The following is a 72089-nucleotide window of genomic DNA, read 5'->3' as shown; positions in this document are numbered from 1 at the left end:
ATGATACTTTTCCAACATTTATTTATATTTATGAAGATATGCTTTGACTCCTTCTAAAGTAGCCATGCATATGAATAATGCCATGGTGTTATATCATTCACTCTGGTTTTTAAAGATGTCTAGAATCATCTAGAACAGCCTTTCAAAGGGATTTCTGAAGATTTCATGCCTTAGAATTACTTGGTATATTTCTGGAAAATTCAGATTCCTGGGTTTTTGTCCAGACTCACTGTATAAGCCTCTTTAAGGATTCAGAGATATCTGTAGCTTTTCTCTGGCACATTAGAGTTTGAGAACCATTGGTTTAAAATAATGAATGACAATCAAGAGAAAGCTTAGTTTTCAAAATAGGGTTAGTTTTGGCAAATTAGACCATCAATATTTATATTTATAAATATTTATATATGTAAATAACTTGAGATTTTCCTAAAAATAACTTCAAGCGAAGGGCTTGAAATTTTTTTAAACTAGTTAAAATTATGCAGTTTGTCATTACGGGCCATTTTGCCTAGGTCTTTTCAATGAATATATTAACTTGAGGTCCCATGATATCTTTTTAAATCATGTGGGAAGAGGACATACTTTTTTCATAGCTGGGAATTTTATTTGAATCTTTCTCTTAAAATATGAAAACTCAAAATGTATTTTTGTAAATACATAATATCAAAATACGATTTGTTGCATTCCTTGATGTAAAAAAGGGGACTCAAATAAAAAATCAAGAACTAATGCCTTCTAATTTAATGGTAGAGTTTTTTTTTTCATTTCTCTTAATTTTCATTCTATCTTTGGTCTGAGTACTGGCTTTTTTTTTTTTTTTTTTTTTTTTTTGCGGTGCGCGGGCTTCTCACTGTTGTGGCCTCTCCCGTTGCGGAGCACAGGCTCCGGACGCACAGGCTCAGCGGCCATGGCTCACGGGCCTAGCTGCTCCACGGCATGTGGGATCTTCCCGGACCGGGGCATGAACCCGCGTCCCCTGCATCGGCAGGCGGACTCCCAACCACTGCGCCACCAGGGAAGCCCCTGAATACTGGCTTTGAAGTCAAGTTATGTTTTTCTTCCTCTTGGCATAATTCCTGGTGACCAGAAATGATCTTGCATTTACCAGCATCTTGGGTCCAGAAGCATCTCTGAGTTTTACGTAAACTAAATACAGAAATCAGCTTAGTAAGCTGTGAGGTACAATCTTCTCTTGAGTGTAAAATGATATCTGGTTAATGGCGAGATGTGTTATATAGCAGTGCTTAAGAGATAGTGGAACACAGGCGAATTAAAGAGCAGTTCAGAGTCCATGTGAATGTGATGGGCTTCCAAGGCTTATGCTATAGGATTGATTCCGATGCAAACCATCAGCAACTGGTTTGTAATAGATGTGCACAATTCCAGAGACTGACAACTTGGAAGCTGGTCTCAGGGCCAGAAATGTAGGAGCAATTATTCTGTGATACCCCTTTGTACCTCTTTGCATGTGGTGTATCAAAATATAATCAAATAAGGAAATGTTTCTACTACTCACCTCAGAATTATAAACATTACTTAGAGTGATGTATCTGACATATAACTTGGTAGTCTTTTTAGAATTGGAGCAATTACTATTTCATGACTACTCCCAAATATACATTTACAACCTTGACCTTTTTCTTACATAATTGTTGCACCACTAGCTTCCTGTCATTAGATACTCTGCCATCATCTCAAATTCAGCCTTTCTAAAATCAAAACGAATGTTTTCCTCTGAACACAAGATCGTGTTCCTGATTTCTCAGTTTCTGTCGGCAGTGCCACCATTTCCCTTAATACTTGTATACAAAGCCTCTCAGTAATCTGTATTGGGTTCAGTGCCTATACTAAGATGTCTAGTCAGTTTTGCACATTTCTAGTCAGTTTTGTTGTCACTGTGAAGTAGTTTGTTTTGAAAATGGTCCATAGATGGGCTGAGAAACATTTTTATTCCATGACGTCAAGCCAGATTTATCAACACCCAATAGAATGACACACTCTATCCTATCCACCTTTTCAGAGGCTGCCACAACTGGAGAGGGTCCTTTTATATACATCGTCTCCTACAAGCACACCTTGGAGATATTTCAGGCTTGGTTCCAGACCACCATAATAATGCAAATATTGCAATAAGGCAAGTTAAATAAATTTTTTCCCAGTGCATATAAAAGTTATGTTTACACTATACTGGAGTCTATTAAGTGTATAATATCATTATGTCTAAAATAAAGCAATATACTACCTTAGTTAAAAAAAATACTGTATTGCTAAAAACTGCTAACCATCATCTGAGCCTTCAGTGAATCTTAATCGTTTTGCTGGTGGAGGGTCTTGCCTCGATGTTGAGGGCTGCTGACTGATGAGGGTGGTGGTGGCTGAAGGGTGGGTGTCTGTGGCAATTTCTTAAAATAAGACAACAATGACGTTTGCTGCTTGATTGGCTCTTCCTTTCATGAGCAATTTCTCTGTGCCATGTAATGCTCTCTGATAGCATTTTACCCATGTAGAACTTCTTTCAAAATTGGAGTCAGCCCTTTCAAAACTTGTAGCTGCTTTACCAATTAAGTTTATAAAATATTCTAAATCCTTCATCATTGTTTCAACAATCTTCATAGCATCTTCACCAGAGTAGATTCCGCCTCAAGAAACCACTTTCCTCATGCACAAGAAAAAACTCCTCATTCATTATAGTTTTATTATGAGATTGCAGCAATTCAGTCACAGCTTCAGGCTCCACTTCTAATTCTAGTTCCCTTACAATTTCCACCACATCTTCAGTTACTTCCTCTGCTGAAGTCTTGAACCCCTAAAGTCACCCATGAAGCTTGGAATCAACTTCTTCCAAACTCCTGTTAATGCTGATATTTCGACGTCTTCCCATGAATCACAAATGTTCTTACTGGCATCTAGACTTGTGAATCCTTTCCGGAAGGCTTCCAATTGACTTTGCCCAGATCCATCAGAGGAATCACTATCTATGGCAGCTATAGTCTTATAAAATGTATTTCTTAAATAATAAGACTTGAAATTTAAAATTATCCCTTGATCCATGGGCTGCAGAATGGATGTTGTCTTAGCAAGCATGAAAACAACATGAGTTTCATCGTCCATCTCCATCAGAGCTCTTGGGTGACCAGGTGAATTGTCAATGAGCAGTAATATTTTGAAAGAAATCTTCTTTTTCTGAGCAGTAGGTATCAACAGTGGGCTTAAAATATTCAGTAAACCATGATGTAGACAGATGTGCTGTCATCAGCTTTGTTGTTCATTTTATAAAGCACGAGCATAATAGATTTAGCATAAATGGTAAGGACCCTAGGATTTTTGGAATGGTGAATGAGCATTGGCTTCAGCTTACAGTCACCAGCTGCATTAGCCCCAAACAAGAGAGTCAGCCTGTCCCTTGAAGCTTTGAAGCCAGGCATTGACTTCTCCTCCCTAGTTATGAAAGTCCTAGATGGCATATTCTTCCGATAGAAGGCTGTTTTGTCTACATTGAAAATCTGTAGTTTAGTGTGACCACTTTCATTAATTATCCTAGCGAGATATTCTGGATAACTTGCTGCATCTTCTACATCAGCACTTGCTACTACCCCTTGCACTTTTAGCTTTTTTCCATAAACCTCATGAACCAATCTTCACACTTTTCCTCTGTAACTTCATCACCTTTCTCAGCCTTCATAGGATTGAGGAGAGTTAGGGCCTTGCTTTGGATTAGGCTTTGGCTTAAAGGAATGTTATAGCTGGTTTGATCTTCTCTCCAGACCACTAAAGCTTTCTCTATATCTTCAGTAAGGCTGTTTGGCTTTCTTACATCATTTGTGTATTCCCTGGAGTAGCACTTATAATTTCCTTGAAGAACTTTTTCTCTGCATTCACAACTTGGCTGTTTGGGGCAAGAGGTCTAGCTTTTGGCCTATCTTGGCTTTTGACATGTCTTCCTCACTAAGCTTAATCATTCCTAGCTTTTGATTTAAAGTGAGAGTTGTGTGACTCTTTCTTTCGACTGAACACTTAGTGGCCATCGTAGGTTTACTAATTAGCCAAATTTCAAAATTGTTGTGTCTCAGGGAATAGGGAGGCCCCAGAAGAGGGAGAGACATGGGGAACGGCTGGTCAATGGGGCCATCAGAACACACACATTTGTCAATTAAGTTCGCTGTCTTACATGGATGTGGTTTGTGGCACCCCAAAACAATTACAATAGGAACATCAAGATCACTGATCTCAGCTCACCATAACAGATTAATAATAATGAAAAAGTCTGAAAAATTTCAAGAATTACCCAGATGTGGCACAGAGTTATGAAGTGAGCAACCAGTGTTGGAAAAATGGTGCCAAAAGACTTGCTTGACTCAGGGTTACCAGGAACCTTCATTTTGTAAAAAACACAATATCTGCGAAGTTTAATAAATCAAAGCACAATAAAATGAGGTATCTGCAGAGTAATTCAGTCCTTTCTAGCTTATTATCCCTCCCTTATGTAAGGGTAGGGGGAAGAGTTAGAGAAAATTAGAAAGTTAGACTCCTGATACTGAGGAATTCATTCTAGTCCTTCTAGAGAAGTGAGAAATCGCCAAAACCAGCTCCTGAAAATTACCACTGAATCTTGAGTACTTACTCCTACATGCCTTGGACTTTGCCAAGGGTTTGACATGATTTATGTCTTTCAATCCTCATCACAACCCTGTGGAGACTGTTGTTATCCCATTTTGAGGATGAAGAAATAGATTTTGATGAGGTTAAATGACTTTCATAAAAGTCAGTCAGCTACTAATAATCATGATAATAATAATACAGTGATAAAGCAAACTCTTGAGTAGCACTTACTTGTGAGCCTGGTACTAAGTGCTTAATGTATATCAGTATATTTAAACCGCAAACAATCCTATGAGATAGGTACTGCAATTATTGTCATTTTTTAGAGATAACTAAATCAAGACCCAGAAGTATTAAGTTACTTTCCCAAGTCACACGTCTAGTAAGTGATAGAACTGGGCTTTATAACCAGGCATGCTGGCCTCAGAATCTGTGCTCTTGACTACTAAACTATGCTAATAGAGTATAGACCCAAGGTTTGAATCCTGGCCTCCAAAATCTGACTTTTTACCATCAATGTCTAAGTGTCACCTTTGAAGTGTAGCTATTGATATAAATCATAGTTTTACCTTTTTACATTTTTATATATGAATTTAGGTACTGGGTGTATTCCATTGATATAAGTATTTTTTTCAACAGCAGAGGACTGTAGTTAAAGCAATGGAAAATAAGAACAAAAATATTTGAGTAAATAAGCAATCTGAGATGTTCATCTCCCTATAATTTTGAACTTTCATGTGAACCTGACTTGAATGTGTTTGTAGATTAGTAAATTAAGTGAACTGTGGAAAATTACACTGTTGGCATCTTTCTGTGGTTACGCTGCTTGACAAGTAAGTTATCTCAAAGAAAAGCAGTCCTGTCAAAGCATATAGTATGGAGTGAATTAATGTGTATTTACTATTAGTAGGCAATAATGAATATTCTGCTGATCTTTAGAAATCACTTGTATCTTATTCCAGTCAGCACTCAGCCAAACACCACAGACTTCCTTCATAATTTGACCTTTACTTTTAATCTGAAATTAATTATGCATTTATAGTTATTGGTCTACTATGTGGTTTTTTGCCTTTAGTAGCTATGCAAACAATAGCTTGAGACTAGTAGACACTTTAATCTTACTATTATTATCATTATTGAATGGTAAAAAAAATATGTCACTACTTTTATGATGTCATTTTAAACTTGCATAAGCTTAGACCACTTATTGAAAAATCCTGAGTAATTTTAAATTGATGTTGACATTGAAAAGGATTGCCTGTAATGATAGTGTCTTGTAGCTATAAGTAGTGGTCTGTAGTAAATCTAGTAATAATTATGGTTACATCTTGATCACTTGCCTTTTCCTGTTTATTAACCTTGTAAAGAAACATACTGTTAGAGTCATCTTTAATTCAAATGAAAAATTAATATCCTTTCCCTTCCATTTCAGACCTTAAAACAAGGATGGAGATTGCAATTCCAATGCTTAAACTTTTTTTCCTGGAGGGATTCCCACATGGAAAACTGAAGCAACGCTACTAAAACCTCAGTACCTTGATCACCCATCAGCTTTAGTATCTTCTGTCCCTTCAGGAAGGAGCCTCCACACGCACGACCAGTGTTATCCTGGGGCTGCTGGAACCAGCTAGGGGCTGAGCTGTCAAGACCAGCCCATTTGAAAAGAAAATAACTAAAGACAAAAACTCACTAGCTAACCCGAATTGCTGATCCCTGGAGGGTACTCTAAGGAAAGTTGGAAAAGATTATATAAAATAGCTCTCATATGTTAGGCAGGAAAAATTACTTATTGCCTCTAAACAAGAAGATTGTAAACAAAGTCTCCCATTTTTGCAAAAAAGCAAGATCAGCTGCCTAAGATGCTGCCCTCAAACGTAGCTTTCATGAAGTGCCATTGCGTTTAGATTCATCCACTTCGCTAAGAGAGAAGGGGAAAAATGGGAGAGATTTGCCTCTTAATTCTGAGCCCCCTTCTGTGTTGGGCAGAGCCAGGAGCCTAAATAGGTAGGATCTTTTATCCAAAACCCACACGTTTGCTTTTTCATCCTAAACCTAAAATAAAACAGTTGGGCAGTCCTATAATCAAAGAAACAGTCACGTGTTTGGTAAAGATTTGATGCCAGCGATGTGACCAAATTGGTATTTATTTACTGTCTGTCTTTCCTTATTATTAAGAATATGCATTCTATGCATAAGGTTAATTTGTGTTATTCATACTTGACTTTTTTTAAACCTGGAAGTAAACTACTATGGTTTACAGTTATGCCAATTTTATTATTAGTTGTAACTATGTTACAATTTGATGCTTTGGATCTGTAAATGTTACAGGTAAGAGTAAGAAAATTTACAGTATATGCAATATCTATGTGGTAATTATGTATATTTTTATTTACATTTTTTAAAAGTTGCTAAATAAGCATGATGATTGAAGTTTCTGTTTCATTCTTTTAAATCCTACTTAGCCCAAGTGCGTGTGTTTTTGTTTTGTTTTGTTTTTTGCGGTATGCGGGCCTCTCACTGTTGTGGCCTCTCTCATCACTGAGCACAGGCTCTGGACACGCAGGCTCAGTGGCCATGGCTCACGGACCCAGCTGCTCCGCAGCATGTGGGATCTTCCCGGACCGGGGCACGAACCCGTGTCCCCTGCATCGGCAGGCGGACTCTCAACCACTGCACCACCAGGGAAGCCCTGCATGTGTTTCTTGTCATGCCCTTTCCTGATCACACAGTCCATAGAGACGTCCTCTTGGTAATCAACTCAAGGAACAGTGGTTTCCTAACTTGTTGCTACATAGGAAATTAGTCTCCATCCCTTTGGACCTATGTTTCAAGATTTTATTTATTTTATTTACCAAACATGTCTTTGCTTAATAATTTGTTTCTTCACATTCTATTTACAGGTGGACAGCAGTAGACAACAGTGGCATGGATCTGCTAAATTTGAGGAGAGACACCAGGCCTGGCATTTTGTCTGAGTGGATGTGGGCGGATGTGGTGCAGGTGCATGCAGGATGCCGAGGCTGCAGTCCTGGGACTCCTTGAGTGGAGCAGAGTGGTGTGGATTAAAGGACCTGGACAGAAGCAGAGATCTGATGGCTGGAAATGTGTGATTGCCAGAATGCTGTGCTAAGCCAGAAGGGGGTCAGGAGTTGGGTCATCTAATGTCGACATAGGATCTGATCGTGAGTGAGAGGCCAACAGCCCAAGAATAAGTAAACAGAGAAAAATGAAGGGCAATCACATACAGACGATATATTCCCTATACTCCAACCGTGGTTCCGTTCAGCAAGAGATCTACAGCTGCCCTCTCTCCCTGCCTTACACCTGGAGCGGGATTCCTCCTTGGGTCTTGAAACGATCCAATATACTCCTGAAATAATTGCAGCTAGATGTTTTGTCTCTGGTAAATGAACATTAGCTTTTTAAAATATTAACAATATTGAACATTTCTAAGGAATTGCTGTGCTGCCTCTCCCTGTAGAAAGACCATACCTTCCAGTCCCCATTCCCCTTGGCCAAAGAAAATGTAAGTGGAAATTATGTGATATTTCTAAACAAAGGCTTTCAGAATTCTGGTGTTGTTCCTCCGTGCTCTCTTTTCCATTTGCCCTAACAGAAATCCCTTCAGGTAGGGAACAAAGAAATGTAGAAGGTATATCATTCTTGACCCCAAATGGACGTGTAATGTGAGTGAAAAATAACCTTCGTTTTGTAAGCCACTGGGACTTTTTAGGTTTTTTTTTTTGTTATCACAACATTATTTAACTTGAGTTGACTGATATAGACTGTCATTGACATGATCGTCTGTACCGAAGTTCAAAAATATTTGTATGCCCTTTGATATTTCTTATAGTACTGTTTTAAAACCTTATTTACCTCAATTATATGTCCGTTAGAATAACCTCAGTGTCTTTTGTTTGTTTGATCCACCATATAAACCTCATGCCTCTAAAATAAAATATTTAAAAATATGTCACAATGAATCAATGAATAAATACTTAACATATGTTTCACTGTAGTAACTATGAGGGATACAAACATGTCAAAGAAATTGAAATTAAGATAAATATTTCCATTTGGAGAAGTCTATTTTAATTTTCAGTGGATTCAGTTTTTCTGGTAGTAAATCAAATGATTCTTCTTTTTTATATTGTGGCATCTGAAAGTACAGTGTGTAGTAAAAAACACTTCATGACTACATTGTCAAAATTATATTGTAAAAATAAAGTACCACACATTTAACTGGCACTACTGAAGACTATATTATGTATGTATTATATGGAAATTACAGCACACATTTTCATGAAAGAAAGAAAAATCAAGAAGAGGAGGAAGATTTCCCAATCTTCTTTGGAATTTTTTTTTTTTTCTTTTTTTTTTTGCTGGTGACCTCGGGATACTTACCACAATTCTGAATTGGACTCTCATTTTTTTTTTTTTTTTTTTTTTTTTTTTTTGTGGTACGTGGGCCTCTCACTGCTGTGGCCTCTCCTGTTGCAGAGCACAGGCTCAGCGGCCATGGCTCACGGGGCCCAGCCGCTCCGTGGCATGTGGGATCTTCCCGGACCGGGACACGAACCCGTGCATTGGCAGGTGGACTCTCAACCATTGCGCCACCAGGGAAGCCCCAGGACTCTCATTTTTGATGTTAGAAAATTGGGTTTTTATCATGTATTGGCTGATAGACTGAAAGGGGTTATAATCATAGCCAATTAAATTATGATTGAGAATGCTAATTCATTTATTTACAGAAGAAGAGAATAGTGATTTCCAGGGTCCTAACTGCTTGTAATACCCTTATTTAGGGCAAATCAGGGACTTGAAAGTACCTAGACTTTGAACTAGTTGTTTGAAGTTTGCTTGGTGAGAAGTACATAATCACATGGCCAATTTATCCAGGCCTCAGTTGGAAGTGATGAAATCTTTTTGCCCTTTTTCAGAGAATAGTTACGTAGTGCTAGAATGTGTTTCTAGAATTCAGTACGAGTCTTCTCTTTTCCACCACATTGATATCCAAGATTCATGTTCTAAGTAGACTACTTTCTCCTGTTTATATGTGCATAAATCTTGGTGATTTCAATGCGGGCAAATCCTTCCACTAGCCTAACTCCCCAGGTTCTTGACCTCCTCATGCCTCAGAAGTTTGCCTTCCACTCCACCTGAGTCACTCTAGCCACATCTTAGACCTTGACATTTCAATTTTTTTTTTTTTTTTTGGTACGCGGACCTCTCACTGTTGTGGCTTCTCCCTGTTGTGGCCTCTCCCGTTGCGGAGCACAGGCTCTGGACGCACAGGCTCAGCGGCCATGGCTCACGGGCCCAGCTGCTCCGTGGCATGTGGGATCCTCCTGGACCGGGGTACGAACCCGTGTCCCCTGCATTGGCAGGTGGACTCTCAACCACTGTGCTACCAGGGAAGCCCTTGACATTTTAATTTCAATTTCAAGCACTCTGATCTCAGGTCACTCCCTGCTTTCTCCTCTTATCCCAACACCATCCCATTCTCTCTTTCTTTCTCTCTCTCTGTAGTGTCCTTATTCCAAAATTCCTTTCTTTCTAATTCTCCACTTTTTCACTGTCCATCCCACTCCTCATATCCTCACTTGCCTCCTTAACCAGCTTAGAAGCTCTGCTCTATCATTTTTATTTTATTTTTTATTTTTATTGGAGTATAGTTGATTTACTATGTTGTATTAGTTTCTGCTGTACAGCAAGGTGAATCGGTTCTACGTATACATATATCCACTCTTTTTTTGATTCTTTTTCCATATAGGCCATTACAGGGTATTGAAGAGATTTCCCTGTGCTACACAGTAGGTCCTTATTAGTTATCTATGTTGTATATACTAGTGTGTATATGTCAATCCCAATCTCCCAATTTATCCCCCCCTTCCCCCCCGGTAACCATAAGTTTGTTTTTTATATCTGTGACTCAATTTCTGTGTTTTTTTAAAATTAATTAATTAATTTTTTGCTGTGTTGGGTCTTCGTTTCTGTGCGAGGGCTTTCTCTAGTTGTGGCAAGCGGGGGCCACTCTTCATCGTGGTGCACGGGCCTCTCACTATTGCGGCCTCTCTTGTTGTGGAGCACAGGCTCCAGACGCGCAGGCTCAGTAGTTGTGGCTCACGGGCCTATTTGCTCCGCAGCATGTGGGATCCTCCCAGACCGGGGCTCGAACCCGTGTCCCCTGCATTAGCAGGCAGACTCTCAACCACTGCGCCACCAGGGAAGCCCTCAATTTCTGTTTTGTAGATAAGTTCATTTGTACCATTTTTTAGATTCCACATATAAGTTGTCATACTGAGTGAAGTAGGTTAGACAGAGAAAGACAAATATATGATATTGCTTATGTGTGCTCTATCATTATAATGACTCCCTTGCCTACCCCCTCAGCTCATTGGCTCATCTCTCCTGCCCTTATACTGGCCTCGCAAAACCCAAAGCCTATAAAGATCAACTCTTAACCCACCGTGCAGTTGCCCAAGCGCCTGACTAGAGCTGAAGAAAGGCACTTATCAGTTTCCCGTGTCTCTCTTTAACTTCATAACTGCTATTCTCAAGTGTGCTTTTTCTGCTGCCTTATAAGCCTCCTTTATTTCCTTAGGAGCTGTACTCCTCTCCTACAGGATGATTTAACACCTTTTTATCTCCTCTCTAACCTCCCCCACTTCCTCTTCTGCTCTCCTTTTCTTCTTATTTCACTGAAAAGATGGAAACAATCAAAAAGCAACTTCTGTGTGCTTTAGCCCAAATCTACCTACCTGCACACATCTGGCCCTATACATTCTGCCTTCCTCTGAATTGCCTTTGCTCCATGTAAGGCTAGCCCCTCTTTTGCACATTGTTTTTCCCTTCTTGTTCTAAGGACATTGCTTCTGTAGTTGCCCTCCCCATCCTGAATCAAATTATCCCTCTCCACAGGAACATCCCCAATATGATACAAATATGCTACAATATCACACATCATAACAGATCTCCCTTTGATCCCAATATACTTCCAAACACCTCTGAAGTTCTGTGCTAACTTTTCTAGAAGATCTCCTGAAAGATTATGTTTAATCTCCCTCTACTCCCTTTCCCATCCTCCCTTAAACACACTTTATTCTGGTTTCACCCCTATCACCTCAAGAACAGCTTTTGTCATGTCACCAAAGAGCTCCAGGCTGCAAAATCCAATGATCCTTTTAAGTCCTTATTTCACTTAGTGTAGAGCCAGTTGTGACACAGATGATGACTCCCTACTTCTTGAAACGCGCTTGACTTCTGGCATACCAGTCTCTTTTGATCATCCTTCTACCTCACTAGATGCTCCCTCTCGGCTTGTTACTCTTCATCTTCACATCTCAACACTGGGGTGCTTCAGGGCCCCGTCTATGGACCTTTCCTATTATCTCTAGATACCCAGTCTTTCTTTGGTGAGCTCATCCAGTGCCTTAGCTTTAAATGTCATTTATTCACTATCACTAGAATCATCTCCCTGGAATTTCACTCTGATATCTCACTACTTATTCAGTATAACCAATTGGATATCTGATATGAACTTCGCATCTAATGTGGCCAATCCAAATTACATATTTCTCCCCAAATTCCACTGGCAAGACCTGTTCCTTCTGCAGTACTGTCCCTTTCAGTAAACTAGAATTCCATTCACCTAGTTGCTTGGATCAAAAAATTTTGACCCTTTCTTGATGTCTCATTTATTTTTTCTCACATCCCACATCTAACACAATTCTGTTGATTTCACCTTTAAGTTTTGTTTAGAATCTGACCACTTCTCTCTAGCTCCACTTCTGCGGTATCATCATCTCCTACCTGGATGCTTTCAGCTGTTCCTTGTTTCTACTTTCATATCTCTATAGTCTATTTGCTACTGATGCTAGAAATATCCTATTAAATGCAGGTCATTGATGATGTCCCCATTGCTCAAAAAACCCAGTGTTTTTACATGTCTATATTTTTTTTGAGAATTTCCTGCTTTTTCTGTCTCTAGTAATATTGTGCTAGAAATTCTGAATTGGCCCTCATACTTTGTGTTTTTTCTTTCATATTTAGTATCTCTGTGCTTTTCTCTATAATCTTGGATATATCCTTGTCTTTTAATTGGAAATATTAATTTTAGAGACCATATTTTCACTCCCCATGAGCTTTCTCTATAATTGTGTAGTTCTTTTTGTATAGCATCCTATTCTTGTTTTGTGGGTGTAATGTTTTCTTGAACTTCCATGAGTGTGTTAATTATAAGTCTTTAAAAGTTCTCTTCTATTCTTGAATTACTTGTTCAAGATTTGTTTTCTGTTAATTTATTTAGCTCTTTCTCTTCCATCTTTTTCTTATTTGTCTGAAAACCCTTGGTTGTCTGTTTATATTTTAAAAAGAAGTATTGGTAAGTTAGCATGCATTTCCTGTGCTAATAGGTAAACAGCTTGATATGTGGCTATAGATTATTGACTGGCAGGCTTAGTTTTAAGTTTAGTGAACAGAGAACAGCTATCAGGCCTCAGGTCTCTCAAAAGGCAAAACAAAGAAGGCTTTATTCTTGGCAGTAACTTTCACACTAGAAACCTCGACTTAACCCAAGAGGTTCATTCGAACTTGTCAGAGAAGAATCCCCAGGGAATACCATGTAGCGTATACAGACTCTGAATTTTCAAATTCTGCCAACTGGAGGTACAGATTGGTGAATTTTTCCATGTACAAATCTTCATTTAATATTCCCGTTTTTATCCTCCTCATTGTTTCTTCTTGACCTAACTTCTGGGGTTCCCAGTGGTAGATGGCTCCCACCTCCTTTTCATTACAATTCTTCACAGCAGGTCTTGGGCTCAAACTTTCTCATAGTAGTTTCAGGACTTCCCTGGTGGCGCAGTGGTTGAGAGTCCGCCTGCCGATGCAGAGGACACGGGTTCGTGCCTTGGTCCGGGACGATCCGACATGCCATGGAGCGGCTGGGCCCTGCTGAGCCTGCGCACCCGGAGCCTGTGCTCCGCAACGGGAGAGGCCACAGCAGTGAAAGGCCCGCGTAATGCAAAAAAAAAAGAATAGTTTCAGCCATCCATTAGCTTTCATAACTCTTTGACTTTCAGAAATGAACATTTCTTGTCCGCTGGTGACTCAATTTCCCCACCTTCAAGTTATGAGATTTTTATTTGTATTTTTTACAGTTCTACAACATACAATGCATAGCTTGGTTTGTAACATGGAAGACATAGCTCTATCTGTTCATACGTTGCAAAGTTTGTCACTATTATAACTACTGAGACCATCATTTTTTTTTTTTTTTTGGAGTTTTCCATGTTGGTGAACATGATTTGATTCTCTTGGATCTATACCAGTTGCAAGAATAATGTCCCTTGTGTCTAATGGAAATTCATTTTCATGAAGAAAATAGTATTTACTATAATCAGTATTAAAATCCATATGAAGATGAAATTGGATGGGCAGGATTTCAGTTCAACCATATTTGGTAAAAGTGTTCTTTCTCTATGGAACATAGCAAAATGTGTCAAGTAAATAAAAGGTCTTGTTTTCCTTTAGTGGCATCATGATGATTACTTGCTATGGGACATTTCCATTACTAACACGTTTGTTGCTTTTTGATTTGTTAAATGTATATGATTCAGCATCACTTTCTCTAATGCAAGATGACGAGAAAACCCTCAAACCACAATGGTTTCTGCTAGGATAGCATCTCAGAGTATTTGCATTTGTCAACCAAGTGTGGTATATTAAAGAAAAATGTAGGAAAGACTTTCCTCATAATAAAGTGTAAGTAACTCATAAATATTCTCAAAAAGAACTACTGAAATTCAGTTTTCTATTGAAAAGTTTTTGTGAAGCTAAAGGAAATTTTCTTCATTTTTGTATTTTTTCCATTTTATAACTTTAAAATTAACAACATATTTTAATACTTCCTTTGAGGACATTACATGTAGTTATTTCACTACCAGCTTGAATTTACAGCATATGTTCACTAATTACAAATTACTTCTCTAAATATCAATGGTCAGCATATTCTCAGTATCCAGAAAGGTAGATAAACCCAAATGAATTTGAATATTTTGGATATAAGTTAGCATTCTCTCACACTCTTTCAATATTATTTAGGGTTTTAGTCAAGACACTTAAATACCTTAATTTAAAGTTTCATTAATGTTCATTGCACTCAGTCTGGGGTACATCTTAGATTCCTCTCAGACTCCTGAGTGTTCCTTGCCAGGTGGTCAGTTCTCTGGGTCCCACAGAAGCCTTATTAACCTGGCCCCTCAAAAACTTGCCTCCCTGGGCTATTTTCTTCCTCATCTGGCCAGACATGCATGGGAGGTTTGAGAGCTGTAATCCTTTTGTCCTTTTGTTCTCTCAAATGTTATAGGTTAAGTGAAATGATTTTAAAACTCTGGTTTGTGTCTTCAATACCATGGCCTTATATAGACATTGATACAACAATGAACTTCACTTTACATCACATCACATAATATACGGTACATATTAGACTTTCATAAGGAAACAGTTACACTAAATGCAGTGTTATAATGTATATTCTTATGTTGTCACTTTTCCATATTCATATTTTAATTCATCCTTTTCCGAGGAAGAGAGAAAATATGTTTACTCTCTTTGGGAAGAAAAAAGCTTTGTTTTGATATTATGTTCTTAATTTGGGGAATTAAAATATCAAATGCTCTTTTGTTTATAAAAGGATGATGAGGGTAGATGGTAGTTTTGATTTTTGCTTAGTTCAATGCTATTTTGTGACATCATTAAAATATGGCAGCTCTATATTGGATGATGATCTCTTTCTTTTCCTTGAATTTGTCATTTGCAAACGTGGCAAAGTGTGCCTCTTCTGGTAGCCAAACTCCAAGTGACTTCTCCAGTGTTCTGAGTATTCTTTTCTTCCATTCAGTTTTCTCCCACATTTGCAGAGACCAGACATGAAGCACTCCTCTATATTTCTTGAATACAGGTTTGGAGCCTAAGGTCTGTGCATCATAGCTGACGGCATTTAGTCACTCTAATTTCAGGTGGCTGGAAGATCTGGGAAGCATTTTGTACTGTAGGATTGGTTCACAGGTTTTTATATATATATATAATCTCTCAGTTCCACTCATCATTTTTGCTCTTTCCTAGGTTGTCTTCTTACCCTTTTATTTCTCTTTTCTTTGAAGAGCTCTTGAATATCAGAAAAGCAATTCTCACTCATTCGTAGCTAGATTCCTGCCCCAGGTTTGATTTCTTTTCCAGTTTGAGTCACTCTTGGACTTCTAGGAGTCAAAGTACATTACTGTAAGTGTAAAATCTTTACAACCAAAGTTTTCATTTTGAACAATTCTATTAATATAAAAGTGATTTTTTTACATTCAAACTTATCAAAATATACAGCTTACAAAAATCTACACACCTACACATTCAGTGGACAAGCTATTAGATCCGATGTCAGATCATTAGCTTGGACTTGGAACTATAGTTCAAAACCTCATTTGAGAACTCTTGTGCTAATAGACCCATTCTGAAGTCTTTGCATATAAGATGCTGGGCTTGAACTGTGTCTTCTGCTTTCTTATCAGTCCAAATTCTCAAGTAGTTGAGCTGCTGCATTTTGCACTAATGGTGGAAGCTTCTGGGTGGATGGTCAAAAAAGACGTAGGCAGAGCTTCCCTGGTGGCGCAATGGTTGAGAATCTGCCTGCCAATTTAGGGGACATGGGTTCGAGCCCTGGTCTGGGAAGATCCCACATGCCGCGGAGCAACTAGGCCCGTGAGCCACAACTACTGAGCCTGCACATCTGGAGCCTGTGCTCCACAACAAGAGAGGCTGCGATAGTGAGAGGCCCGTGCACCGCGATGAAGACTGGCCCCCGCTTGCCACAACTAGAGAAAAGCCCTCGGACAGAAACGAAGACCCAACACAGCCAAAAAAAAAAAAAAAAAGACGTAGGCAGAACTCCCTGCAATAACTAGTCTGGATTTCACAGAGGCATGGGAAACTGAGGCTAAGGTCTATAGAAATGAGACAAGGCCATAAAATGATTGTGAAACAAAGAAAGGATTTTCGGCCTTTTATGCCGCTCAGAAATCCAGTAGCATCTAGTGACTGAAGCACATACCCAGTCTGCAAACCCCAGAGGTAAAAGTAAATCCATTCTTTCAGTTAGGGGGTCTGCATCCTTGTACCCTACTACTACTGCCTGCTCAGCTACTTTGACAGTTCCTCTCCTTGGAAACTGAAGAAGTTTTGTATTAGGTGTATCTAGTTAGTCTTCTGTAAAATGATCACACAAAAAGTTATTAACTTGTATACATTGTTTATCCACTTGATTTTTCTATTTAACATTAATTGTACAATAGATGAATTAAAATATAGTTCCTTCTGTGGGCCAACAATTACTACTCAGGCAAAAGAAGTGGATACTTCTTAAGAGTTTATTCTTAGACTTTAATAAATATGTCTTCTGTATTTTTTCATAGCAGTGATGCATTTCCCAGGGTTAATAATGCCAAAGGGGACCAGTATTAGGCTTGCTGGTGTGATGCTGCTATCTATTTAGCTATCATTTCTTTCTTTTAAAGAAGATCTGTTATATTAAGTAGCTGATAAAAGAGGCATGGCTTTATTTATTTATTTATTTATTTATGTTGCAGTATGCGGACCTCTCACTGCTGTGGCCTCTCCCGTTGCGCAGCACAGGCTCCGGACGCGCAGGCTCAGTGGCCATGGCCCACGGGCCCAGCCGCTCCTCGGCATGTGGGATCCTCCCGGACCGGGGCATGAACTCGTGGCCCCTGCATCGGCAGGCAGACTCTCAACCACTGCGCCACCAGGGAAGCTCATGGCTTTATTTTTTTAAAACCACAGAGGCATCAGCGACTCACCACGATGCCTCAGATATTAGCAATAAAAATAACACCTAGTTCATTACAGTCATCTCTGTCTTTTAAGTGAGATACAACCTTAAATATGAGAAAGGGATTTCAGCCTCTGTGAGACTAAATGCTCAATGTTTTCAGAGATTTAAAATATAAATGCCATTTGGTATCTGACATGTTTATTTAAAAAATGCAACAGATTTTAACAAATGAGTTCCTGGACTAGATGATCTCTAATAATGTTTCCAGGCCTTCAATTTTATGTGTTTATGTGGCATTACTAATATGGATTTTTATGTATCTCTGATGTAAAATTATCTTAAGACTATGACTGTTTTTAAAAGTATGTGATCGCCCCCAGAGAGGTTATATCAGTTTTTTAAATAAACTACCCAGCAACCAAAATTTACATTCTGTTGGTAAATTTGCCAGGAAGGCCATTTCACTTGTTTATATTATGTCATAATCCCTGTTTTTCCTCATTCACAGTTTATTACAAAATATAGCTTAAAGTCATTTGTATGTGGTGCTGGAATCAGTGGATATTTCTGTGCAGGGCTAATACTTCTAACCTCTCTGCCAGACTTTGGAAATCAATGTTCATTTCACACTGCACCCCTGCCTCCCCAATACTGCTCAACAAATACCAGTGCCAAGAGAGATGACCCCTTTTAATTCCTTAATATAGGCCACAGTTCTCTTTGATTTATAGAAGACGGGTAGTCTATTTATAAAATATGTATCTGCAAGATGCAGTTTATGAGAAACTTGGCTTTTGGGACACATTAATTCTAACTGCAGATGCAACTTTCATGTTTTATAATATAACCCTGACAGCTGTAATTTCAGATTAAAGATTTTTCATTCACATTCCCATCCTGATTGCTCTGCACGGTCCTTATATTACCTTATTGTCAATAGCAAGTGTTCACTCTATTGGGAGTCATTTAATAACCAGCTGCCATTTAAAGTGTGGACAGAACATTTGTCTCAGCCAGGCCATCTTGAGTAGAGTTCCTCAGCATACGGAGCTGGGACCTCTTCAAGAAAAACAACAGCTGGCCTCCACTATTGTCCTGACTTTTCCTTTTTTGTGGTGGCTAGTTAAAATAAACATGGACACTCTTGGTGCATTTCTGAATGCATTTGTAAGTTTGTTATTTTAGTAAACAAATCATGCTTTCCATCGGTCCCTCATCCCCAATCTCTTATCCCACCCTGACCCCCATCTACGTTATGGGTCAGGCTTTCATTCTTTCCTGAGTTCTATAAACGTATACTTCTCTTAAAGTCACTTACATTGGTTACTAAGAATCGACCAACCAAGATTGTAGGTTTAGTGGATATCATAAGACATCTGTCTTTTGGGAAGCTAATATATCTGTTTTTACAGATTATGTTTGCAAATGATGATATTGTAATTAAAATAATGTTAATTATAAAAATAAGACAATCTTCCAGAAATATAATTATAAATCCCAGCTTGAGATCCATGGTTGATATGTGAAAATGCATTCATGATTCGTAATGTTTTTTTTTAGTGTCTACCTTTAAATGTCCTTAACTTGACAGCTGGGGATTAGCTTCTACAGCAGGCAGTGGTAAAAGGAAATAAAAACGAAAAGGAAAGGAAAGCTTTAAAAAATGGACTCTTTCATGCCTAATTAAACCAGAATACAAATCAATCACTGGAAATAAGTGATGAATTTTTTATGCTTGTAAGCTTACTGTACCCTGTCGTGTTTGCTATACACTGAAATTACAATTCCCATCAGCTTATAGGGTAATCGTTTACTTTAAGCTTTACCTTTATCTATCATATTGATCTGAGACTCTCAGGGAAGGAATGGAAGGCCAATGGTCTAAGTCAGTGTGAAGAGTAAAAATGTCTCAGCCAAGAAACATTGGAACCTCTGCCTTGTAGGCTAGACTTTATTTTTTTCTCATTTCATTTTAACTCTTAGGAAATACCTCAGTCCTAAGTCCTAAGGCAAATTTAATCGTAGTATATAGGGGAGGAGGTGGTGACCCTTGCAGCAGTCATGTGGTGGACTGAGTGACCGATTCTCCAATGAGTTATGTCACACTTACCTGCTCCCTTGCTTAATGCCAACTAAGTGCCAGGTTATGGATTGTATCATCAACAGTTAGTGGGAAATGGTTGCAATGTTAGTTTCATACTACAATATTAAAATGTTAAATTAAGGTTGACACCCCTTTTTCTGATTATTTTCTAATATTTGAGTTCTCAGCCACTTCTATGTGTAATTTATTTTCTGGGTAGGCTATAATAACACATTTTTTCCTTGAGTGTCAGGCCAGCTTTTCACATAATGACAGGGTTTTCTTTCTATAAAAGTCACATGTATAGCATGAGGGATCATTTAGACCTCTAAATTGGCTCTTGATTTTTTGCACTGAGAAAATATGATAGCACACAATATTTCTAATATAAAAATATGTTAGATTTTGAAATATTTCTCTCTATATAAATGTCTAAAAATTTTGCACAATAAACCTCTGTACTCTTTCATAGACACGGGTAAGATGTAAGGAAGTGACCGACAAAAATCAATTGAATGGCAATCAAACCCAAAATATGATTACATCCACTTCGTGAAAGAAAACTGCTGACCTCAATTTCCCTCTTGCCAATGTGAGATTCACAGACTGGCTCCTACAAGTAAATATGACTTCTTCTCTAGAGCCATAACTAGCGCCATAACTAAGCTCTTGAACTCTCAACCCTAGGAGATACTCAGGTCTCTGATCCATTTTGGTGACCTTGCCCCCAGGGCTGCCAGGTCTTCTCCTGGCTGTGTTAACGCACTTCACATCTTAGCCGCTTCCAGAGTGAAAGAGCATCGCCCAAAACTTGGCCCAGCTCTCCTATGTGTCATTATCTGCAGGCATCAATAAAGAATGAGGCCAGCTGCATCCTCTAGAAGAGGCTGTGGCCTGAAACATCTGCATTTCAAATACAGCTCTAGATGAATAATAAATCGAGATGTCTCTTCCTTAAATTGGAAAAGAGGTCCCATGATTAATCACGCCTATAAGAGCACTAGTCTTAGAGTCGAGGAAAAAAATTAAGGCATCTTCATTTTCTGCCTCCTCACTTCAGTACTTACCTGCAGATGGTTGAACACAATTGAGAAGCCAGTTGTTTTAAGAAAGGCCACAGATATTTAACTTCAGATTTCCCCCTTGTTTTATTAAAAAGAAAAAAAGGAGTTATTATTTAAAAATATAGAGCAGAGAGAGTGCAGCACAGAAAAATCCTATAAAAAGGCAGACTTACAACACCTAAATGGAATAAAAAATCCAGGAGGACCAGGACTCTGGGTGCTGGCTGTCTCACTATTTACTATAAACATAGTATGGAGTCCTCTGGAAGCTAATGGGGCTCTTGATTGGTGTTTACTCATCTCCACAGGATCTGGTTTCTGATAATCCAAGACTCCTGTGTATTGATGAGTGTAGGCGGCTGGTGAACTAGTAATTCCCACTTAGAGGGAGCGGAGAGGGGCTTGTAAGCGCTTCGTGGCTAGGTTCAGCTGAAAGACTGTTTATTTAGAATTCCTCCCAAGTCCTCCAGGACCCCAGCAAAGGCTGCAGAAGTCAAATTCCCCAAAGCCCTGTGTATCTTTGTAGAAGTATCTGGTTGGTGAAAGACTAGAGAAGAAATCTATAACATTCTTTAAAGGAGCCCAGGGCATTTTATCTTACATGTGCTGTTTCCTTTAATACAGTGACTTTTGATGGAACATCATTTAAACATAAGCTGTTTCAAGTTGAACATGGATAAGTGTAATTCTTCACATTTGCTCTAATAGTAAATTTTTCAGAAAAAAATCAAAGGTAATCCATGTTTTAATGACATTTTAATATTCTTTGCTTTTATGGACCTTCTAGTTTCAAGGTTTTCTTTTTCCTGCCATTTACTGAGATACAATTGATATAAAATATTGCATTAGTTTAAGCTGTACAACATAATGAATTGATACGTGCATATATTGGATCACCACAATAAGTTTAGTTAATATCCATCAGCTCATGTAGTTACAATTTTTTTTCTTCTGGTGAGAACTTTTAAGATCTACTCTTAGCAACTTTTAAATGTACAATACAGTATTGTTAACTACAGTCATGTTGTAGATTACATCCCCAGAACTTATTTACAAGACCAGCCCAGATTCAAAGGGAAGGGACTACTCCTTGGCACGCAATCTGGTAGTTATGGTTCATTGAGGAGGGGAGCATCTGTACAGGAGACTAACTACTGTATTCACCTACAAATTTAGATGGAATTCTTTTTTTTTTTTTGTGGTACGCGGGCCTCTCACTGTGTGGCCTCTTCCGTTGCGGAGCACGGGCTTCGGATGCGCAGGCTCAGCGGCCATGGCTCACGGGCCCAGTCGCTGCGCGGCACGTGGGATCTTCCCGGACCGGGGCACGAACTCGTGTCCCCTGCATCGGCAGGCGGACTCTCAACCACTGCGCCACCAGGGAAGCCCTAAATGGAATTCTAAATCATGAGTATGCTTTCTTTAAGACGATAAAAGATTTGTGTGAGAAAATAAATGAATAAATAACCTACAGTGAGAAGTCCAATAATAGACATTTAAGGAAATGTTCAATGGCCACGTTGAGGAGGAAGGGAGTAGTTCTGCACTGGAGAAGTTAAAGAAAGGCTTTATAGGGATGTCAGAATCTGACCTGGGTTTTGAAGAATGACTATGTACTTATCTGACAGAGAAAGAAGGGGAAACGTGTCCATAGGCAGAAAGAAGGGCATAAACTTATATCGAGATGAGGAAACACACAATGTAGCCCAGAAATACCAAGTCCTGCAGCATATATGTGAGCTAAGATAAGGCTGAAAAAGTAGATGGGGACTTCCACAAAAAAGGACCCTGTGGGGCTTCCCTGGTGGCGCAGTGGTTGAGAGTCCGCCTGCCGATGCAGGGGACACGGGTTCGTGCCCCGGTCCGGGAAGATCCCACATGCCGTGGAGCGGCTGGGCCCGTGAGCCATGGCCGCTGAGCCCGCGCGTCTGCAGCCTATGCTCCGCAATGGGAGAGGCCACAGCAGTGAGGGGCCCTAGTACCAAAAAAAAAAGGACCCTGTGGATATATACTTCTGGGAAATTATACATACTTTCCTATAGCTCTCTTAGTAGCGCCCAATGAACTTTAGAATACTAGGGGTTCTGAGTGGTCTTGCAATAAGGAAATCCATTTAACTCCAAGGAACTTTCCAATTTATTTGAATAGAGAATGCTTTTTTGATACAACAGTCACAAATCATTCCACAACTCTTTATTTTATGAAACATCCTTGGGGAGCCATTTAGGGCTCAAAGGCAAGTGAGAGAGATGCTAAGATCTTTCATTATAGAGAAAAACTCTGGTACTATTTTGGATGGCTTTAAAGGGAACACGACTGGAATGAAGGAGACCAGCTAGAATACCAGAAAAAATTGAGACCTGAACTAACAAAGCAATGGTGGGAATGAGGATGAAGGCAATGAGCAAATCATCTTTAATAATTCTGAGTGACATCTTAGATAGAAATATGAGTATTGCAGCTCCCATAATAGGATGTTACGATAATTCTTCCTAATGGACGTGTTATCCAATTATGTAGCTGTATCATTTTGTAGTACTTGAACCAAAGGATTAAAATGAAATTTTAAAAAGTATGTATCATATATAACCTGTCTACAGTACACTGAGCTTATTGTTAGATCAGGCCAAAGGACTGGGAAAAATGAATTATCTACTTCCTATTGGCCAATGAAATGAAGCATAGCTGTTATTTGGGGGATTTTTTAAGGCAAATTTTGTTTTTCTGCTGCTTCTAAATTCTAACAGAAATTTATCATGTAGTCTTTTGCTCAGGGGGAGTTGAACTACAGAATGAATAGTGTCTTAAAGACTTATTTTGCAGAAGATGCAAGCACTCTTTTCCAGGTTTTTTTTTTTTTCCTATATGTGAAGCTTAAAGCACATACTAAAATGTTCTTCTACAGAGGTTTTACATTATGGTTTTCAGGGGCTGGGTAACATGACATTCTACAGGGAAAAGATGGCCTTACTAATGTCTATACCTTTAGAAAATGGGAGTGCAACTGAGAAACTAAATCTGGAACAAGTTAAGAGCAGCATATACATTGGGGCTTAAAAAAAAAACAAACACAAACCTGCTGGCCCAATTTCAGAAACCATGGGCAATTATTTGCAGATGCACGTATAGTTTACTATGCACCAGTGTTGTTCATCTGACGTTATGCACAGGATCAACACCTGTGGACATTTGCACACACATCTTTTACAGCCAAATTTGCAGTGCAGGAGAAGAAAACTTCTGTGGGAAAGGAAACTCAGCTGAGAGGAGGCAGATGAAGAGAGTTTGATCACTCCACTGCTCAGACACAAAGGCATTTATTTAAACCTCTGCAAAACCTTGCTTCCAAGAGACAAATGCATTACATAATTTGTATTATGCTGTCCATCTATATTTGCAAAGGAATCACATAATTCAAACTTCTTCATTGCTAAGATAAAAACAATGGTCATAATATAGACATTCTGTTATTGTAATTACAAAAAGCCCATAGTAGAGTTTTACACGCCATTATGACAGCATCCCTAAGATTTTGGTAGAAATTATCATAACCGTTGTATCCAGATATAGAGAGGCTAGACAGACACGAGTTGGTATCCACATCAAAATAAGGTTTCAGGACTATCTACATCACAACTCTTTATTTTCCTACTCTATTGATAATAACAATGATGAGAATGGCAAAGCATTCCTCAAAGAAAAGTTCCATAACATTAAGTGTAAATGAGATAATGCCCATAAAATATTTTGTACCAGCCTAGCACATAATAAATAACCAGTAACAATTAACTTATACATTTTAAAAGCAAAAATGAAAAACTTGGGCAGAAAGTGAGCAGTTTTTGTCACAAGATAAAAAATACCGGTACAGAGAACTCTGTTCACCTGTTAAACAACTAAATTACTGGTGTGTTTATATTTAAACCCAAAATGTTATAAACGATTTTGATTCCACTATCATGTAACAAACGATTTTGATTCCACTCTCATGTAACAAATTATTTTGTGTGCACACAAGGATCTAGCTACAAGGATGTTTATGTAACCGTTTTTATCATAGAAAAACTTGGAAACCACCTAATGTCCAATAGTAGGACACTAGGGAAATAAACATGGTCTATTCCAACCAAGCAGTACAGCGTAACCACTTAGATTATTGTTATTTTAGAAGACTAGTTAAATGTCATGGGAAAAAACATTTATTATATACTCAAGTAAAAAAAAAAAACAATTACGGAATAAGGGGGCACAGTATAATGCTATTTTTTCAACAACAAAAATGTGAGTATAGAAGTAACTAAAAAACTGTATGCTACAATATTAAAGGTATGATTTAAAAGTAAGTGGAACTTTACATGATTTTCATTTTCTTCTTTTTGCTGATTGAATATTTTGAAAAAGCTCCTCAGTGTATGTATGTCATTCTTGTAACATAAATATAAAAACTTAAAAAGAAAAATATTAATGTAGTCTTTTGAATACTATTGGAAAATCTTCCCAGAAAAAAAAGCTGTAGAAGAGCCAAACGTAACAAACTACAGTTTTTTAAAATGAACATTTTAAAGCATAACTAAGACCCATATATAAATGGGCAAATGATATCAGTTATTTTCTCTCAATCTCCATTGCCCATTCTTATTTAAACCCTCATTTTCACTGGCCTTAGATTTTCCCTTATCCAATTATTCTGCAGATTTTATGCAGTTTTCCTTCTCTGTTCCAAAGCCTCCAATTGCTCCCTCTCATTTACCACATTGGAATCAAAATTCTGTTCCTGGATTTCGATCCTTCTAGCCATCCAAACGCTCTCCTTTAAAACTAGCTTCCTTCTTCAGGCTAATTCCCTTACTGGTTTCTGAATACACACCATGTGTGACTTCTTACTTTTTCTCTCCCTCTTCTCTATCTAATTTCAAGCTTTTCTTTAAGGTTCATTTCAAGCTCTATTTCTTCCAAACAACTTCTCCTTCTTAGCCCAAACTCATCCCCAAGCTCCCATCTTGCAAATCAGCTCTACTATGTGTCCCAGTATACATGTATGTGCTTTCTGTATTATCCAGCTGTTTCCTGTGTGTAGTCCACCTCATGTGACTATAAATTTCCTAGAAAGAACTGAGAATATTCTATTTTTTCTATAACTTATGCAATATATTTCACTATATTAGATGTATGGTAGGTACTCAATAAACATTTATTGATAGATTAATAGATATAAGGTTTGTGTATTTTTATACTATCAGTCAACAGTTTACATTTTGAATGGCTGGTTTGCCTTTGTCCATTTCTATCAATGCTAAAAAACTGAACTTGACTAAGAAGGGATGCTGACATATGCATTTGATCATCATAAAACATCATTCTGGGATGAAAAATTAGAAACAGAATGAGAGCTATTATATTCTCACACTGCTTATATATCATCATCTTATAATCTATAACATTTTAAAAAACAGATATCCTGGAATAGAAATAATATGGTAAACTTCACTAAAGATCTTAATGATGAATGATAAAAATACAATAACAAAATGATAAGGAATGTGAGACATCTTTTTCCAAACACAGCAAGCTTAAAATATATACATCAAAGCTACTGACATAAGAAATCAGTGTGTTTTCAAATTTTGCATTTTAACCAAAATGTGATCCTCAGCAAAGCCTAATCTAATAAATGGAAAGTCAGTGTCTTATTTCTTTTGCTGTAGAAGCAGAATGATGGTAGTCCAGTTGGAGACAGAAAAGAAATGATCTTGACAAGATGAAATAGCTACTAGGTATTATCCCTCACTACGGTTTAACTGCAGCATCACCGAGTTTATACAATGCCATTATTGCACTCACTGTCTTCATGGTCCTACATTCAAAATCACATAATCAGTGGTTGTCAGACCACAAAAGGTTGAAATCATTGGGTTAAGCATCCGGAGTTGGGTTTCTTATCCAGAACAAATACCATGGTTAGAACACTGGGCTTGAAATCAGGCGAATAAAATTTTTCATGGGAGCTTACTTATAACTAAGTAACTTCTATTTGATGGGGCTATTTTGATGTCAAAATAGTCTTGGTATCTGCTTAAACCTAAAACTTTAAGGGCTTTATATGTGGAATCTAAACTAAACTCATAGAACAGGAAATAGATTGGTCGTTGCCAGAGGTGGGGGGGCAGGGGCTAGAGGAAATGCGTGAAGGTGGTCAAAAGGTACAGACTTCCAGTTATAAGATAAATAAGTTCTGGGAATGTAATATACAACATGACTATAGTTAACAATACTTGCTTTTGATCACTAGACTTTTGTGCAAAAGACACTGCCTGACTTCTGAGGCTAGGTCATAAGAAGTCTTGCAATTTTCAAATAGATTGGGTAGATTGCTCATTCTGAGGGAAGCTTGCTGCCATGTAAGAAGGTTGAACACATTGAGCCACTGTGCTCTGAGAAAGCTCACACAAGTTATGTGAAGAGACGAGGGGGGTGGAGAGAGAGAGTGAGAGATGCCTAGCCAGCCCCCTGCTGTTCTGACATTCTAGACAAGGTACCAGATGTGTGAGAGAAGTTATCTTGTCTATCTAGCCCAACCACTATCTGACTTCGCCTGCAAAATCACATGATAATTGTCTAGCTGGACCAGTCAACCTGGAAGTGGGGTGATGCTCACACACATACACATTCAGCCTTGTGGTGTTTACTTTGGGACCAGTTGGGAGGGAAGCTGAAAGGGCCTTAAGAAGACTATTAGAATAGTCTATGTCAAAAATGTCAGCTGACTTCTTTTGGTTGTGAATTTTAAGATTTAAAAACAAGAAATATGAACAAAAGAAAAAAAAAACTGTTCAGTTCTCATGTAAAATCTAGAGGAAGAATTTCTGAGACAGTTACTTGCCAGATTAAAAATAAAAATATTTGTCTTATCTAGCTTCTCATCTATCCGGCAAAAGACTCTCAAAGGAAGAAATGGCTTTAAGCTAAGCATAAAGATTAGGGTGCTACGAGTAAAATATTGTTTCAGAGTAAATAGTTCAAGATTCTTTGGTAAGACCTCAAAAATATTCACAGCATGCTTGGTAGGCGCTCTCAGGTAGACCATGGGTTGGCAAACTTTTTCTGTAAAGGGCCAGTTAGCAAATATTATAGGTTTTGCAGGCTACATAAGATCTGTGTCCCATATTCTTTGTTTGTTTATTATAGCATAATACACAGAACATAAAATTTACTATTAGTGACATTTAGCACACAGTTTTGTGTGACCATCACCACTATCTAGTTCCAGAATATTTGTATCACCACAAAAGGAAAACCCACACTCATTAGGCAGTCACTTCTCATCTACTCCTCCCGGCCTCTGACAACCACTTTCTCATTGCTTTCTGACTCTGTGGATTTCCTTTTTCTGAACATTTAATATAAATGTAATCATACAATATGTGACCGTTTGTGTCCCCCTTCTTTTGCTTAACATAATGTTTTCAAGGATCATCTCTTGGACGTTGTAGCATGTATCAGCATTTCATTCCTTTTTATAGCAGAATAATAAATATTCCAGTGTATGGATGTACCATATTCTGTTTATTCATTCATCAGTTCATGGATATTTGGGTTATTTCACCTTTTGGCTATTGTGAACAAAGATTCTATGAGCATTCAAGTACAAATTTTTCTTTGAATTCTTCTTGTTAGTTCTTTTGGGTACATACCCTGGAGTGGAATTGCTGAGTCATGCAATTCTGTTTAATTTACTAATGGGCTGCTAAACTGTTTTCCATTGTGACTGCACCATTTTACATTCCCATCAGCAATATATGACCTTTCTAATATCTCTACATCCTCACCAGCACTTGTTATTTTCTGGTTTTATTTATTTATTTAGAAAAATTAAAACCATCATAAAGGGTATAGAGTGGTATCTTATTGTGGTTTTGATTTGCATTTCCCTAATGACTAACAAAGCTAAATTTAATTTTAATGTGCTTTTTGCCATACATAAATTTTCTTTAGTAAGATATGTATTCAAGTCCATTTTAAAAAAATTTTATTTTATTTATTTTTTATACAGCAGGTTCTTACTAGTTATCTATTTTATACATATTAGTGTATATATGTCAATCCCAATCTCCCAGTTCATCCCACCCCACCCCTGCTTCTCCCCCTTGGTGTCCATACGTTTGTTCTCTACATCTGTGTCTCTATTTCTGCCTTCAAGTCCATTTTTAAATTGTGTTTTTGTTGTTGAGTTCTTTATATATTCTGGATATTAAAATCTTATTAGATTCATAATTTGCAAATATTTTCTCTCATTCTGTGGGTTGTAATTTTCACCTGTTAATAGTGTGCTTTGATGCACAAATGTTTTAAATTTTGGTGAAGCCCAATTTACCTATTAGTTGAAGAGATTATTCTTTCTCCATTGAATGGTATTGGAACTCTTGTTGAAAATCAATTAACCATAGATGTATGAGTTTATTTCTGGACTCTCAATTCTATTCCACTGAGTTTTATGTCTATCCTTAGGCAGTACGCACTGCTTTGAATACTGTAGGCTTATAGTAAGTTTGAAATTGGAAAGGCTGAGTGTGATGGTCAATTTTATGTACCAACTTGACTGGACCAAGGGATGCCCAGATATCTTAAACATATGAGATAACATACAATATTGAACATTATTTCTGGGTGTGTCTATGAGGTGTTTTCAGAAGAGATTAGAATTGGTAGATCAAGTACAGCAGATTGCTCTCCCCAATGTGGTGGGCATCATGTAATCCATTGAAGATCTGAAAAGAACAAAAAGGAAGAGGAAGGGAGAATTCTCTTTTTCAGTTTGACAGTATGAGCTGGGGCATTTGTCTTCTCAGACACTCAGACATTGGCACTCCTGTTTCTCAGGACTTAAGACTTGGACTGGAACTACACCACTAGATTTCATGGGTCTTCAGCTGGCAGATGGCAGGTCATAGGATATATATGTATATATATCTCCTGGCTATTTGGGAGCGCTTATAATTTTAGAATGAGCTTTCCCATTTCTGCCAAAAAGGCTGTTTTGGATTTTGATTGGGATTAAACTGAATCTGTAGATCACTTTGGGGAGTATTACCTCCCCAACAATATTAAGTCTTCCAATCCATGTACACAAGATGCCATTCCATTTATTTAGAACTTCTTTAATTTATTCCAACAATGTTTGGTAGTTTTCAGTGTACTGTTTGTTTTATTTTTACAATCCTTTAAAAGTTTAAAAGCTATTATTAGCTTGTTTGCGGGCCTAATAAAAACAGGCTGTGTTGGATTTGGTTCATGGGTCATAACTTGCTACACGGAGCTAAACAAAAAGGCTTCTAAGAATCTTAATGGCCTGCCTCTTAAACCTCTATGGTAGAAAATTAAGTTTCTAAGAATTTTGAATATGTTTTCTCATGACACCTTGACTCTCAGCCCAAGGAAAAAAGAACCTCTCGAAGAGATTTTTGTTTTTTCTAGTTGTCTGACAGATTATAGTACAATTTGACACACAGGAAGTCCATAGTGTTTTTGAAGATATTATAATTGTTTGGACTAAAAGGAATGAATGTAGTTCCAAACAAAGGAAGACCCATGGTCCCAGTCCCAATTCTAACAAACAGGAAGCAGGAATGAAAAGGTACTGTTGCAAACATGGGCCATTGCTTGTCAAAATGAAGGCTGACCAAGAGAGTAGCACCAAAAGTCCAGAGAGTGGCAATGAAAACTAGTAAGAACAAACACAGGACTTAGGGAGGGGCTCCTGATCAGAGAACTGGTAACATTTACTTAACTGTATTTCAGAATCTCTATAGACTAGATACCATTTGCCTGCCATTTCCCCACCCCTTTTTAAATGAGAGAGTCAATCACAGCGCCACTAGACCATATATCTCCATTGCATGTTTGGTATGTTCGAGGGTGAAACAGATAAATTGTCTCTTTAGTTTACAGGTGTTTGGATTGAGAGAGGTACACATGAGGACTCTCAATGATATGTGAATCTGATTTAGATGAAGTGATCTTAGATTTTAAGACTGATTCTGGGGACTTACCTGACAGTCCAGTGGTTAAGACTCTGCACTTCCACTGCAGGGGGTGCATGTTTGATCTCGCATGGCATGGAGGCCAGGAAAAAAAAAGCCTCTTAAAAAAAAAAGACTGATTCTGTAATGGGATGAGACATTTGATAGCCTTGTGAAGAGGTATATACATTTTTGGAGGAATGTAAATGATTGTTGGGGGTGGGGGCAGAATGTAAATGATTTGTTGCCAGAGAGAGGAAAGAGAGACACACATTTTTTGTCCCACTTCCCACCAGAAGTGACTCTTCCCACACATTAAAACTGGGTTGACCAAAGGGCTGGGGTAGAGTGATGTTAACCCAGTTTCAGTCCTAAGTCTTATGATGGCCTAGAAGCTTCATCTTTGTACTATGGGGGGATCAATGGACCTTCATGTAAGAAGAGTATACACATGGAGAAGAGGGCTTGACATCATGGACTGGGAGAGAGGCTCAGTCATCCTAGCATCTAGCACCTCAGCTGATCATCTCCAATGACTAACCCGGACTGCAATTGCATGAGAGATTCCAGAGAGGCCAACAGAAAAATTGCCTGGCTGGCTACAGTTAATCTACAGAACCATGAGAGACTATAAAATAATTTTTACTTTAAGTCACGTAGTTTAGGGGTAGATTGTTATGAAACAATAGACAACCAAAACAACTGGGGAAACTTCTAGGCCTAAATAGGTAGGAAAAATGAATGCAGCTACATAGGTAACCTGAATGAAGCTACTAATTCTGGAAGAATGACTCCATGCACAATGTGGGTATTAAAACAAAGACACAAAGGAATAATTTCATACACATCTCAATCCGTACCAGATAATTAGAAGGAGAGAAAGTACGGATGTCAGTGAGGTTCATATAACAGTAGCTGTTTCCCTCACCCACATATTGCAGAACTAATAAGAAGCTGGATTACTTCTGGATGAACCAAAGGAAGGCTCCTTATCATTTAAGTAAACCATTTCTCCTGAAGTTGACAATGACCCTGAGACTTGTTATTCCATTGAAGAATATAGAGTAGCATAGGCGTTGAGGGGGAGAAAGGTATATCCTAATACTTTTGTGTCTTAGAAGCCCAGCAGTGGAATGGGTTCCACCGCCCATAGACTGTCTGATATTTTCTCATTGGTATTAGTCAAAGCGCAATGAGAAATACAATTCTCCAAGTACTTCCGGCATTATCTGCTGGATTGTGAATCAGATGGCTTTCTAGGGTAGTAGAAATCAACATTTCCTTAGGTAAGCATATCTCTGAATCGATCTATAAAGTCTCATACCTTTCTCTTTTTTGGTGGTGGTGGTAGTGGTGGTGGTTTGGTACTTAGAAATTGCTTTTTTTTCACTGATCCCTCTATCTGACAGAGGCCCTATTTTCTGAAGCAGGCAGAAAATATTTAGGGACTTCAACAATTGGTGGAAACCCTGGAGGACTAGTCCACTCAGCAAAGTCTGTACCTGAATGTATCTTTTATGGTGATACTGAGTCTCTGATGATTTGCTTTGGTAGGTCTGTGATAATGCCATCCATCACTCAGAAGTTTCTCTCATTGGTTTCGTGATCCGTGAACAACATCAAGTGCTTAATCTGCTTTTGCCTGTAGGCATCGTTGAGGGATATGGCAAAAGTAACGCCAGCCCAGTGGCTAGCAGACTTGAGTTGGTTTTTTTCGTGTGTGTGTGGTACGTGGGCCTCTCACTGTTGTGGCCTCTCCCGTTGCGGAGCACAGGCTTCGGACGCGCAGGCTCAGCGGCCATGGCTCACGGGCCCAGCCGCTCCGCGGCATGTGGGATCTTCCCGGACCGGGGCACGAACCCGTGTCCCCTGCATCGGCAGGCGGACTCCCAACCACTGCGCCACCAGGGAAGCCCTTGAGTTGATGTTTAAAAAAAATTTGTATTGGTATATGGTTGATTTACGATGTTGTGTTAGTTTCTGCTGTATAACAAAGTAAATCAGTTATACATATACAAATAACCACGCTTTTTTAGATTCTTTTCCCATATAAGTTATTACAGAGTATTGAGTAGAGTTCCCTAGAAGTGAGCAGTGGAAAGAGCAAGAGAAAATTGATCCAAGACTTGCCTTCATTGGCGTTTTGACATAATTATTTATAGATGCTTGTCTTCCTTGCTAGAATGTGAACTACTCAAGAACTATTCCATCTTAGTCAATTTTGAGTCCCTAGTATGTATCATAAAGAAGTGCCAAATTAAATTATTTTCAAAAGAAGGCAGTCTATCGTAGTGGTTAAAAACATGGACTCTATAGAGTCAGACTGCCTGGATCAAATACCTGCTCTACCAAGTGCTAACTGGGTGAACTTGGACCAGTTACTTAACATTTGGGTGGGCTTTGTTCCTTCTCATGTAAAATGGGAATTATAATTTTATCTTCTGGGGCTGTTGTGAGAACTAAATGAATTGACATATACAAAATGCTTAGAAAAATGGCTGGCCTTGACTAAGCACTACAAAAGTATTGCCTATTATTGTTATTGTTACTATTAACACTAAGCAGATATGCTTAAAATCAGAGTTGCAAACACAGTGCCAAAAGGTCAAAGCAATAACAACAATTGAACTAAACATTTTGCCTATATTGTTTAATTTCAGAGGTGGGCATTATTATACTTATTTTATATCTAAGGAAACAGTGACTTAGAGCAGTTGAATAACTTGTCCAAGACCACACAGCTAGTGACATCCAGGATTTGTTACTAGGTTGTCTAATTTTAAAACTTGTGCTCTTAACCTGTACACCTTCTCACATGCTATCATAAGAAATATATAAATACAGAGTGGAAACGACTCATTCTGCTGGATCGTTAGCAAGTCTTTGCAAAGAAGGCAAGTTAAAAAATTCCCAGGTGGATCTGCAGAAAACAGTTTCCAGCCAATGTTTTCTAACTTTTCTCTCAGTGTCCCAGCGTGTTTTTGTAAGTAGAAGGGGAAAAAAACAAAACAAAACTTACCTAATGGTTTACATTAAAAAATTCAGTTTTATTTAAATTCAATTTTCAAATCTTATTCTATTTAAAAAAATTAATTTTTATGGAAAAGTAGAACAGTTATCTTTCAGGGGGGCCCTTTGATTAAAATTCATTAACTCAAATTGGAAGCACTCCCCTTTTAAAAATCAGTCACATTTTCAAACTTAATTAAATTACCTTAAACGTTTTCAAATGCATATATAAATTTAAAACATCCCCTTTTTTTTAGTTTCAGGTGTTCTACATAAAGATTGACATCTGCATACATTATGAAATGAATCACCACTACAAGTCTAGTAACCATCTGTCCCCGTATAAAGTTATTGCAATGTTATTGACCATATTCTCTATGCTGTATATTACATCTTCATGGCTCATTTATTATATAACTGGAAGTTTGTACCTCTTAATCCCCATCACCTACTCACACACACACCCACCCCCAAGTTTTTTAAACGCTTAAATATTTAACAAATAAATTCATTGCCCTAACAAGGAAAAGTTTCCCAAATGCTTAAATGGCTCTAGAATTCTAATAAATAAATCTTAAAAATCAGTACTTTTGAAAACAGGATTTATTACCTTTGTTCTGTAAAATGTAGACCCTTATCTATGTTGATTGGGAAATTGATTCTTCTAATTATTGATTTTTTTCTGTTCTATATTAAATTAGCATGAGTTCCAAAGACGGACTACTAATTATTAAAGTATTGAAATGTAATTAAACACTTAAAAACTAATCTGTATTGCACTTTTACTTTTGGTTGATATAGAGCATACTTTGATATTGTTGGGAAGTCATTATTATGACTATCACTTCCCACTGAGTTGGTTCAGCTCTTTTAACAATTGTTGATGATACACTTTTGGATAAATAACTTACATTTTTGGATAAAATATCTTAAAATATATTATAGTTTAGGTTTTCTGGACTTTAATTAAATTCATATGTCTTCCTAGATTTTTTTTATAGTATCATCTTAATTGTTCCTCACCACTCTTCCTGGCAGCTGAACATAAAAGTGTTTCAAAATAAGGAGATTTAAGGGCTATACCTCCATTTTTATTTATACCATATTAAAATATTTTTCTGTATATTTATGTGCATAGAACTTCTTTAGGTAGCCATGGGAAGTCAAAAGTAACAATGCAAAGATAAATGGAATCGAGATTATTTTTACTATCTATAGAATGAGATAAAAGACTGAAAATGAATCATTAGTTGAAGTAATTTTGGAGTGCTAAATTTCAAATAATTAAAAATTAATTCATTAAACCTAAGAAGTGAACAGCAAAAACAAAACACAGAGGGAACAACAGATCTTTTATGGTAGAAGCAAAGTACACAAGTAAATTTCTATGATGATTTTGCTAATGGAACTGTTCTGAACCAGGACAGTGGAAAACCATAAAATCCCTTGATTGTCTGGCAACTTTATTTCTTTAAAGAAAGAGGGCAGATCTTTGGCAATGAGAAAAGAAGGAAGGAGTTATTTTTATAATACCGGATAATAGCTTGAAATCCAAGAGTTACTAAATGAATTTATGGGACTAAGCTATCTTACTTTAATGCAGGAATCTGCGCATCTTTACATCTTTGGCAGAAAACACTCTTGGGGTTTATTTATATCTTTCATCCTCTTATTGTTCACCCAGTGAATCATGGTATTATCTGTTCATTTTCTTGTTTCTCACAGCAACACTCTAGTTCATGTTTAACAGTAATTTTGTAACGTTCTTTCTTTCTCCCAAGTAAGACAAGGCTGCCAGAGAAGGCTTACATTGGGTGAGAATTACCTGTGAGTTCCCCCATGGGCTAGAGGAGCCCTGCTCAGGACCTACTACTTCTGGGCTATGCTGGGCACCTGACCTCTCCTGGGAATTTCCTTTGTGAGTGTGGGAAGACCCATATCACTTTTTTTTCTGAGGTAATTTCATAGATTCTGAAACCCCCATCTGGTTCTTCCCTAGAGAAGGTCTGACCTCCCCTAAGTTAGAGAAAAAAAAAATGTTTTCTATGTTTTGAGCTCAGAGAATATGAATACATTGAGTTAGACTGTCCTATTTTGCATTTTATGAAGAGCCTGCATTTAGGACAGTAAAGATGGAAAATGCATTAGACAACAAAGCCTGTGAGGGCAAGTGCTCTGCTTGTTCATCATTGTCTTTCCCACAGTCACTTGAATAGTATCACCTTCGATAACTATTTGTAGTTTTCAATAACTATTTGTTGGACGGGCTAAGAAATGAAACAGGAAAATCAAATCCTACTGTTTGTTTATTTCTCGGGAAGAATTTTTAAAAAAAATTATTGGAGTAGAGTTGATTTGCAATGCTGTGTTAGTTTCAGGTGTACAGCAAAGTGATTCAGTTATACATATATTCATTCTTTTTCAGATTTTTTTCTCATACAGGTTATCACAGAATATTGAGTAGAGTTCCCTGTGCTATACAACAGGTCCTTGTTGGTTATCTATCTTATATATAGTAGTGTGTGTAAATCCTACTGTTTATCTCTCTTTGTTGTTTATTGTTTTGGTTCATTTTCTATAAAACTGAGATGTCGTTGTATCAGAAAAATGGGTAAATGTATTGTTTATAAATACAGCATTATGCATATGGAAACATAATATAGTACATGTTGTTTTGTTTATATTTTACTTTAAATTGTGGCTATTTATTTGCATGCTAATATTGAAATCATGGAAATATGATAAAGAATGACTGTTACAAAAATTAAGAATGAGAAATTCCAAGAGCTGAACATTTTACAAATATTCCTTAACTGTGTTTTGAATATTTATTAATTCTAAATTTAAGTTCAGATTGTTAAGACTGAGCATTTCAATTCCTCTTAATTTCTCCTTCTAGTAAAGATTTTAAACTACAAATTGGATGTCTAATCACTTTCAATTTTTACCATTGCTCACATCTACAAAGTGATTTCTTTAAAACATATAAGAAAGAGTCTTTGAAGAGAGAAAAAAAGAGAAATAACCATTACTAAACTAGTTGGCAGAAATGTTTCCTGTGCCTCTGTAGTTCATTTCCCACTCACTTTCTCTACCAGTTTGTAATTAACTTGTCTCAAAAGCTTTTTTTACGAAATTGAGCAGTTACTGAAGCACATACGTACACATACATATTCAAGTCTATGTGGTTTATTTATAATTTGGCACCTTTAGAAAAAAAAGAGAAGGGGGTAAAATGACTTGCGATGTGACTTATAACCTGGCATTTATTATGAAAGGTAGCAACAAACACAAAATTTTTCTTTTTACTACACATCTCCCTATTTTTTTTTAACATTTTTATTGGAGTATAATTGCTTTACAATGGTGTGTTAGTTTCTGCTTTATAACAAAGTGAATCAGTTATACATATACATATGTTCCCATATCTCTTCCCTCTTGCGTCTCCCTCCCTCCCACCCTCCCTATCCCACCCCTCCAGGCGGTCACAAAGCACCGAGCTGATCTCCCTGTGCTATGCGGCTGCTTCCCACTAGCCATCTACCTTACGTTTGGTAGTGTATATGTGCCCATGCCTCTCTCTCACTTTGTTACAGCTTACCCTTCCCCCTCCCCATATCCTCAAGTCCATTCTCTGGTAGGTCTGTGTCTTTATTTCTGTCTTCCCCCTAAGTTCTTCATGACATTTTTTTTTTCTTAAATTCCATATATATGTGTTAGCATATGGTATTTCTTTTTCTCTTTCTGACTTACTTCACTCTGTATGACAGACTCTAGGTCTATCCACCTCATTACGAATAGCTCAATTTCGTTTCTTTTTATGGCTGAGTAATATTCCATTGTATATATGTGCCACATCTTCTTTATCCATTCATCTGATGATGGACACTTAGGTTGTTTCCATCTCTGGGCTATTGTAAATAGAGCTGCAATGAACATTTTGGTACATGCCTCTTTTTGAATTATGGTTTTCTCAGGGTATATGCCCAGTAGTGGTACTGCTGGGTCATATGGTAGTTCTATTTGTAGTTTTCTAAGGAACCTCCATACTGTTCTCCACAGTGGCTGTACCAATTCACATTCCCACCAGCAGTGCATGAGGGTTCCCTTTTCTCCACACGCTCTCCAGCATTTACTGTTTCTAGATTTTTTTCATGATGGCCATTCTGACTGGTGTGAGATGATATCTCATTGTAGTTTTGATTTGCCTTTCTCTAATGATTAATGAAGTTGAGCATTCTTTCATGTGTTTGTTGGCAGTCTGTATATCTTCTTTGGAGAAATGTCTATTTAGGTCTTCTGCCCATTTTTGGATTGGGTTGTTTGTTTTTTTGTTATTGAGCTGCATGAGCTGCTTGTAAATTTTGGAGATTAATCCTTTGTCAGTTGCTTCATTTACAAATATTTTCTCCCATTCTGAGGGTTGTCTTTTGGTCTTGTTTATGGTTTCCTTTGCTGTGCAAAAGCTTTGAAGTTTCATTAGGTCCCATTTGTTTATTTTTGTTTTTATTTCCATTTCTCTAGGAGGTGGGTCAAAAAGGATCTTGCTGTGATTTATGTCATAGATTGTTCTGCCTATGTTTTCCTCTATGAGTTTGATAGTTTCTGGCCTTACATTTATGTCTTTAATCCATTTTGAGCTTTTTTTTGTGTATGATGTTAGGGAGTGATTTAATCTCATACTTTTACATGTAGCTGTCCAGTTTTCCCAGCACCACTTATTGAAGAGGCTGTCCTTTCTCCACTGTACATTCCTGCCCCATTTATCAAGATAAGGTGACCATATGTGCGTGGGTTTATCTCTGGGTTTTCTATCCTATTCCATTGATCTATCTTTCTGTTTTTGTGCCAGTACCATATTGTCTTGATTACTGTAGCTTTGTAGTATAGTCTGAAGTCAGGGAGCCTGATTCCTCCAGCTCTGTTTTTCGTTCTCAAGATTGCTTTGGCTATTCGGGGTCTTTTATGGTTCCATACAAATTGTGAAATTTTTTGTTCTAGTTCTGTGAAAAATGCCAGTGGTAGTTTGATAGGGATTGCAGTGATTCTGTAGATTGCTTTGGGTAGTATAGTTATTTTCACAATGTTGATTCTTCCAATCCAAGAACATGGTATATCTCTCCATTTATTTGTATCATCTTTAATTTCTTTCATCAGTGTCTTATAATTTTCTGCATACAGGTCTTTTGTCTCCTTAGGTAGGTTTATTCCTAGGTATTTTATTGTTTTTGTTGCAATGGTGAATGGGAGTGTTTTCTTGATTTCACTTTCAGATTTTTCATCATTAGTGTATAGGAATGCCAGAGATTTCTGTGCATTAATTTTGTATCCTGCTACTTTACCGAATTCATTGATTAGCTCTAATAGTTTTCTGGTACCATCTTTAGGATTCTCTGTGTATAGTATCATGTCATCTGCAAACAGTGACAGCTTTACTTCTTTTCTGATTTGGATTCCTTTTATTTCCTTTTCTTCTCTGATTGCTGTAGCTAAAATTTCCAAAACTATGTTGAATAAGAGTGGTGAGAGTGGGCAACCTTGTCTTGTTCCTGATCTTAGTGGAAATGCTTTCAGTTTTTCACCATTGAGGATGATGTTGGCTGTGGGCTTGTCATATATGGCCTTTATTATGTTGAGGAAAGTTCCCTCTATGCCTACTTTCTGCAGGGTTTTTATCATAAATGGGTGTTGAATTTTGTCAAAAGCTTTCTCTGCATCTATTGAGATGATCATATGGTTTTTCTCCTTCAATTTGTTAACATGGTGTATCACGTTGATTGATTTGCTTATATTGAAGAATCCTTACATTCATGGAATAAACCACACTTGCTCATGATGTATGATCCATTTAATGTGCTGTTGGATTCTGTTTGCTAGTATTTTGTTGAGGATTTTTGCATCTATGTTCATCAGTGATATTGGCCTATAGTTTTCTTTCTTTGTGACATCCTTGTCTGGTTTTGGTATCAGGGTGATGGTGGTCTCGTAGAATGAGTTTGGGAGTGTTCCTCCCTCTGCTATATTCTGGAAGAGTTTGAGAAGGATAGGTGTTTAACTCTTCTCTAAATGTTTGATAGAATTCTCCTGTGAAGCCATCTGGTCCTGGGCTTCTGTTCGAATATTTTTAATCACAGTTTCAATTTCAGTGCTTGTGATTGGTCTGTTCATATTTTCTATTTCTTCCTGATTCAGTCTTGGGAGGTTGTGCATTTCTAAGAATTTGTCCATTTCTTCCAGGTTGTCCATTTTATTGGCATAGAGTTCCTGGTAGTAATCTCTCATGATCTTTTGTATTTCTGCAGTGTCAGTTGTTACTTCTCCTGTTTCATTTCTAATTCTATTGATTTGAGTCTTCTCCCTTTTTTTTTCTTGATGAGTCTGGCTAATGGTTTATCTATTTTGTTTATCTTCTCCAAGAACCAGCTTTTAGTTTTATTGATCTTTGCTATCGTTTCCTTCATTTCTTTTTCATTTATTTCTGATCTGATTTTTATGATTTCTTTCCTTCTGCTAACTTTGGGGTTTCTTTTTTCTTCTTTCTCTAATTGCTTTAGGTGCAAGGTTAGTTTGTTTATTCGAGATGTTTCTTGTTTCTTAAGGTAGGATTGTATTGCTATAAACTTCCCTCTTAGAACTGCTTTTGCTGTATCCCATAGATTTTGGGTTGTCGTGTCTGCATTGTCATTTTTTTCTAGGTATATTTTTATTTCCTCTTTGATTTCTTCAGTGATCACTTCGTTATTAAGTAGTGTATTGTTTAGCCTCCATGTGTTTGTACTTTTTACAGATCTTTTCCTGTAATTGATATCTAGTCTCACAGCGTTGTGATCGGAAAAGATACTTGATATGATTTCAATTTTCTTAAATTTACCAAGGCTTGATTTGTGACCCAAGAGATGCTCTATCCTGGAGAATGTTCCATGAGCACTTGAGAAAAATGTGTATTCTGTTGTTTTTGGATGGAATGTCCTATAAATATCAATTGAGTCCATCTTGTTTAATGTATCATTTAAAGCTTGTGTTTCCTTATTAATTTTCATTTTGGATGATCTGTCCATTGGTGAAAGTGGGGTGTTAAAGTTCCCTACTATAAATGTGTTACTGTCGATTTCTCCTTTTATGGCTGTTAGTATTTGCCTTATGTATTGAGGTGCTCCTGTGTTGGGTGCATAAATATTTACAATTGTTATATCTTCTTCTTGGATCGATCCCTTGATCATTATGTAGTGTCCTTCTTTGTCTCTTCTAAAAGTCTGTATTTTAAAGTCTATTTTGTCTGGTATGAGAATTGCTACTCCAGCTTTCTTTTGGTTTCCATTTGCATGAAATAACTTTTTCCATCCCCTTACTTTCAGTCTGTATGTGTCTCTAGGTCTGAAATGGGTCTCTCGTAGACAGCAAATATATGGGTCTTGTTTTTGTATCCATTCAGCCAATCTGTGTCTTTTGGTGGGAGCATTTAGTCCATTTACATTTAAGGTAATTATCGATATGTATGTTCCTATTCCCATTTTCTTAATTGTTTTGGGTTCGTTATTGTAGGTATTTTCCTTCTCTTGTGTTTCTTGCCTAGAGAAGTTCCTTTAGCATTTGTTGTAAAGCTGGTTTGGTGGTGCTGAACTCTCTCAGCTTTTGCTTGTGTGTAAAGGTTTTTATTTCTCCATCAAATCTGAAAGAGATCCTTGCTGGGTAGAGTAATCTTGGTTGCAGGTTTTTCTCCTTCATCACTTTAAATATGTCCTGCCAGTCCCTTCTGGCTTGCAGAGTTTCTGCTGAAAGATCAGCTGTTAACCTTATGGGGATTCCCTTGTGTGTTATTTGTTGTTTTTCCCTTGCTGCTTTTAATATGTTTTCTTTGTATTTAATTTTTGACAGTTTGATTAATATGTGTCTTGGCGTGTTTCTCCTTGGATTTATCCTGTATGGGACTCTCTGTGCTTCCTGGACTTGAATAACTATTTCCTTTCCCATATTAGGGAAGTTTTCAACTATAATCTCTTCAAATATTTTTTCAGTCCCTTTCTTTTTCTCTTCTTCTTCTGGAACCCCTATAATTCGAATGTTGGTGTGTTTAATGTTGTCCCAGAGGTCTCTGAGACTGTCCTCAGTTCTTTTCATTCTTTTTTCTTTATTCTGCTCTGCAGTAGTTATTTCCACTATTTTATCTTCCAGGTCACTTATCCATTCTTCTGCCTCAGTTATTCTGCTATTGATCCCATCTAGAGTACTGTTAATTTCATTTGTTGTGTTGTTCATCATTGTTTGTTACATATTTAGTTCTTCTAGGTCCTTGTTAAATATTTCTTGCATTTTGTCTATTCTATTTCCAAGATTTTGGATCATCTTTACTATCATTATTCTTAATTCTTTTCCAGGTAGACTGCCTACTTCCTTTTCATTTGTTAGGTCTGGTGGGTTTTTATCTTGCTCCTTCATCTGCTGTGCATTTTCCTGTCTTCTCATTTTGCTTATCTTACTGTGTTTGGGGTCTCCTTTTTGCAGGCTGCAGGTTTGTAGTTCCTGTTGTTTTTGGTGTCTGTCCCCAGTGGCTAAGTGGGCTGGTTAACTGGGTTTGTAGGCTTCCTCGTGGAGGGGACTAGTGCCTGTACTCTGGTGGATGAGGCTGGATCTTGTCTTTCTGGTGGGCAGGTCCACCTCCAGTGGTGTGTTTTGGGGTGTCTGTGGACTTATTATGATTTTAGGCAGCCTCTCTGCTAATGGGTGGTGTTGTGTTCCTGTCTTGCTAGTTGTTTGGCATAGGGTGTCCAGCACTGTAGCTTGCTGGTCATTGAGTGAAGCTGGGTGCTGGTATTGAGATGGAGATCTCTGGGAGATTTTCGCCATTTGATATTATGTGGAGCTGGGAGGTCTCTTGTGGACCAGTGTCCTGAAGTTGGCTCTCCCACCTCAGAGGCACAGCACTGACTCCTGGCTGCAGCACCAAGAGCCTTTCATCCACACGGCTCAGAATAAAAGGGAGGAAAAAGTAGAAAGAAAAAATTAGTAGAAGTAGAAAGAAAGAAAGAAAGGAGGGTGGGAGGGAGGGAGGAAGGAAGGAAGGAAGGAGGGAAGGAAGGAAAAAAAGAAATAAGATAAAGTAAAATAAAATTAGATAAAATATAATAAAGTTATTAAAATAAAAAAATTATTAAGAGAAAAAAAAGAAAAAAATTAAAAAAAAAACTGATGTATAGAACCCTAGGACCAATGGTGGAAGCAAAGCTGTAAAGAGAAAATCTCACACAGAAGCATACACATACACACTCACAAAAAGACGAAAAGGGGAAAAAAATCATAAATCTTCCTCTCAAAGTCCACCTCCTTAATTTGGGATGAGTCGTTGTCTATTCATGTATTCCACAGATGCAGGGTACATCAAGTTGATTGTGGAGGTTTAATCCGCTGCTCCTGAGGCTGCTGGGAGGGATTTCCTTTTCTCTTCTTTGTTCTCACAGCTCCCAGGGGCTTAGCTTTGGATTTGGCCCCGCCTCTGCGTGTAGGTCGCCGGAGATCATCTGTTCTTCGCTCAGACAGGACAGGGTTAAAGGAGCCGCTGATTCAGGCTGGGGGGGAGGGAGGGGCATGCAGTGCGGGGCGAGCCTGCAGCCGCAGAGGCCGCCGTGACGTTGCACCAGCCTGAGGCGTGCCGCTCGTTCTTCCGGGACCCTGGCAGTGGCGGGCTGCACAGGCTCCCCGGAAGGGGGCGTGGAGAGTGACCTGTGCTCGCACACAGGCTTCTTGGTGGCGGCAGCAGCAGCCTTAGCGTCTCATGCCCGTCTCTGGAGTCCGCGCTGTTAGCCGCGGCTCGCGCCCGTCTCTGGAGCTCCTTTAAGCAGCGCTCTTAATCCCCTCTCCCTGCGCACCAGGAAACAAAGAGGTAAGAAAAAGTCTCTTGCCTCTTCGGCAGGTCCAGACTTTTCCCTGGACTCCCTCCCGGCTAGCCGTGGTGCACCAACCCCCTGCAGGCTGTGTTCACGCCGCCAACCCCAGTCCTCTCCCAGCGCTTCAACCGAAGCCCGAGCCTCAACTCCAGGCCGCGCCCGCCCCGGCGGTGAGCAGACAAGCCTCTCGAGCTGCTGAGTGCCGGTCGGCACCGATCCTCTGTGCGGGAATCTCTCCGCTTTGGCCTCTACACCCCTGTTGCTGTGCACTCCTCCGCGGCTCCGAAGCTTTCCCGCTCCGCCACCCGCCGTCTCTGCCCGCGAAGGGGCTTCCTAGTGTGGGAGCCTTCACGGCTCCCTCCTAGTGGTGCAGGTCCCGTTCTTATCCTTTTGTCTCTGTTTATTCTTTTTTCTTTTGCCCTACCCAGGTACGTGGGGGGTTTCTTGTCTTTTGGGAGGTCTGAGGTCTTCTGCCAGCATTCAGTAGGTGTTCTGTAGGAGTTGTTTCACGTGTAGATGTATTTCTGGTGTATCTGTGGGGTGGAAGGTTATCTCCGCGTCTTACTCTTCCGCCATCTTCCCGGAAGTCTCCACATCTCCCTATTAATTAGGGAGGAAATATTCTTTGTTGTAGTGGAGCATCATTTGTTATTGTTAGTTATGTCTTTTTCACAGTTCTTTCAGAAAATGAATGGCAAAAAATAGGAAAGAAAAGAACTAAGTTTTCTTTCTATAATTCTGTGATCCTTTAGCATCTCCAAAGCCAGTATGATAGTAGATGAAATCTTTAAATTTGTAAAAACTTAATCTCAGTTCATAGCTTGCTTTTCATGAGTGTTCTTGTCATCGCACATATAACGTAGCTAGAATATATGACAATCGGTGTTTCCTATACTCCTAATGGAAGAATGGAACCCTGTCTCCCTATCTTCCTCTTTTTCTCAACAACACAGTTATGCTCATATATTGACAATAATCTCAATGTGCCTAGATGGTTTTGTATTTGGCCTTCTCAGGAATACTTTACATGTACATATATTATTTAGTATTTATAATTTCATGGAAGAGACTCACCTCTTTCAGAGATAGAAAGAGTTCAGAGAAGAGGTCACATAAATGGTTTATGCATTAATGATGGTCCTTTACCATCTTCATTTGGATTGTTTGTGAAGTTATTTGGGGAGGGTGGTGTAATGGACTCACTGCTTAACTAAGAGAATTATCTAAAGTCTTCATGGCAGCCGTGTCAGTAGGGCAAGGCAGAAGGAAATTATCCATCTTTGTAAGGTAATAAAACGTTTTCAGACTCTGGTAAATGTACTCTCAAATCCTACTGACACCTGAAATTCAGATTATCAGCATTCGTTTGATTCATTTGCTATAACTATTTTAATAGGCACTGGCACAGTGTATGCATTGAGTCTCTTGGTTAAATGAAAACAAGAGCATAATTTGATCCATATAACACCCTCTTGAATTTGAAATTATAGCAACCTAATGGAGCATGCAAAAATAGAAACTTCTAGTTTTGCTAACTATATAAATAGGGCAAACTGATTCCCGTGGAATTCATGATTATATCACGGTTCTTTTTAAAAAGCTTATGGCTATGTCTGCCTCATTTCTTCGTTGTTAATTTGGATTCATGCAATATGCTAATAGCTATCATGCTACAGACAAAGATTATGGGAATGGGAAGGGATAACAGGAAAAATAACATCAACCCGGATTTTACTAAAAGTTATGGGAGAAAGAGTTTAGAAATGATATTCTAGTATTCCCCAAACTCCATTAAGCTAATGGAAGAGGACTATGTGTGTGTGTGTTTTTGTGTGTGTGTGTGTGTGTGTGAGATCTTGATATGCTCACAGTTGGTTGAAGATAGATTGGCAGCAGCAGCTGCCACCAGTGTCAACAATCAAGTACAATGAAGTGTGGCAACCCCCCAACTGTTTTCGATTCAAGTGAGTTATGAGTTCTCACCGTTCAGAATCACTCTCATTTTTAAAAAAAACATCATAAGTCTAGTTGTGAGAATTGGGGAATATCCACCTGGCAGGGAAATTTTCATGCTTTGAAAAAGAAGTGGAAAAGAAGAGATTACATTAGATCAATCAAAGTCACTAGAAAATGTTAAAGTTAGAAAAATCAGAGCAGCAAGAAATAACAAAAAAGCAATCCAGGGGAACCCATTAATAAGAATGAGTGTCAGTTTTACTTGGTTCAAGGACTCTGCTACACGGATTAGAACACAGAGCACCATGTCAGAAATGCACGGAGGCAACTGCAGAGGCAACCGGCCTGCTCCACCCCCGACGTCAAAGCCTAGTTGGAGAAAGAAATGCTTGGTTTCTTGTAGCTTAATCCAACATTACACACTTCTTTCAAACATCAAAAATGCAGCTCAGCCTTTGGGTTGCTGGGCATTCTTACGGCTAATCCAGCCTTAATTATAAAAATTTTATACTCCCTCAGTTTCTTCCTCCTGCACCATCAAATGCCTGCTTGGAGGGAGAGGCACTTAAAATAGGTGAAAGGAAGTTAGGAAATATTATATGGAGAAAGGGAATTGTCTCTTACCTAATGGTCAGAGTGTTCTAGAAATATCTGTATGTAAAGATCTTTTTCATAAAGACATTAATCCAACTTCAAGTTATCCCTTTGCTTGATAGGAAAATTAGTTGTTTTTTTTTTCCTTTCTAAACTCTCCCTAATAGACTGAAACTTACTCTCACTCTGAGGTGTCTTAAATGGCACTGGCGTCTCACAGGTCACTTCAGGCTACTCATCTCAAAAGGTAAAGGCTGCATATTTCTTTTCAACAAGATTTGACCTGGGGACATTGATTTCTGTTTTTTTTGTGCCCTCGGGCCTAAAAGTACATGCCATTTTTGCCTGTGTACTTGAACTTGAATGATGTCAAGTCACAAAGATCCATAAATTACCTGGAGAGCAAAACAAAGAAGTTATTCCAGGCAATTTCCATGAATATCCTAAGCTGATGGCTTCCTACTCTTTTCTTAATGATTCACGTGATCTTGTCCTTTCTCTCCCCGTAACATCTCTCTAAATGCTTGTAGGCAGTTAACATGTCTCTCTTTCAATTTTCTCTCCTCCAGCCTGAACGTGCCCATTGTGCACAGGTCTGCCTTATTTCCAAACCTTTTATCAGTTCAGTTGCTTTCCTTTGAACTCACTCCAGTGTGTCTTTCTTTTCAAACATATGATATCCAAAACAGAACACAACCCAAGGAGGCCGAGATGGAGCAACTCAAAGCCGTAAAAGTAGCTTCTTTCTTTTTGCATTCCGCTTAAAATCTAGTTGCATTAAAGTCTTTGCCTTTATTGGAAATAGATTTTTGTTAATCGCTCTAAGTTTATTGCCCACAATCTGTAACACCATAGCCTTTGGTACTATTAAACTTCCTCTTGTGTTAATGTGAACAGATTATTCCTTCATAGGACTATTTCATCTCTGATTTCAAGCAATTTTTCCAATGCAATAAAAGTCATTCTGTATTAATATCTCCCTTCAATGGTCTTTATAATCTCTCATTAGTTTGTTGCTCATGAACATGTTTCATTATTAGTTATCTTTTGGATTGTGTTTCTAATTTACAACACGTCATTGAATTATATGTTGGAGAAATCAGTGTATAATGTACATTTTTTTTGAAACATGGCGTTGGCCTACTAGCAATTATTCTGCTGCCCCAAAGATCAGAAACAATAGGCTATCCATCTTTTAGTAGTTTCCTCTAATCCATATTTCTCTGGTTTCTCTATAAGAATGCCACCCCCTGCTTTTGAAAAGAGGACAGGTGTTAAAGACAGCTGCACTGGGTCTCTTCTGGCAATCTCCCAGCAATGAGGATCCTCTCCCGCCTCCCCCCTCCTGGAGCCCAATCCCCAATTCTCCTCACCTCCTTCACAGATCATAGACATGTTACAGTTGGAATGGAAAAGGCTACAATCCAAACTGGGATACCCAATGCCTTATTATTAATAAAGTCTTTTTATTTGCAAATTTACTAGAGATGGATGATGACTTAAACATATGCATTCTTTAAGAAAATACCACTAGAGCAAATGGTTTGAGGAAACAAACACTGGACTTTTTTTTGGAGGGAAACTATTTATGATACAAGAAATTTCTCATAAATTATGAGACATCTAAGAGACATTTATTCTTTACCAATACCTGACAGTCCATCCAAACAGTGACAGAATAAATCCATTAAACCTGAGCAGCATTATGTTAACCTTTGCAACAAGGTAGCCCTCAGAGCAAAAGAGAGAACTTTATCGGCAATGTTCTGAGATATAGTCCTCAGTGGTCAGTTATAAGAACAAAATTACTTTGAAATCTTGTATTTTATCTAAAACATTCATATGAATTTTGAATTCCACTCCACTATATGCCTGAAGTTGATTTCATATAAAAATAATACTTTGAATTCAATACCAGTTGAATTCTTACCTTGCTTTTTTTCTCTTTTGCTGAAAGTGAGAATCTAAGATGAATCACATATATATTCTGATATTGCAATATGTAATATGATTGTTTGTCATCTGATTCCTGCCCCAATATCTAAGCACTGGAGGGCAGGAAGAACCCACAGAGCCTGGAGCAGTGATTGCCATATAGTTGGTGTTACACAAATATTGTCGAAAGAATGTGGCTTCCTATGCCTCTGGTACAGAATTTTCAAAAACCTTACACTTCCTTGTGAGATGCAGGGAGTTAGAGCACCTTTCAAGATCAAGATTCGTCACTTAATCTTGAAATGACTGGATCTTCTAGCCAATTTGAACAAATAAGCCAGATCACTTGACTCCATATACTTCTCACATAGCCTTAAACACATGGCACTTAATGTCTGTTTGCTTGTTTGTTTTCCTCACTTAACTGAGTGGGGAAGCAGAAAGGGAGAGCCTGAGGGCAAAAACAGTATAACACTTACCTTTCTATTCCCAGTGAATGAATGGCTGAAGGAATGAAAGTTTGCATCAATGGATGAATGCATGATTCTGCCTCAAAGGGCAGGTAAGAAAAGCTTATTTCTATGTGATCCATGATATGGGCCAATATATTTTAAGGTCCTCCATAATCTGATTCTTTTCCGACCTTACTTTCCACTTTCTATATTACACTGACCAATATAGTAGGTGCTTGGTACATAGAAGGAACACAATAAATGCCCGGTTCCATCCACAGTAGTATGTGTGTGGCAGCCAACAGTGCCCAATAAAGGCTATTCTCACCATTCCCTTGCCCTAACCAACAATATTTACTAATTGCCCCTTCCCAAACACACAAGTCCATATCCCAAGCTCATATCCCAAGCTTTAGTTATTCATCTTGTGACTTCCCTATTCGTAGAGGGCTGAGCTCTTCTTTTTTACCATGCGCACTCAAATGCCGTCCAGTTTTCACCTCTTTTCTTCTGAGCACTCTAGCCTCTCTTATCTTTCTCATCCAAGAATAGCTATAGTTGACACCCCAAATGAGTATATTTAGTAATATATTATTTTGCATTGTTCACAATTCACTACAGAGATAATTAGTCTTCTCTCTCCAACTTGTCACATTCCCTAGGATTGAGATCATGTATAGACAGACAGCAAGTTTTCAAATATATTTTTTGACAGAATGATAAATATCTATCTTTCATGGTTCTTAACTTTGTTTCTTTCTCTTAAACTATCACAGTTCAAAAGCTAATGAAAACATGGTAGAAAAAAAATATTATTAGAACATTGCCCCCGTGAAAAATTATTTAAAATTCCTCTAGTTTGCAAACATCCATTTGGATGCTGATTGGAATGAAAGGCCAACGTGATTTAGTTGAAGACTGAAATGTTCTCATATTTGTTTGATCTGTGGGATCCGTTTTGCAGTTCTGGATGACTTTAAACTTCATGGGAGTCATTTTGCAGGAAATTACAAATTATTCTGCATCAGTTTTCTTTGTCTCTTATTCAATGCTGCCCTAACTTAGAAGGCAGCAAGATTTTTTTTTTTTTTTTTTTTTTTGTCCTGAGGGCTGTTTTAAATTGATTTGGGAGTAGAAAAGTTGGGAGCAAAGGGAACAGCTTCTCACCATCACATTTAAATGTCTCTTCACTTTTTGAATGCCTCATCTATTCTAATAATAAATGCTCTGAATTAAAGAAATTTATTTTATTTTACTTTAGAGTATATTTTCTTTAGAGTATATTTAGACACTTTTTAGTTTTCAAACATGCTCTTTTTAATATAGTCAGAATATCATCATTTTTGTATTAGTTATATTGTACTAATACTTTCCAGAAATTATAGCAATATCCTCTTACTGTTTACTTAGTACGTGTTTCAAAATAAGATTGAATTAATCTAGTAAAAAAACCCTCAAGTACCTGTGTTTCTTGTCTGCTATTATACTCGTATCAAATTTCCAAGGTCCTAGAAAGACAAAAAGTCCCAACTCCAAAGGCAGAATGCAACGTGCCATTTCCACATCTTGACCGGCAATAATAGCTGAAGGGTATGGGCGCATGTGAAGGTACAATTTTATTTTTCCCGTAGCTTTGTTGGAGGTATAGAAGAAACAGTCTAGACATGATACTGGATTTAGAACTAACAACAAGAAGTTAGTGGATTATTACAGCAGGAAAGCATAATCTTCCGAATACTTTGTTGGGCTTACCTTGTATGTCATATGTCAGCTCTTTTTCTGCACATGTTCTGAAGACAATAGCATTGTTGATAGTTTTGCCTGTGCATTTGCAAGGATGCTTTGTTCGAACCAGTCTGCCTTTGGCACATGGAGGCAGGACTGTAGTTGAAAGAGCAGAAAGGAAATGCCAGGGAAGTTTCTCCAAAACTATAATATCTGTTTACATTTTTGTGTGGGTGAGGGAAACGAAGTCACTCGCTGAGTTAAGACACCAAGTACTGAAAACATAACGTCACAAGATGTTACTGTCACAAAAACTTTAAATGTATATTATTTTGTGGAACTTGGCACAAGGTGCTTGCTGAGGAATAACCTTTTGGGTTAGTCATTCTATTGGGTCAGCGTCTGAGGAGGCTTATCGGAAGATTGTGTGAAAACATGAAGTGAAAGAAAGAAAGAAGCTGGAGGATGAGTTCTCCAGGGTTGTGTTTTTCAAAAACTTCAGATATGTTGCCCAAGGGATGAGTCATTCCCATGTACCCTCTCGACCTCCGAAAAAATATTTTTGTACTCTCCTTTTGCCATTTCTACAGTGTAGGCTCAGAAAATACAGAGGGTGTGGGTTTCCTTTGAAAATCTTGGCAAAACAAGTATGGTGTTGGGAGGAAAATGTGCCTTGGGGATTTTGAATATGTGACACCAGAACCCTACATGTAGACTTTCTCAAATTGCTCACACATCTTTCAGTAGTACTGGTGATAAAAATTTACCCACTATGGGACTGTGTCTCACCACTTTTATTCCTTATTTTCTGCTGTAGGCTGCAATGGTTATTTTTAAAAGGTGAATAGATTCTATTCACAGGTAGTCCTTAAATATTACATGATCTTTTAAAATGAAGAGTAAAGGCAGTGTCCTGGGTAATTATCTTGGTAGTTTGATTGTCCCCTCTTTGCAAATTATCTCCAAAAGACAAGGAAATTTAGTGCGTGCATGTACTTTATTTGACCTGTGTTCCTCTCTGATCATGATCATTTTACTGACCTATCTGCTTGTGGAATTTCACTGTTTAAAGGTTATTCTTTTTTCTGTCCAAATGATGTATAGGCATGTTGTACTTTATTAAGTTGCCACTTTTTACTGCAAAGCTATTTGCATTCCTACGGTAGTTGACATAATTAGGATATCCTTATTTATTTATAGCTATATAGGTTATACCACAAAGAGAAGACATGCTGATTATAGTTTTTCATATTTCAGTAGGTCATAATTTCCTCAAAAACATTTTCCAGCCAAAAATTATACTATATAGTTTTTTTGCCCCACTCTGACATGGTTGACCTATATAACTTAAGTCATTTGACATTAGTCAAATGTAAGGCAAATGCAACTATTTTCCTTCTAAGAAAATGGTTTTGAACTTTATATCACGTCTTTAACTCAAAGCCAATAGAAGCTATAAACTTCAACCTCTGCAAGATTATAGTCCTCACCAGGGAAGGAGAACACAGCCAAGTCTAAAGAATAACAATTAAATAATTTTTTACATTGTAAGATTTTAAAATGTTGAAAATTATAGTTTTGTGTGTTAGCGCTACAGTTAGACCATCTTCCTGACTTCATAAGTCATTTCATGAGACATGTCCAATTAAATGTATCTTAAGTACAGAAAAAAACCTAACTAACGTACTGATTTAAGAATAATGTGTTGGGGGCCACTGAAGCCAGAGAGTGATGTTATTATACATTATACATGTGTCTTAGGCTGATAATGCTGTCTTCAGTACTTAGGATGAATTGGGCAGAAAGAGAACAGTCATCAGGAAATGCAAACCGCTGTTTTTGAATAGTTGGAGTGAATTAGTCAGCAGCCATGGGATTGGAAATGAAGGAACTGATGAAAAATTTCTTGTAATCTAAATGGATAAGGATTAGAAACTGAATTTAGGAAGCAAAGGGGGAAAAGAGGAATTGAAGACTTGATGTTTAAAACCTGAACAAATCTGGGCATTACAATGATACTGATCTCTATGGAATGCAGAAGGGGGAATTGGTTTTAAGAGGAAGACGCATTTTATTTGAACAAGAATAGTCTGAGGTGCATATAATATATCACTGTGGTAATGGCTAGACATATGGAAATCTAGATCAGGGATTTAGATCTAGACTGGGTTTAAAAACCAAGTGAAATAAAAAAAACAAGGGTAGGATCATAGATTAGAGTCTGTAGGTAAAAGGAGAAAGAGGAAGACTTCAGGACAAGAAGATCATGTGAATGAAAGCACCCAACTCCTCCTGCCACCCTGCCACCATCCTTTCCCCTATACCACTAGATTCCCAAAGAAATTAGAAATTCAGTAGACAAAGAGGTGTTTTGTTGCAAGGGGAGATCTAAATCAGCATGACATTCAGAAAAAGTGTATTACTTGCCTCTTCCTCTGTTCTTGACCTTGCTTTGTTTGTCTAACATTTCTCACTATCTGTCATAATATACATTTACATGTTCATCTGTTTATTATCTGACTCCTCCTCATTAGAATATATGATTCTCAGAGTTCAATGGTAATCAGAAAGCCTGTGGAGTGGGTTTAGTCAACCATCACTCAGGGCATGTCCTCAGTGACCCAGAGTCCATTGTAGGGGAGGCCAGGACACGTTAAAAAAGATACTGCAATGCCACAGCCAATGTAGACATCAGTAATTCCCCTGATTCTTCACTAAAGAGATCTACAGCCATTTACCAAAGTCACTGTCCTATAGAGAAATATATTTTTAAAGAAGAGTACTCACCAAATTAGGATAGAAAATTAAGGAAGAGGAAGACTGGGATATAAGAAGTAGAGGATCATATAGAAAGATAGTGAGAGAAAGTCCTAGAGTGACCACTTTGTCAGAGGTCTAAAGAGCAAAGAGACTTGACCAAAGCAGAAGAATGAAGAATTCTGTAGGAAAATCTCCAGGAACTAAATGAAAGAATTTTAACATTTTGGAAAAAAAAATAAATGGCTGAGAGGAGTCTGACAATTCTGATAGGACATCTGGCAAAATAGATAGATAGATAGACAGATGAAATAAAATATATAATAATGTATAGATTATAATAAAAATAGATATATAAAAGTTTTGTCAGTAAAGGTATATAAAGACATAGTATTAACTTAAGAATAAATCAACATATATAAAACAGAAAAATAATCACGATCCATTTATTGATGTTATATTAAAATTTTCATGTAGTCTTAATTTAATAAATAGTAATTTAACTAAAAGTTGATATTCTGATACTCAGAAATTTTTTTTAAGTGTTATTCTGGAGTAAGATATCTTACGTCTCTCTTATCACACAGAAAGCCATGTATCTTTATCAAGAATTTATTTCAGATTTCTGAAATCAGATTTCTGAAATATATATTATTTATTAGCTAATTTGTATATTTAGTGACTTGGTGTTTATTTTTTTCAATGTACTGTACAATTTTGTTTTAGAATCAAAGAAATGGAATTTAACAAAATTTAAACAACGAAAATAATTTATATTTAAAAACTAGAAAGAAAAAACATTGCTAAATATTTTGCTACAAAAGATAACAAAACTATAATGACATGTTATATAAAATAAATTTTGCATTAACTAACTAAATGAGGACTCTCAATATAAAAATAAATACACAAAATATTAGAGAGGAGACTGAGGGACTATCTTTTTAATCTTGCAGTATGGAAGATTACCTAAACAAAGCACAAAATCATGAAGCCACAAAGAAAAAAAATCAAAAGACCTGCCCACATAAACATAGATACCTGTGTACAGTGACAAACTTACCAAACAAAATTAGATGATAAACTCTATAACAAATTTATCCTTGAATTTTGTTTAGGATTTGTAACTATAATATATAAAAGCGCTTCTAAAGTTTATATGAAAAATACAAAAAATCCAATCCGAAGTGAGCAAAGCAAAATAAGAAAATAAAAGAAGAAACAATATTCAAATAAACAGTTAAAAAATACTCAAATCTACTAGTTTACATAGACATGAAAAGAAAGCAGAAATCTCTTCAAAACAACAATTAAACTGAGAAAAATCAAAAGTGTTGATAATAGTTTTTGTATATAAATTAGAATCACAGTACCTGTCAATATTTAAAAGGTATATATCAATTCAGCAATTCTATTTATAAAAAGTTATTCAACAGATCTATTTGCACATGTGTATAAAGACGTGAAAAGGTAATCATTGCATCACTGATTTTAAAACACAAATCTAAGAGGAATGGATAAATAAATTTTGGTATAATCATACACTGAATTACTATGCTTCTGTTTAAAAAATAAATAAAAAACAGCAACAAAAGCAAATAGGCAAACAACAAAAAGAAAAATTTCCTGACTTAGAGAAACCTCTGAGATGAATTATTATATGGAGAAAAACAAAGATGCAAAGCCATATATACTGTATGGCTCATTTAATTATAATAAAACTACCTGAGTTCACTCTCACTCTCTCTTCTCCCTTTCTCTATTGTAAACATACAAACATACAGTCATAAATATTCCTACATGTTTTTTGCATATATGTACACATATATTCATATATGTATATATTTATATAACTACATAGGTACATATACACCTAAATGGGAATATATGAGTTGATTATAATATAAACATATAAAATTTGCAAGATTATTAACAATAGTATTAACAGTAATTATTTCTTTGGAGAGTGGGCAAAATGGAAGGTGAATTTAACTTTTTCCTCTATATAATTTTATATTTTTAAAATTTTTACCATGATCTAGGAATTAGAGAAATAACTAAGATACTAGTATTTCACTGATTAGATTAATGAAATTAAAGAAAATTTAATTAAAATCCATGTTTTTTTTAACCTTCAATTCAAGAGGTACTTTCTTTCATGAGTCCACCAATTCTGGGTTATGTATCCTTTCTACATGCCCTCAAAATCAGCCCTTGGTCATCACATGGTAATTAACTCTCACATAAGTCGGTGATCTCTTTAATATAAACAGAGAATTTTTGTTGAGTGAGGGGTAGAGTAGACAGGTGGGGTCGGGGATAGCAGAGGAGGGAGGGGAGGACAGAGAGAACACTCAGGCCCTGATCCCCTCATTCATGCTGCTGCGGGAAGCTCTGGACTTTTCAGTCCCACTAACAAATTAATTTTCTTCATTTTCTAGCTTCTTTGATATTGGGTTTTCTCATGCTTTTAGTATGAAAAGTCCAAATTGAATCAAAGATGTAACACAAATTTTTCAATAAAATGTATCCTCTAGAGCATTTGATGGGGAAAATAGGACATGGTGGTAGTCATGAGTTTGGGGATGTTTTAAGGTCTCAGTTCATATCCATTCTGAACATCAACTGCATATGGTAGCTGATTCAAAGTCACTTCTGACATTTGTCATCTTTACTGTCTTTGTTTACACTTTCTCAAAATTATGGATGATGGAACATATCAGGAATGGTTTATGACTGAGGTTTAATACTTTATGGGGATACTACTTCAGAATTTGAAATCTGAACGCTGTCTTGACATTTTCCTGATGTCTTTATTGTCTCCTTGGTCAGCCTCAAGTTGAATTCTACCTTGATTCCCCCCCCCCTTCCTTTCTCCCTTCTCTCACTACTGGGAAAATAGGACCAATAATTCAATAAAAGAAACACTTAGCTAGCAAGAGATATTTCAAGTAGATGTCATCTTCTAATGGAGAATTATTGCACTATATATGTTACCATAGCTAGAGCAGAGCCACTTTAAGAATAAAAATGACTTGAAAGTTATTTCTTCTATATACATTTTTCTCCAGAAATAGGAAATATCAAGTCTGCTAGGGTCCTACCCTGTAGTGAAAAGAAAAAATATGGGGGAGCATAGGCTATATAGCTAGAAAAATATCTTATTCAGGTAATATTCCACATGTCATTACTAAAATATTAGTCTGATAAGGAATCCACAAAAGACATTATTTGACTAAAATTATGAAAAACTTAAAAAATTCCACGAGACATTTTAAAATCTTTTTTTGCTGATTAAATAATACTTTTTCCTTATAGTGAATTTTGAACCTTTAAAAGCACTACAATCAATATATTAGTCTCGAAGTTGGCACTCAAGTGTTTAAATGAACAGGATAAAAGTCAAATGACTAAACACAGCTAGTTAGTGACTATTCTCATTTTTGTGGACAAAGGTATTTCAGGACCCCTAGATTTATACCTCCTTAGTGGCAAATATCCTCTGGCATGTAGAAGTTTCTTACATCTAAACTCAGAGTTCAATAGCTGTGTGCTAGAAATCCGTTGAAAGTTGGCCTAGCACAAAGGCAGAGCTAGTATGAATTTTTCCTCATTTTCCCCTGTAATGAATGAATCATGAATAATTACCTTCATGAGGTAGACAAAATGGGTCAATGTCTCAAAGGACCCTGACAGAATTGGGAGCTGGATAGAAGCAAATGGAGATTGCCAGGAAAAACAGTCACCATCCCACTGCTAATCTGAAATGCCACCTGACCCAAGAGTGGGTCAGGTGACTGAAATGGTGACTGAAATCTGACATTTCAGATGTCACCTTCGCAGACTTCTGTAAATGTGATTTCCATGGTCTATGGTTAACAGAATGTGCTCTAGCTGAGTTAGATGCTGATTCCTTGGCTGAGTTTGTGATCTTTGGGCAAGTAAGCTACTTATCTTGTCAATTCTTCAGTTTCCCTGTCTCAAAATGTGACATCATTAGTTCTTAGGTGATTTTGTATGAATTTTTTTTTTTTTTTTTTTTGCGGTACGCGGGCCTCTCACTGTTGTGGCCTCTCCCGTTGTGGAGCACAGGCTCCGGACGCTCAGGCTCAGCGGCCATGGCGCACAGGCCCAGCCACTCCGCGGCATGTGGGATCTTCCCGGACCGGGGCATGAACCCGTGTCCCCTCCATCGGCAGCCGGACTCTCAACCACTGCGCCACCAGGGAAGCCCTGATTTTGTATGAATTTAATGATAAAACCCCTGTCATGTGTTTAGCCCACCACATTGTATAGGTAGGCAGTAAATACACTCTAAACATTAACTATTATTAAGTCTAAATATTTGCACACCCCCAATTATTTATAGAACTAAGGACCATGCACACAACCCCTATATAACTGGATAGTTTAAGGACTGATAGAACCTCAGTAGATACAGAGTCAAAGTTGTACTGTAGAATGTGAAACAGGTTTTTTTCTAATAACTTATTTGTTATACAGGCATTTCCAGAATTTTGTCAGAGATTTTGAAGAGCCATAAACTGAGTAAGCCCATCACTTACCCAGCTGCATGAGCATTCCTTCACCTCCCCCCCTCCCTTAAAGCTCTGATCTGCAGCACTAAGTAAAAATATTCTCATCTTTCTCCCTTCAATCTCCAAGCAAACTGCCTACACTAAAGGAAGACTGGAGTTCTGCTATTTTAAATTTAACAAACGAAAAGGGGATCTTTCTAATTTTTTTTTTTAATTCAGTGGACCATAATTTTTAGGCAGCCTCTGTTGTATACATCATATCATCACATAAGATTCACATTAACTTCAAAGGGAACGACACACAATGGCACACAAAGTGGTAAGAAACATTTCCAGGACATAATGAAGTATTATCTGAAGCAGTGCTGAAGCAGATGTCTTGGGAGAGGAAACAGTAGCAGTGCACCAAGTGCCGGAGCAGCCTCAGTCAGTCCCGCGTCACTCAGCCTTAACAAGATCATGCTGACCGCCAACCAGAAAGGCAGAGCTGGAGAAAAGAAAAAGAAAAAAAGCATCGGAGCCAACACTTTTTAAAGTTAAGGCCAGCTAGTACGTGTGACTTACTGGCAGAGAGAGCTGGTCATTTGTGAATCTTCCCAGTTTCAGGGCACTGGGGACATTGGAAAATGACCAAGACCCACGTCATCATGTAATGGAACAGGAACCCATAAAGGAATGGATCCTGGGATAGAGGTCGGGCCCACTACCCCCAGGTTTCCCGGGACATTTGTCTTCAGTTCCTATTAGAGGGGTATCATCCTCGATTCCTTCTACCTACATCACAGCAAGGTTAGGGCCAGGGACTCCTGATCCAATTGAGGGTGGTGAAGAGAGGTTTTTACCACTGAGGAGACTGCCTTAGCAGCAGTGCAGTTTGGCTCTAATTCTTCCTCATTGCCTCTTAGAAAGTTCCAAGTCTCCACATATTGGGGGTGAGATAAAGGGGAAAGGGTAGTTAGGGAGGCTCAGAACTGAGTTGAGGGTCTAGTATCCCAAATATCATTCTATGGAAATCTCTTTAGTTATAAGATTCCTCAGGGCTGCAGCTCCTATGCTTGGGCTTTGGATGTGAAACGCAGAAGGCTATCAGCTTAGCAGAGTACAAAGAGCAGTGATTCTACAGGGAAAGAGGCATGGCAGGGGTAAAAAGACCAATTCCCGTTATGTTTAAATCTCCCTGGACCTCTTCTGTGACTGTAACACTTAACTTTTAGTAGAGTACAAAACAAGATGTAGTAGGAAAATGCAACTTTGGGAGAGAAAACACATTTTATTGTCCACTACCCAGTGTTCTTTGGAATGGTTAACATAGATTGCACCTGAGGATTACCCACTGCCCACTGCCTTTGCTGATGAGTTGTTAAGGGGTCTGATTGATGGAGCAAACATGGTTTTGGCGTAACAATCAAGGTGGACTCTTTAGACAAAGCAGGATTTGTCTACTTTACCCAATGCCCATTCAAGATGGACAAGTCGACATTTTGAAAATGGAAAACAGATGTCTCATACAAAGCTTTAAAAGTGTCAGGTATAGATGAAGGACCCCAGCTACTCAGATGGATTGGATCCAAGAAGGGAATGTGGAGAAATCTGGCATTTCATCCAGCAGGCATACGTGCATTCTGAAATAATCATAGTTTACCTTTGAATAAAGGGAAGTTATCCAGAATTAATAAATCAGGATAGAATGGCTTCTGAATGACCCAATCGTCATCATACTAATTTTTTTCCAGCTTTATTGAGGTATAACTGACAAATAGAACAGTATATATTTAAGGTATACAACGTGATGATTTGATTTACGTATACATTGTGAAATGATTACCACACGTGTTAATTAACACATCCATTACTGTCATCCTACTAATTGTTATTCTAAACAACTGGTTTGTCAGACCATTATCACCAAGTGCCTTTTAAAACTTTGAATAAAGTTATAAACTATGAATATATTGGTAATTGAGTATCATTGAAATTCAGTTCACTGCACAACACTCCGCAAACTAGATGTGGAATATTTAGTAAACTTACTTTCATTCTCTTAAAGCAAAGCAAAAGGAGACCATCTGCAAAGACATGTGTATGTTTTAAAATTTTAAGTAAATACATGTTTTTAACTCTCCAATGCAGTGGTGTCAAATTACAATTACCTGGGGGACTTTTTAAAAACACTTTTGCTGGGCTTCCCTGGTGGCGCAGTGGTTGAGAGTCTGCCTGCCGATGCAGGGGACGTGGGTTCGTGCCCCGGTCCGGGAGGATCCCGCATGCCGCGGAGTGGCTGGGCCCGTGAACCATGGCTGCTGGGCCTGCGCGTCCGGAGCCTGTGCTCCGCAATGGGGGAGGCCACAACAGTGAGAGGCCCGGGTACCTCAAAAAAAAACCACTTTTGCTGGGCTTCACCCTCAGACTTTATGATTTTATTTGTTCGTGGTGGAGCTGGGACACTGGAATTTTTTAAAAGCTCCTCGGGTTATTGTAATATGTAACCAAACTGAAAACTCCTGTTTCAGTGTAGCTAGGTATCCAAAATATATGGCTATCTTATAACTTTTGTACTCTCTTGTTTGCTGGGATACTGTAGAATATGCCAAGGCCCACTCCCAGTGTTTATTTCTAGGAGCTGTCATCTCTGTTTATATTCTCAATAGCGGTGCAATGCAATAAGAACACAGACACTTGTGTAGAAGTGCCTAGTTTGGATTTCCAGCTCTCCACCTACTAGCTATGTGACGTGGATAAGTTACTTATATTCTCTGTTCCCCAGTTCCTTTGTGTGTTAATGGTGATAATAATGTATCTACCTCTTGGAGTTGTTGTTAACGATTAAATGAAAGATTATATATAAATGAGTTATTACATATAAAGCCCTTAGAACAATTTTTGGGAAGATCATTTCTTACTACTAAAAAGAACCCTGGCTCTGAGTCTTGCCCTCTCTCTCCCAGCCATAAAGGGTCCAATAACTATAAAGTAAAAACAATCATTAAATTTTTATATTAAACAACAACACCTGCAGAATTCCACATCATGTTTCCATGTTAACAAAATTCTTCATATCAGAAGAGATGAGGATGCTTATGAGTTGTCTCCAGTTCTGTGGTTTCTCAAGCTGTGGTCCCTGGAAACTACTTGAAGTGCTTCTCAGATATTGAAAGTTGCCTGGGCTCCGATACCAGATATTCTGAGGATGATTCTTATGCACAGTAAAATCTGAAAACAGTGGCTCCGGTCCACACTATTGAATGGACAGTGGTAGGAGAATTATTGTGTCCTTTAACTTCTAGCTCTGGTGCGTCCTCAGGAAGAATCTCAAAAACATCAATACGAGTGTCTATCAGAGGGCATGGTGGTGCTGCTGTGTCTATGTGTTTATGTGGGAACTCCCGTCAAGGTTGTAGATTTTGATTTTGCATGACAAAGCCACTTAACTTTATCTCTAAAGGAGCACTTGCCACTTTATATAATTTTCAAGTCGGTTTCTCTTCCTGGATAATTATCTTCTCAAGGCATAGACATATCTTATCAATTTTGTGGGCCAACAAGGGTGGATTGAGTGCCTTCCTCAAAATGCCCTAAGTCCCCTTCTGGTGCCTGGGACTGGCCAGAACTGAGAGCCTGTCTGGGAGGGGAGGGGGCAGTCCAAGCCCAGGCCAGGAGCCATGTTCTGAACCCTGTTCCTGTTTCTTGTTTCTTCTCTTGAGGCTGCTCTCTAACTGCTAACACTCCCCTGTGCTCTGCAACAGCCAGCCATGAAAGCTCTAAGACTCATGAGCGAGGAGTCATCAGGGGTTGCACGGCCAGGCCCGGGTCCAGGAGGGCAGCCTGGTAAGTGGATTGCTCCCACGGGCTGGCATGGAATTTGTTTCATGAGATCGCATAAGAATGGGCTGCCAGATGGTGCTGACATGCTGATTTTGGGAGACCCACTCATTTTCATCCAGAATAAGGAATTTTCTTATGCACTGACTGGACAATTGTATAGATATTCCTCTTTTCTGTCTGTTATTCTGAATCTTCATCCATAAATCACCATACCTCACCTCACATGAATTTTTTTCTAAATATAAGGATGCCACAGTAATTATTTGTACACCCTAAGGATGCTCATGACTCCAACTTTTACTCTCTTTTTATCACCAAACTTAAAACCATCAGAAATAACCACATCTCTTCTTCTGGAACGCCCATTACACAACTGCAGTCATAGTTATTTTAAGACCTTTACAAGAAAGTTAGCTACATTCAGAGGATTAGTTACTAATGGGAAGAGTCAAACTCTAATAAACTAGGAATTGGTACAATAAAAATTAGAAAGATAGATGGGAAGTAATTTAGGATAGGCTAGGATATGCTGCTGTAAGCCACAATCCTTTGTGAATTACAAAAAATAAAAAAACCTTTGTGTGACAGGTCCATTGTGCATTGATTATGGGCTCTTTTCCAAGTGTCTTCTTGGAACTCAGGCTGGCAGAACAGCAATATCAGAAACATTGCTGGTTCCAATAGCAGGGGGAAAGAAACTCTGGAAGACCTCACATAAATAATTTAATAGCTTGGTCCAGAAAGGATTTGTTCATAACTTATTGGTCAGACCTAGTCATGTGGTTCTCACTTAATGACTAAGAGTCCAGGAAGTGCAACCCACACCCATTTTTCCCAAAGGCGAAGAGCCGGAAATATTTGGGGAACAGCATTAATGACTACCACAGAAATATTCAAGGTAGTACATCTACTTAATATTTTGCAAGTTTCTAAAGGAAATGTCTAGAATTGTTGCTTCTCTTATAAGTATCTTTTAAAAAATGTAGAGAATGAGAAAAAACATAAAGGACTTCTTAAAAATATTAGAAAATTCAAAGCTAATTTCTATATTTATAAAGAGTAAGTGAATAAAATTAATTTTATTTCCTTCTAGGGCAGAGTCATGTAGTATGGAATTCATGTTAGAATCCAAAAGCAAAAATCTGAGCAAAGGAAAGGCAATATATTCAAATATTGTGCTGTTTCTAGGTCAAGAGTACATGAGTAATTTAACTTTTCATTTCTTTTCTCTTCTTTCTTTCTGTTCTAGATATCCCATAATGAGTATTGTTTTTATAATGAAAAATTGTATAAAATAAACTATTCGTTAGTAAGGTAAAGTCTTAGAGAAGAGGAAACTGATGGATTTTTAGTATTAAATATAGAACCAGGTTATTAAACTGGTAGGTTAGTTAGCTGGGAAAAACCTTTTCCTTCTCTAGAAGTTTAAAAGTCATATTTATACTCATTAATTTGGAGGATGAAACGTAGTAAAGGGATAGAGATGATCCATCCCAGCCCTGGATTGGTACCAGAAGCTTTCACTCTAGACAACTCTGAGAGGCATAGCTTCTTGTCAAAGAGAAGTTCTCTGTTTATATTTCAACTTTTAGCATTTTGTATTTATTTGGCTATCTTTTAGGTATTTGATTTTGATGAGATCTGGAATATCACTTAGGAAGATTACAACATATCTTAGGTTTTTATTGAATTTTGAAACAAGATAATGGATGATCACACATTTTGAAAGAGCTTTTCTTTGTAATTAAAAAAATTATTCAGCATCATAGTGACAGATAACAGTGAAGTGGTTGCTTCAGAAGGAGGATGGGGAGGTGTGGAAGGATGATAAATGGCGTGAGGAAACTTTTGGGGTCAGTGGATATGTTCATCCTCTTCATTTTAGTGATAATTTCATATATATGTTATAACTTATCAAAGTATATAATTTATGTGTAATTATACCTAAATGAACATGTTTAAAAATATAATTCAGTATATCCTATAATTGATGGTTATCTGAGGGCCTTTATCTTACATTAAGCTACTAAGCTACAAAGGTCAAACCTAGATCTCCTAATATTTAATGTTTTTATCAAACTTAGAGATTGGAATGTGAAATTTTCAGATGATACCAAGCTGCAGAGAATGAAAAATATTGTGACAGTCAATTTCTATATAAAGTAAGGATATGAAATTAACAAACTGGAAGTAGTCAGTAACCATTGATTGTGCTTTTAAGTTATAAATGTACTTTTAACTTCGAGGGGTGTGACTGATGTTAACTAGACAGAATCTTCATTTGAAGCTATTTTGTTGGTAACTGTTAAACATTATTGTAATCTACCAATGTGTCTTATGGATGGTACTCACCCAGAGAGTTTTGTCGTTAAGAGAGATTGACATGTTTCAGGTATAGATTGAACATTACTAAGGAACAATTTATATAAACCTACTTTGGCTTGGTGATTTTGAGAATAGCATTAAGTGTGTGAGTGTGCAGATAATACTCCATGGATGATCATAAATGAAATTTAAAATTCCAAGATAAACGTCAACATTGACTGTTAGCATATGCAATGGGAACAAACTGGGTTATTATTGCAAAATTTAGAAATATTGTGCTTGCTATAAAGTGTGATTTCTTTCTTTATATTCTCAGTACATCGAACTTTTGGATTCTAAGTTCAATGTTTAAAATTCAGGGTAAGAACTATATTGATGCTATGCTTCTCATCATAACTGAGGCTATTTCTACATGAAGAAATGCAGAAGTGAAGTGAAAATATTCTTTTGATCCGACAGATCAGCTGTGGCACTTATGTTCTACAAAGACGTAGACATCTGAGTCACTTTGATCTTCCCACCATTTATAAGGGCCACAGCTGATTGGATTAAGAGACATTTGCTTTCAAGCCTATCTTACCACTGAATACGTAGAAATAATCTAAGTCTAATTAACAAAATACTTTTAAATTCTAATATTTCACATGCAAATATTATTAGAAATAATTATTATTATTTCTAATAATAATTAGAATTATTAAATTCTAATATTTCAAAGCAGTTTATTTCATGTTAAACTGCTGACAGTTCAAATAGTAGCTGAAAACCAGCTGAAAAGTGTACTCTCCTACAGAAAGAGCTCCTGTATGAGAGCATGATTTGTACCTTGGCCAAAATAGGCAGACAGTTTTCAATATATTTTCCCCCAAGCCCTTGAAGTGGAACTTAGGAAGCATTAAGTTAAAAAATTTGGAAGTTATGGGCTTCCCTGGTGGCGCAGTGGTTGAGAGTCCGCCTGCCGATGCAGGGAACACGGGTTCGTGCCCCGGTCCAGGAGGATCCCACATGCTGCGGAGCAGCTGGGCCCGTGTGCCATGGCCACTGAGCCTGCGCGTCCGGAGCCTGTGCTCTGCAACGGGAGGGGCCACAACAGGGAGAGGCCCGCGTACCGCAAAAAAAATTTTGGAAGTTAAGTTCCTGGGGGTGGATGATTTTGCCAATTTTCTTTGTTTAGCAACTAACAGAGTAACTCTTCGGGGAAAGAACTAAAAATGTTCTTTAAAATTTGAGTTTTAAAGACCAGCAGGATTAAACTAGCAGGATCAACTAGGTCCAGACTATAGTTAACTAATGAAGTTCATGAAGAGCCGTTAGAGTTCTTTCAAAGTTCTGTCCCCAGTAGTTATCAGCACATGGGCACTCCCTAAGTGTTTGAGTGACTGACTGGTGAAGATGATGGTGACATCAAAGAATGGGCAAAACAGAGCACCTCAAATAAACACTCATATCTGGAGTCCAGAAAAGTGTAGGTATATTCACAGCCTAGTAATGGTAGCAATACTTGCTATGGACAGGGCACTTTCTTAGAACAGTTTGGGAGGTGGGGATAACAATTGATATTCCAATAATCAAAAACTCAGTTCTATAAGACAAGCTTGTGGTATCAAGGAAAAATTTGAAATTTTAACAAGCCGTGCTCTTATTGGACCCATAAATGTTGATCATAACAGTGACACAGATGGCTTGCTGTGGAGTTTGGTGTTATCATGTGACTGAGCTTTAGCTAATACACAAATGATGAACCTTGCAGGCTGGCTCATAAGAACCTCCTAACCTCCTAGTTCCTTTCCTTTCTGGCTGTTTGGAATGGAGATATCTCCCAGCATGACCTTGGGAGATATACGTTAAAAATAACAGAGCTACAAATAAAAGACAGTTGAATATCTGAATTGCTTTCCGCTGATCAGGAACATCCTTTTCAGACTTTATATGAATGAGAAATACACAGCCATTGGGGTAAACCACTGTGATTTAGGGGTTTACTTGTTTCATCAGCTAGCATCACCACAATTCATACAACTGACAAAGCATTTATTGTCACATCTCTGTACCAAAGATAGGGGCTTATTTAGGAAAATTTATAGATGGGGACTATGAACAAGGGAGAAATTGCTACATTTCAAATGAAACATACTAGATTTCTATTACATCAGAAATTGGGACCCAGGTTTCTTGATACTCAGGTATCAGATATACTTAATTAAAAGCAATCTCTCTGAACTTTAAGGTACTGTATAATTTAAGCAACTTTTCTCATGATACTTATCATCTTTCACTGTACTACAGTTATTTGGATACATTTAAAAAATATGATTTCTCCTAGCTATTACACCTCTAAAGCGTGGGATTATGTGTGATAACTTTTTTGTATACCTTAAAATATCTTGTTCAGTGCTTTGTTAAACATTTTGAAGGCTCAATAATTGTTTATTAAATGAATGTTTGAGATATAAGTCAATTTTCTTTATAGTAAATAGATGAGGGATCATATAGATGTGCATATAAATTATTTAAATTCTGCCCCACCTGTGGTTACCTTGTAACTTAAGAGTTAAGCTTAGCACTGGTTAGAAATAGGAAACTCTTCTATGCTTCAAAAATTTTGGCAATATTTCTTATCCAAGAGTTAAATAAAATGGGTTTTATTTGCATTAAGCACTGATTTTTTTAATATAGCTTAGGTGAAATTTGAAATATTCTTGCAGAAAATACTCAGCTTCTAAGTTGTGACTTTTTGAAAAAAAGTTATATAAAGAGTCCATTTGTTTTTTTTGTGTGTGCTACAAGTCAATTGGCAGCTGTAGAAGAAAAAAAATTGTTTGTGTGGGCTGTGAGCATGCAAATGTAAATATATATGACTAAGCAGTTGTAAACAAATAATTCATTTAATTATAACAGTAAGTTACATTATCCTAAAATGCAACCCAAAGTTTTATTTCTAGGCTTTTGTTTGTATATTCTCTTTTCATTAGCAGTTCTGAAATTTTGTGCTCTTAGATCTTAAAAGCATCCTTTTTATTTACTTTGATAGAAAAAAGAAAACACCTTTGCCGAAGGCACCATTAAATTAAGGGCTGAGGATGTAACCAAAATGCAAAGTGCTTATATTTGTCTAGGATATTTTATATTATAGCTTTTTGAAAATAATTAGAATGATCAAGATATTTAATACTAAGATATTAGTACTAGTCTTACAATGCTTTATAATATGAATCAGCCATTTTTTGCAAGAACATAATTTAAAAATCAATAAAATTTATAAATTCTATCATAATCCTGAAGAACACTATATTTTTTCCTTCCAAGTGGTGCATATATATTTCTCCTTCTGTATTATAGAACACATCATCATCATTATTACTATATTAGACATTGTGACAAGGATGGCAAGCTCATATTTTCATCCTTGTTCATTAAGAATACTTAATCTGGCTGGAAACATAAAGCAAATTCATGTTAATAGACAACTTCAATGAAGGGTGCTAAGTGAAGGGTCAATTAAGTAGCAGAATTTAAGCAAAATCTTAAAGAATAGTCAAAATTTAGACAGACAGAGGTGAGAAAAGAGGGCCAAGCAAAGAAAACTAGTTGAGAATGGTGAAGATAAAATAGAATAAAGGCGTAATTTTCAACCCATTGGAACCATCTGAGGAAGTTTAAAAAATTCCCGTGCTGAGGCTACTCTAAACCTATTAAATAAGACTCTTTGTGGGTGGTACCAGGAATCATTATTTCTGAATCTTCCCAGGTGATTGATTCTGTAGGGACACCAACTAGAGGACTGCTAGAGAAAAGCATGATGTAGTCACTGTCATACCTGCTTGGCTAGGACTTGGCTAGAACAGCAGTAGAAAGGGAAGCAGTTTGAATGGAAATAAACATGCCAGGATAATTACAAAATCTTGTAGATCTTAGTTATTGGGGATTGAGGGAAGCAAGAAAGAAAAATAAGTTACATTCAAGTTTTCAATTTCCAGCGACTAAAACTGTGTGACAATTAATTATCAGAAGAAAGAGCTGGTCCTAAGATGGAGAAGATGATGACTTCAGGTTCCAGTGTATTGATTTTAAGCTAACATTGAAATTCCAGTCTCCTCTAGGCATCCTGTCCCACTTAAAGGGAACAGGATATCTAGAGGATTGAGAAGCACTGTGAAGTTCACAGTCTAGGGACATAGATACTTTAAAAGACTACAGTCAAGTCATAGGACTGTAGAATGTTTCCTCTCCCCTTACACCTTACACCACATCATAAAGACCTATTTACTTTAGTTCCTTTTACTTAGTACATCATGTTCCACTAACAAGAAAAAATTACAAGGCATACTAAAAAGCAAAAACCGGTTTGAAGAGGCAGACTAGCACCAGAATTAGAGTCAGATATGACATTCAATGTTGAAATGATCAAATCCCAGTATTTGAAAAAATTGTGATTAATATGCTAAGGAATTTAGTAGAAAAAGTGGACAGTGTACAAGAACAGGTAGGTAATGTAAGCAGAGAAATGGAAATTCTAAGAAAGTATCAAAAAGAAATGTTAGAGATCAGAAACACTGTAAAAGAATTGAAGAATGCCTTTGATGAGCTCATTAGTAGAATAGACACTGCTGAGGAAATAATCTCTGAGCTTTTGGATATTTCAAAAGAAACTTTCAAAACTGAAGGTAACAAGAAATAAGACTGGAAAAAGTTAAAAAGAACAGAATATCCAAGAACTGTGAGAAAACTACAAAAGCTGTAACATACACATAATGGGAGTTATAGAAGGAGAAGAGAGAAAGGAACGGAAAGAAATATTTGAAACCTAATGACTTAAAATTTCCCCAAATTAATGTCAGACACCAAAACACAGACCCAGGAAGCCCAAAGAAATTGAGTAGGGTAAATGCCAAACAAAATAAAACAAAACTACACCTAGGCATATCATATTCAAACTGCAGGAAATGAAAGATTAAGAAAAAATCTAAAAGAAGCCAAAGGAAAACAACATCTTAACCTGTAAAGGAACAGAGGTAATTATATCTGACTTCTCTTCATAAAGCAGGCAAACAAGAAGAGGGTGGAGTGAAATATTTAAATAGTTGAGAGAAAAAACCCACCTGCCTAGAATTCTATATCCTGCAAAATTATCCTTCAAAAGTAAAGGAGAAGTAAAGAGTTTCTCAAACAAACAAAAGTTGAGGGAATTTGCTGCCTCAAGAATAGGCCTGACTTGCAAGAATTGTTAAAAGAAGTTCTTTAGAGAGAAGGGAAATGATATAGGTCAGAAACCCAGATCTACATAAAGAAAGGAAGAGCACTGGAGAAGGAATAAATGAAGGGAAAATAAAAATTTTAATTTTATTTTTCTTATTCATAATTGATCTAACAGATGACATTTGTTCAAAGTAGTGACCAGCAACAAAGTATTCAATTATATATGCTTATGTATAAGTGAAATGAATGACAGCAATGACACAAAGGACAAGAGAGAAGAATTAGGAATACTTTGTTATGGAAGGTTACCTATTGTTATCTAAGCCTATGTGTGAAGCTGTACAGGGTTATTTGAAATTACAGGTGGATTAGTTGTAAATGTATACTGCAAAATCTAGGGCAACCACTGAAAAAATTAAGAAAAAAAACATAATTGACAAGCAAAGAGAGGAAAGAAAATGTAATTACATAAAATGCTCAGTGAAAAGCACAAAAGGCAGTAAAAGAGTAGAGGACAAAATAGGAACAAAGAACAAGGGCAATGAATAGAAAACAGTAACAAATATGGTAGATATTAATTTATCTGTATCAATAATAACTTTAAACATCAGTGGTCTAAAAACATCAAATAAAACACAGAGATTGTCAGAGTAGATCAAAACACACACCCAGCTATATGTTTTCTACAAGAGATCCATTTTAAATATAAAGATATGTATAGATTAAAAATAAAAGGATGGAGAAAGATATATCATGCTAACACTAATAAAAAAAAGTTGGAGTACTTAAGTTAATTTCAGACAGAGAAGACTTAGAGCAAGGAAACTAATCAGGGATAAAAAGGGCCATTAAATAATAAATGGAATCAGTTTTCCAAGAAGATATAACAAGGTTTAATGTGTATGCACCTAACCAGAGAGCCTCAAAATATGTGTTATTGAGTAATAACATGTACATTGACTGCATCAATTTCAAGTATAAAATTTTGAGTTTTGACATTTGTATATATCCAGGGACCTCCATCGAGATTAAGATACAGTATATTTCCATCATCTTCAAAGACTTCCTGTGCCTCTTTGCAGTCTCTCTCTTCCTTTGCTAAGGGCCAGAAGCAACCATTGATCTGCATTTTGTCACTATAGACTAGTTTGTATTTTATATCAATGGAATCATATTGAATGTACCCATTTCAGTTTGGATTTTTCATTTAGTATATTGCTTTTGAAATTCATCCATGTTGTTGTGTGTTTCAGTAGTTCTTATCACTGAGTAGTATTTCATTGTCTGACTATATATTGTACATTTTCTTTATGCATTCCCCTGTTGATGGTGTTTGGAATGTTTCCATTTGGAGGCTATTGTGAGTAAAGCTGCTATGAACATTTGTGTATGAATCTGTGTAGACATATGTTTCCATTTCTCTTGAGTAAATAAATACTGAAGAATGGAATGACTGGGTATATGGTAGGTGTAGACTTAACTTTTGAAGCTATCAAACAAATTTCCGTAGTGGCTGTACCATTTCACATTCCCACCAGCAGCATATGAGAGATCAAATTGCTCCACATCCTTGTCAATACTTAATATTAGGTGTCTTTTAAAATTTTAGCCGTTCTGGTAAATGTGTAGTAATATCTCACTATGGTTTTAATTTGCATTTTCTTGATGAATTAGAATGTTGGTCATTAAAAAATTTGAATTCATTTTGAATCCAGCCCACTCAATTGTGCCAAATGAGAAAATTCTAATTTGCAGTATGCCTGTGCCTTTTTAGAATAGTCATCTAGTTTGACAACAATAAAAATGTTTGATACATTTTGCATAGAACTTCTCTTTTCATGATTCTTGCTCAGCCTCTCCAACACTAGCCACTTGTCACTCCAGAGGACTGTTCCTTAGACTTCAGGCTGCTCCCATTAAAGGTCAGGAATGCAGACTCATCTAGCAGCTCACACGGGTACATCTTGCCCTGGCTGCTGAAGTAGGTGTCATTAGGGGCCAGCACTTTGGTGGGTGGGCTGTGCACATTACAGTGGAGAGGCATGTGTGAATGTGACTCCCTGTGCCCTGCCTGCTGGGGCAAGGTAGTGCTGTGCCATCAGACTCTGTTCTGCCGGAGAGTGCCCAGCAAAGAGACCTAAATGAAAGAGCCTGTTCCTGGGTGGAAGCTGCTGGTCCAGAGTCTACCTACTCCAGGTACTGCCCCTCTGCATCTTCTTGGGCAAAACTCTTACCTGTCTGTGCAACACTAATGTGCTTTGGCACTCTGGTTGAGGTGCTGTAGACCAGATTCTTTGCATCCAAGGCTTATTACATAGATTTTTCAAAGTTTTCAAAAAGGCATTTTCTTACAGTATCTGACTGCTTAAGACTTTTGAGACCCAAAGAATATACAGTGCAGTTGTTTAAAACAATATTTTATATGTGAAGTTTTCTAATAAGGGCAGATGCAGTACTTTGAACACATCGTGAATAATGAACATGGAAGAAAACTGCACATTTCAGTCTTTCAAAAATGTTTCCAGGATTCCTGAAGGACAAGATTATATGGGTTGGTATGCAGAAAACGAGGCACCATAACTGATAGGCTTTAAAGCATCCTGGGCTTACCTTTGTGACGTGTGACTGAAAAATGGAGCAGCTTTCCTTTTGATTTTCTTTTCCATATGTTTTTTACATTCAGCTATCCAAGAGCTATATCATTAATCCCTCAAAATGTCCTTCTTTTTATTTGACCCAAGTTTTTGTTTCCGAAGGCTAGTGCCCATCCTGTGCTCTGTAGGGCTCTACCTCACATGTTAAACTTTCCATCAGCTGATACTAGCAGTGTAAAAGCTTTCTAGTTTTGATATCTCTGAGTTAAAATGAGATAAACATTTACTTAGCACAAAGGTTTTAGCAATAAGATGATGGTTAAGACTTCCTGATCTGTGAATTAGAATCTGCTTTTGTTCAGTTCAGTGAACCCATATTTTACTCACAAAAATGAAGTTTCATGGATTGTACAATTAAATGAATCAGCACACATTAATCACAATTACTTGGTAAAAGGCTATGACATATATTTTGAACAAATAAACAATAGATCCTCTGTTCCAAGAAATGTTTCGTCTAGGAAAAAAATGATTTTGTAATTCAAACCAGAAATTGCCCTAAATATTTAGCCCATATTGGCTCATTTTGCATGCCATTTTATCTGGGCACTTTCTGTTGACATTTTTACCCCTGCATCACCCATCTGCACACACATTTGTCATTCTTCTGCTGAATTTGGCTCTAGTTGGGCAATGGGA

The sequence above is a fragment of the Globicephala melas genome, chromosome 5, assembly GCF_963455315.2.
Source record: "Globicephala melas chromosome 5, mGloMel1.2, whole genome shotgun sequence".
NCBI lineage: Eukaryota > Metazoa > Chordata > Mammalia > Artiodactyla > Delphinidae > Globicephala > Globicephala melas.
Note: the sequence above shows the minus strand (reverse complement) of the source record.